This window comes from Vulpes vulpes, chromosome 6 (genome assembly GCF_048418805.1).
Source record: "Vulpes vulpes isolate BD-2025 chromosome 6, VulVul3, whole genome shotgun sequence".
NCBI lineage: Eukaryota > Metazoa > Chordata > Mammalia > Carnivora > Canidae > Vulpes > Vulpes vulpes.
The window spans coordinates 87,351,641-87,409,577 of NC_132785.1; the positions used below are offsets into that span (position 1 = coordinate 87,351,641).

The window sequence follows — 57,937 nt, forward strand, 5'->3', positions numbered from 1 at the left end:
GTGCATGTTCTGCAACAGCAGTTTCTTTAACCTGCTACCCCTAAGTTACCAAGAATAGTATTTATTATAGAAATACTACTGTTCCTAGAAAATGGTGGCATATCTCTCAGGAAATAAGAGAAATCTGTTTGGGCCTGAACCTGCATTTGAGACCATATTAAAACACTGTGCTTTAGTAGTCACCAACCCCAGGAAACAAATGTCCCCATTTCCTTCAGGCTAGAGGACCCTGTTACCAGCAGAGTGTGAACACATGAGTAGCAGAATGGAGACAAGCCAATTCTCACCCAGAACAAGACCTGAGTATATTCCTATGAATTTGGTCCTTTGTTATTAATGGTTTTGTGCTCAGTTATAATGAAGGTCCTAATGTTCTACTGTGTTTTGTCCAAGTGGCCCTGCCCACACACACACACACAAACACACACACACACACACACACACGCATACACCTTTTAACAAATTTCTTTCTACTCAAGCATCTATTTCTAAAATATCTTTCATTTAGAATGGAGGGGGGAAAATGTACACTTCTCATTCCATAATCCACTTTCAATGATCAAGTGTAATTACAAGAGATAGGAAAGTACAAAGTGATCAGATATGCAACGTGATCTGTCAGAAAAAATTGTGAAAAACTGAAATGGACCAAAAAGATTTCTAGGTGCTTCCAAATATGTGCTGTTTACAGCATTCCCATTCTGTGTTATCTGGTTTGATGGGGTTTGTTATCTTTGATCTACTTATAAATCTGTAAATAGCAATGCAAAGAATTATTTTCTACAGACATGCAAATGGATTCTACCTACTGGAGGCAATGCAAAGAATTATTTTCTACAGACATGCAAATGGATTCTACCTACTGGAGGCACAACTGATTTCCTTCTACCCTTAGAAAAAGGCAGTATATATCCACTTGTAAATTTATTTCATGGCTTTTTTTTTTAATATTTTTTTTTAATTTTTATTTATTTATGATAGTCACAGAGAGAGAGAGAGGCAGAGACACAGGCAGAGGGAGAAGCAGGCTCCATGCACCGGGAGCCTGATGTGGGATTCGATCCCGGGTCTCCAGGATCGCGCCCTGGGGCGAAGGCAGGCGCCAAACCGCTGCGCCACCCAGGGATCCCTATTTCATGGCTTATTTTTGCCTCTGTTCTTTGAACTCCCCCCTTTGAACTGGCTGTAACATCTTATTTTTTCTCTTATTAATTAATTAATTATATCTGTAAGAGAGTTACAAATTATGTTTTTTAATCCTCTTAGAGAACTTGTTTTCTTTCCAGGCAATTTGGGCAAAGAGTGGAAATCAGGTAGCAGGAAAAAAAAAAGAGATATGAGTCCCTTTGGATTTCTCCAAAGCCCCCAGATTCAGTCTACAAAAGAAAGTGCAACAGAGCTGTCCAGCCAAGGTTTCAGCCTCTGGTCTCAGTCACATAGCCTGAGTGTCATAGAAAGGGTGACCTGTAGCCCGGAGAATCCTGTGATCTTCCAATTGGCTGATTAAGCCAGTTTGGATGAATCATGCTTTTTTCCAGCATGGTCAGGAACCTCAGATACCACATTATAGACAAATTGCTAAGCACAGTGATTACATCTCTTTTCTTTAAATAAGGATATTCCAAAAACATAGCATAACACTGATATGGAAACTCATACAACCAAACTGTACCCAGAGTTTCTCTAAAACTAAGACGGCACTGTGGGGGGAAAAAAACACCACAATTTATTTAACATCCCCATGTGCTTTGTCTGCAGAGCAGTGTGTAATTAAGACTTTACACTTTGAAGTCAGACAGCCTGAATTCAAATCCCAGCTCTACTTCTGGGAAATTGACCTGACTTCTCTGAGCCTCAAATTTACTTACGTGTAAAATGAGAAACTAAGCTCTTCCCTCCTCTCAGAGCTTTTGTGAGGATTTAAAAGTCTCTGGCAGAGACAGGTGGCTACAAAATCCTCAATAAATGATGTTGATATTATTATTATTATTGACATTTCCTTTATCTAAAACATATAACTATATCTCATAACAATAGAGTAAGAATTGAGCCTAAAGACTTTGTGATTAAAGATAAAAAGAAAACACTTTTATTACATTTGAGACCTACCTCTCCCCCATTCCTAAGATCTCCTCCAAAGTCTAAGCATCAATTCTTATTGTTGATATTCCCAAGAGCGTTGCAACCTTATTGTCTCCACAGAAAGAACAAATTAAGAATACCAGCTCCATTTCCCATTGACACTGAACTCATGAGGACTACCAGTTCTCAGATCAACTCTGGAGGAACTATAAAGGGAAAACATCAAAACACAGGTAATATTTTGAGCAACCACTGGAGAGATGGAGAGATGTTTTGAACTGAGGGTAAGGAGATGGGCAGAAACAGCTTATCCTGAAACAGGAAGTAGGCTCATTCAGCTGCAGGGAGATTAAATAGAGAAAGGAGCTGTTGGAGTTTGTAGGAGAGGGCAAAACAACTAATTCTTCCCTTACTTTCCAAGGTTCAGTGGCTTGGGCTTGCAAATCAAGCTGATAAAAGATGTATTAACAAGAGGAAAAAACAGGTGTCATGACATACATATATACAGGAGCTCACAAAGAAAAATATGGCTCAATAGGGCACATGAGTGGCTTTGTTGGTTGAGCAACCAAATCTTGATTTTGGTTCAGGTCATGATCTCAGGGTTGTGAGATCAAGCCTAAGGCCAGGCTCCATGCTGAGCATGGAAACAGCTTAAGATTCTCTCTCTCTCTCTCTCTCTCTCTCTCTCTCTCTCTTTCTCTCTCTCTGCCCCTCCCCCCACCTTGCTCACATGCCTGTGCTCTTCCCCTCTCTCTCTCAAAAAAAGGAAGAAGTCATCTGTTTTCAGATGACAGAATATTATCTCTAGAAAACCCTAAAGACTACACACACACACACACACACACACACACACACACCTGTTAGAACTAGAACTGATAACTGAATTCAGTAAAGTTGCAGGATACAAGATCAACATAAAAAAAAAATCAGTTCTGTTTCTACACACTAACAACAAGCTAATTGAAAAAATATTAAGGGATGCCTGGGTGGCTCAGTGGTTAAGCATCTACCTTCCACTAAGGGTGTGATCTTAGGGTCCTGGAATCAAGTTCCGCATTGGGCTCCCCATAGGGAGCCTACCTCTCCTTCTGCCTATGTCTCTGCCTCTCTCTCTCTGTCTCTCATGAATAAATAAATAATCTTTAAAAAAGAAAAAAAGAAAAAATTAAGTAAATAATCCCATTTGCAATAGTGTCAATAAAATTAGAACACTTATGTATAAAGCTAAGAAAGGACAGAAAATATTGTACACTGAAAACTATAAAACATTAATGAAAGAAATTAAAGAAGACACAAATAAATAGAATGATATCCCATATTCAGGACTGGAAGAATTAATCATGTTTAAATGTCCATACTACCCAAAGTCATCTATAGATCAACACAATCCTATCAAAACTCCAATGGAATTTTTCACAGAAGAAGAACAATCTTAAAATTTGTATGAAACTACAAAAGACCCCAAATAGCCAAAGCATTCCTACAAAAGAGTAAAGTTGGAGGTATCACACTTCTGGATTTCAAGCTAAAAATCCATAGTAATCAAAACAGTACGGTGCTGACATAAAAAGAGACACATAGACCAGTAGAACAGAATCAAGGGCACAGAAATATGCTCCTGCATACACAATCAACTAATATTTCACAAGGGAGCCAAGAATATTCAAGGGGGAAAGGATAAACTCTAAAATAAATAGTGCTGGGAAAACCGGAGAACTATGTTCCGAAAAATCACATTGGACCTCTAGCTTACAACACTCACAAAAATTAACTCAAAGTAGGAATTAAAACAAACATAAGGGCAGCCCAGGGGGCTCAGCGGCTTAGCACCGCCTTCAGCCCAGGGCGTGATCCTGGAGACTCCAGATGGAGTCCCATGTCGGGCTCCCTGCATGGAGCCTGCTTCTCCCTCTGCTTGTGTCTCTGTCTCTCATGAATAAATAAATAAAAATATTTTTATAAATAAATAAATAAAACATAAGATTTGAAACCATAGGGGCACCTGGATGGCTCAGTGGTTGTCAGTCATCCTTTGGCTCAGGGCATAACCCCGGGGTCCTGGAATCAAGTCCACATCATGCTTCCCATATGGAGCCTGCTTCTCCCACTGTCTATGTCTCTGCCTCTGTCTCTGTGTCTCTCCTGAATAAATAAATTTAAAAATCTTTTTAAAAAATATTGAAACCATAAGATCTAGAAGAAAACACAGGAGAAAACTCTTTGATATTGGTCTTGGCAATGATTTTTCAGGTATGACACAAAAAGCACAATCAATAAAAGCAAAAATCTACAAGTGGGACTATATCATCCCATACCTGTTAGAATGGCTATTAACAAAGATAAGAGATGTCAAGCGTTGAGAGGAACACCGTACACTTTTGGTGGAATGCAAACTGGTGCAGCCACTATAGAAAACAGTATAGAGTTTCCTCAAAAAATTAAAAATAGGACAGCCTGGGTGGCTCAGCGGTTTAGTGCCGCCTTCAGCCCAAGGCGTGACCCTGGAGACCAGGATCGAGTCCCACGTCGGGCTCCCTGCCTGTGTCCCTGCCTCTCTCTATGTCTCTCATGCATAAGTAAATAAAATCTTTTTTAAAAATTTAAAAATAGAACTATCATATGATCCATATATCCCACTTCTAGATACATATCCAAAGGAAAGATAAAAAGACATAAAAGATATCTGCATCTCAATGTTTTGTAGCATTATTCACAATAGCCAAAATATGAATTAAAAAAAGGTAAATATCTATCAAGGGATGAATGGATAAAGAAGATGTGGTATATATACATATACAATGAGTATGGGACGCTTGGGTGGCTCAGTGCCTGGGCATCTGCCTTTACCTCAGGGCATGATCTCAGGTCCTGGGATCGAGTCCCATATCGGGCTCTCTGTGGGGAGCCTGCTTCTCCCTCTGCCTATGTCTCTGACTCTCTCTCTCTGTGTCTCTCATGAATAAATAAATAAATATTTTAAAAATACAGGGGATCCCTGGGTGGCTCAGAGGTTTGGCGCCTGCCTTTGGCCCAGGGCGCAATCCTGAAGTCCTGGGATGGAGTCCCACGTCGGGCTCCCTGCGTGGAGCCTGCTTCTCTCTCTGCCTCTTTCTCTGCCTCTCTCTCTCTCTCTCTCTCTATGTCTATCATAAATAAATAAATCTTTAAAAAATACATATGTATATATACACAATGAGTATTATTCAGCCATGAGAAAGAAGGAAATTATGCCATTTGTGACATGGATGGAACCTTGACAGAATTTATGCTAGGTAGACAAGTCAGACAGAGAAAGACAAAATACTATTTGATATCATTTATATGTGCAAGCTGAAAAAACCAAACTGGTAGAAATAGAGAATAGAATAATGGTTGCCAGGGCCTGTGGGAGAGAGGAATTGGGGAGAAGTTGGTCAAAGGGTACAAACTTGCAGTCAGAATAAGTTCTGAGGATCTAATGCATAGCATTGCGATTACAAGTTGCTAAGAAACTAGATCTTAAATATTCTCATCACACAGTGAAATGATAATTATGTGAAATGCTGGAGGTGTTAGCTAATGGTATGGTAATCATAATGCAATATATAAATGTATCAGTCAACATGTGGTACACCTTAAATTTATACAATATTATATATCAATTATATCTCAATTTTATTTTTATTTTTTTTTAATTTATGATAGTCACAGAGAGAGAGAGAGAGAGGCAGAGACACAGGCGGAGGGAGAAGCAGGCTCCATGCACCGGGAGCCTGATGTGGGATTCGATCCCGGGTCTCCAGGATCGCGCCCTGGGCCAAAGGCAGGCGCCAAACCACTGCGCCACCCAGGGATCCCTATATCTCAATTTTAAAAGAAGTTTAACACACAGGTCAATTAAACAAAATAGAGAGCCTAGAAATAAGCCCATAATTATATGATCAAAAAAATTATATGATCAATCTATAACAAAGGAGGCAAGACAATGTAGAAAATATAATCTTTTCAATAAATGGTGCTGGGGAATACTAGACAGCTACATGTAAAAGAATGAAACTGGACCACTTCCTAACACCATCCATAAAAATAAACTCCAAATAGATTAAAGACCTAAATGTGTGACCTGAAACCATAAAAATTCGAGAAGAGTACACAGGCAGTAATTTCTCTGACATTGGCTATAGCAACATTTTTCTAGATATGTCTCCTGAGGCAAGGGAAACAAAATAAAAGGGACTACATCAAAATAAAAGGCTTTTGCACCGCAAAGGAAACCATCAATAAAACAGAAAGGCAACCTAGTGAATGGGAGAAGAAATCTGCAAGTGATATATCTGATAAGGAATTAATATCCAAAATATATAAAGAATTTATACAACTCAACACACACACAAAAAAAAAAACAACCTCACAAAAAACAAAAACCAATCTGCTTTAAAAATGGGCAGAGGACCTGAATAAGACATTTTTCCAAAGAAGACATACATACAGGAGGCCAACAGGCACATGAAAAGATGTTCAACATCCCCAATTATCAGGGAAATGAAAACCAAAGCTGCAATGAGTTATCACCTTACACCTGTCAGAATGGCTAAAATAAAAAAGACAAGAAATAACAAGTGTTGGCAAGGACGTGGAGAAAAGGAATCCTCGTGAAGTGTTGTGAACGTAAAAGGTGCAACCTCTATGGGAAACAGTATGGAGGTTCCTTAAAGTGTTAAAAATAGGAAATGCCTGGGTGGCTCAGCGGTTGAGCATCTGCCTTTGGCTCAGGGCATGATCTGAGGGTTCCGGGATGGAGTCCCACATCAGGCTCCTTGCGGGAAGCCTGTGTCTCCCTGTGTGTCTCTCATGAATAAGTAAATCTTTTATTTAAAAAGTATTAAAAATAGCACTACCATAGGATCCAGTAATTGCACTTCTGGGTATTTACAAAGAAAATGAAAACACAAATTCGAAAAGATATATGCACCTGTATGTTTATTGCAGCTTTTTTTACAATAGCCAAGATATGGAAGCAATCCAAGTGTCCATTGATAGGCAAATGGATAGGGAAGATTCGGTGTACACACACACATGCACAGACATGCACATGCATACAAGTGAGCATGCAATGGAATATTACTCAGCCATTAAAAAGGATTAGATCTTGCCATTTACAACAACCTGGATGGGCCTAGAGAGTATTATGCTAAGTGAAATAAGTCAGACTGAGGTAAATATCATATGATATCACTTATATATGGAATCCAAAAGACAAAAGAAATGAATAAACAAGCCCATAAATACAGAGAATAAATCTATGATTGTCAGAGAAGAGCAGGGTAGTAGGGGTGGGCAAAATCATGAAGGGGAGTGGGAGATACAGGCTTCCAGTTATAAAATAATAAGTCATAATAATAAAAGGTACAGCATAGGGATTATAAGCAGTGATGGTGTAATAGTGTTATATGGTAACAGAAGGTAGCTACCCTTGTGGTATGCATAGCATAATGTTTAGAGAAGTTGAATCTCTATACTGTACACCTGAAACTAATGCAACATTAACTGTACTCAAATTTTTGAAAAAAATTTTAAAGAGAGAAACATACCATTTTTTAAACATTGACAATGAACTGGAAGGATAAATGTCAATAAAAGATAACATGTGACAAACACACAAAAGGTATTCTTATTGACAGTTCACTCCATAAAAAACATTCTCAACTCTGACACCTTGACAGTTTGGTTTTAATCACTTTTGTTTTTCCTCAGTGTACTGTCCTGAGATTGAATGGTCAATCATCTCAGTGTTTTAGTCTAAGAAATGCTGCATACTCTGCTGTGGGCCTAACACTCTTAGATCAAGAGCCTGAGTGTTGCAAGGACACTGGAGCAGGGAAAGCAGCAGTGAAAATAGGATACTGGTCTCCAGAAAAAGCATGACCCATTGCGATGCCCAAGACACTCACTCCACAGTGCTTTGAGTTGTACTCTTTAACTCGAGGAATCTGTGCCAGAATTGGATTTCAGTACACCAGTTGCTGTCAGCACACTTTTAAATTGTTATATTTTTATAAGCTTTTTTAAATAACTTAATTGGTACATTTTTCTATTTGTGAAAATTGAGTCTCATGGTGCAATGGAATACATCATAATTTTTTCCGATGAAATTAATGGAATAGCTTTTTTAATTTAGCAGCTTTTAACTTAGTGGCAGGGTTTTCAAAAACAAATGAAAATCATTAACATGGGGTAAGATTATTTAGAAAACCTATGATGAAGGACCCAAATGAGGAGCACTCATTGTCATGATTTGCTCCCTGGTAATAAAGAAGCTAGAATACTCAGGAACCAGATAACAAAGACTCCTAACTATGTAGAAAACTTTAAAGGATACCTACCATTTGCTTCGACATAGATGGAACTGGAGGGTATCATGCTGAGTGAAGTAAGTCAGTCGGAGAAGGACAATCATTATATGGTTTCACTCACACAGGGAATATAAGAAGTAGTGAAAGGGATTATAGGGGAAAGGAGGGAAAATGAGTGGGGAAAAAAGAGAAGATGACAAAATATGAGAGACTCCTAACTCTGGGAAACGAACAAAGGGTAGTGGAAGGGGAGGTGGGCGGAGGGATGGGGTGACTGGGTGACGGGCACTGAGGAGGGCACTTGATGGAATGAGCACTGGGTGTTACACTGCATGTTGGCAAATCGAACTTCAATAAAAATATATAATATATAGATATATATAAAAAGAAAACTTTAAAGGAAATCGTGTTTAAGCAGATAACCTACAAAAAAAGTTCCATACCATATATGAACTCATTTGCACAAACCTTTCCTGTGGTGATTGGCTGAATACATCATCAGTGCTAGATGTCCACACTTAATTTTCATGAATAGTAATAGGAGTTAATTAGCATCAAAGGAAGAACAGATGCACAAATGTCATCATAAAATGGAATTTGTGGGTATGTAAAAAGAGAACACAAGGTAAACCAGACTCAGTCTATGAAGTTCAGCTAATGAGATTGCCAAGAAACAGGTTCCATTTCTTATTTTGTGCTTTTATTGATTTGTCTGTGCTGCCGTGAACGTTTATCACTTTGTCAACTAGTCCTTTAATGTGTAATCTCTTTATTATTTAGAAAATAAAACAAAGCACTAATATAATGAGATATTATTCTTTATGGGTAACCGTTAGGAATTTTAGTAACCTACATATCTTTGGTTCCCTGTGTGAAGGCTTATTGATTTTTGCAGTGCCTGCTGTTAATGCTTGATGTTTGGTGATGGAAGCTCAGCTAGTCTACACAGGGGAGCTGTTTATACGATCAGTGTAATTATTATTGGGTTGTATAATGTGCATGAAGCTACTGGTACTTACATTCTTACAACTTTATTAAACAACACTGTTCCTTCTTTTCATTGCTGCAACATCTAAAACCATGAACACAGGCACAGAGATCCTATTCTGAAACCTGGATTATACAGAGTAAGAGGTTACAAAGTCAGCTCCTGAATTTGCACCTGTCCTAAACTATGTTCAGAGAATTCAATGAGATCTTGCATTACAGGCCCCAGAATCATGGCAATATACAAACAGTAAAAAGGCATGGGTTTTGGGGTTTTTTAATATTTATTTATTTATTTACTTTAGAGAGTGTGTGCATGAGCAGGGGGAGGGGCAGAGGGAAAGAGAATCTTGAAGCAGACCCCCTGCTTAGTGTAGAGACCCATGTGGGGTTTGGTCCCAGAACCCTGAGATCATGACCTGAGCCAAAATCAAGAATTGGCTGTTTAACCAACTGAGCCACTCAGGCACCTCAGAAGGCATGATTTTTCTCTTACCACTAGCCCCACTCTCTCCCTGCCTCTCCAGACACCACTCCTCCCTTTCCTCCAGACCTCAGCCACTGTTGTCAATTTCTGTCAATGGACATTCACCCCCTCCCTTTCCTATTGGCAAATGCAATTATGCAAATATTTTAAGATTATGTGAATTTAAAAAAGTCTTATAATAAAACAGCTGAGTGGCAACCTGCAGTCTGACCAAGGGAGCTGACCAAGGATATCAAAACCATTGGTGACACTGGAGGAGTCACCCACGAGATGGAAGGGTGAGGGTCTGAGGAAAGGAGTCCAGGAAAGTGACATCCCAAAGTGAAGGCAATGTTGGTCATTTTAGCATAGAGTACAGCTTCCTTAAATATGTTCTTGAACTCTAAGGATGGGTTCATTTGAGATCCACACCAGTCACTTCCAGATCCAGTGACATTTTAGTCGTTGCTCCAAGATCAGTGGTTCTCAAACACACAGGCAGGAAGGGATCTCTTTTTAAGCAGATGGAAAGGTGTCTAGAGGCTAAGGGAATAAGAACAATGGGGGCAGTTGTGGGGGTTGGGAGACTGGCAGAAGTGATGAAGGGAAAAGGAAGCCTCTATGGTTCTACAGGCCTCCAACACATCTGTCAGGAAATCCAGCATTTGTTTACAGGAATCAGAAGGTCCAGTCTGGAATCAGCCCAAGGAAGTGGATCACCATCGACATATATAATGGGCTAAATTTAACAAAAGGATTTTCAGTAAACAAAAAAGTCAGTCCTGGTTTCCTTACATTATTTTCTAATTAACCAAATGACTTTAAATTGAAACATTAAATGATAATTAGCCCATCTAGATTAAGCTTGTCACTTCCAATCTCAAGTCTTTTACAGCTCTGAAAGACAAAGGACACTTGGAACTAGCACAGGTAATAATCTAATCTTTGGCTCCTATATAGCTTTGATTCCTGTGTACACATATACTCAGTGATATCAACAAATTGAGCCTTTAATTTTCTAAATTAATCCTTGAGAAACATCTAATAGCTCAGCCTTCTCTTCCTTTTTCCTTTTTTCAACTTCTGTGGATATTCAGGAAATTCAAATACCTTGTTAAATTCTTCTTAATTATACCCCTGGAAGTGCTTTGTTTTGCCTACCTAAAAGCCCAGATCTCTAAGGCACCAATTATTAAGGATAGTTTTCAACAGGAATTACATACTAGGCAAAGGTTATACAAAGAAACTTCTTTAAAACTGTCGGGGGCATTAGCCATAGAGATAGATATCTAAGGCAATGGTCTCTGGTCTTTCTGTAATGGTAAAAGAGGGCCCATAAAAAGTGAAGACACACTGATACCCAATCAAATTAAAGTCGATCGAATCTGCTCATTCATTCAACAAATTTTTATTGCACACCTGTCCTGTGAAATGTGTCATGACAGGCATTGTCAAGACCTAGATGAAGTAGAATTAATTCAGAAAACACCAGAGATAGCTTTAAATCATGTCCTATGAGGGACAGTTGAAATAATCAGATTGACCTGAAATAAGATTCTGGAGGAACAGGAAAGCCCTCATGCTTAAATATTTAATCTTTTTTCTTGCAGAAGAAATTAGACTTGTTTTGTATGGGACAAATTAATCAGAATTAATTTGTCAGTGGAAATCAATGGAAAGAATCATAGTAGTAGGGCTAAGAAAGAACTTGCTACCAGAGCAGTCAAAAAATGGAATGAGCTGTTTGGGAGGGAGAAGCCTCATTAGCATTATTGGTACCTGGAGTACTAGATACTCCAGTAGTCACTGGATACCCTGCCCCTAAATAAATCTGAAATCTGACTGCTTCAAATCAAATTACCTATAAATTCTATCACCCAAAGGCAATCACTGCTAACATACTGGTATGTCTCCATTTCCTCTGTGCCCTTTTCTTTTTTTTTTTTTACCATTGTGAAATTGTACCCCATATGCAATTTTCTACTTTGTATTGAAAATTATTTCTCTAGGTTATTTTGCACACTACTAAAATTTACCAAAACTTTTCATAACTGCTAGATATTTACAGTTTAATGACAAAAGCGGGTCTGGAGATGCTCTACCTGGTTTGCACCTCACTTACTGACTATACTATCTCAGTAAAGTTGCTTATTCTGCTTCAATTGCCTCATTTGCAAAATAGGAATTTTACCTCACAGATTTGTTGTCTTAAAGAGGATAGTTCCAGTTAGCACTAAGAACTTTGCCTGGCTCAAAACATGCACTTGAGAATTTTTACCAATTATAGGTAAAAGCCTAAAAGTCTGTGAAGAAAAATTGTGAAACATTTTGAAATGGACCAAGTTTGCTGGATGTTTTTCAAGGAAACTAAAGGTTTTGTCCAGCACAATCTTGGGGTAAGAGACCCCAAGCCTTTGTGTTCAACCTATTCTACAATTCTTTAAATTGCACATGATATTTGCCCATAGACAACTTCTAATTCTGTTCAGTGGACAATTTACTTCCCTCTCCTGTTGAAAAAAACAGCTTTACATTTGTAAGCTCATCACATCCTGATTCACCTACTAAGGACATTTTGAATTCTTTGAATGGGCTGAAATAGTTTACTGGTTTCAGTAATGAGCTATGTAAAGTTCTTCGCAAGTCCTTTGACAGATCCCATCCAGGTGTAATTTAAAGTCAAGGGACCCAAAATTAAGAATGTATTCTCTATGCTCAAATGGTTGTTTGGACTTCTCATAGCATCTGTATTTTGCCATCGACATCACTGAGCTTTTAGTAAGCAATTTAATTCTTCAACAATTAAAAGACCTACTATTAATATACAAGGCACCTGCTATGTACTGCAGAATATATGGAAATAGTCTCTGCCTCAATGTAATTGTTTCTGGGGAAGAGCATTTAGTGGACACTAAGAACATTAGCTTTGATATCAGACAGATTGGAGGTCTAGACCAATTCTGATCCCTTTCTTACTTCAGTAGGCTTTGATAATTAAATGAAATCAAATTACTGCATCTCTAAACCTGTTTCCTCAGTGGTGCAATGAGGTCTATGAAAGTCTGAGACATGGGACGCCTGGATGGCTCAGCGATTGGGCATCTGCCTTCAGCTCAGATTCTGGTCGCAGGATCTGGGACCAAGTCCTACATCAGGGTCCTTCAATGGAGCCTCCTTCTCCCTCTGCCTGTCTCTCATGAATAAATAAAATCTTAAAAAAAAAAAAAAAAAGTCTGAAACTTGAAAGATAATCCACTTAAGGCACTCAGCACATCTGGCACATACATTTAAATCTTAAGCAATAAGTTAATTAACCTCTAGTAGAGAAGCCAGACCACCTATTCATACCACCCTTCCCAATCACTCCCACCACATACACACAGGGTTAGGACTGGCTAGGGCATGCCCCTCAGCCAATGCAGTCATTATGGGAGCATTTACAGTGCCATCCCACTACAGGTTAGCTCATTCAAGATCTCATAACAAAATCACACATTTTACCACCTTATTTGCCTCAATCACTAGGTGAGCCTATCTCACCTTTATCTGAAACTTCCACATTTGCTCAACTAACACAGCTCTTACCCACCCTATCTGCAACATCAGCTCTATTCTATTACCAGAAGCTTCAAGCTCTTCTCCCAATATTTACACCTCCTTGCCCTTTTTTATAATCTGGCTCTTCCCTAAACCAATCCCTAGCAGCAACTGCGGTTTATTATCCCATACTCCTGGGCCTCAAGGTTAGGAGCAGAGGTGGATTTACTACAAAGCTCATGGAAGTTAAGCTTCAGTTGTCTCCAACTTCCATGACTTCCTACAATAGCAGTACATTTGTCATGTTTTTTAAAACTTTGCAAGTTTAACCACAATCAACTTAGATCATTTTTCTACTGTTCTCGGCCACACTTCCCTTTCAATGAAAGGACATAATACCAGAAGCTAGCTGATCACTCCCTGCTTGGTTTCTAGGATGCCACTATCTTGATTCTCCTCCAGTCTTCATCTTCACACCTGTGCCTGGAGAAAACTCAGAACAGTCCTCTTCCTCCATGATCTCCTAGATTTTAAAAATTGGATCTCTTCTAGTCATATGAGATCCCAAAATAAGTGATTCATATTCTGGGGCAACCCAAATTGCACACACAGTCCAAATTTGGCTCCCATGAACTCCAGAGTAATATACCCAAAGGCCTACTTGGGAGGCTCCATTTAGTCTAATAAGCACTTTCAGCTTACTATACCCCAAACTTATTCCCCAAACCATTTTTTCAGTCCTAACTCAGAAAGAACCATAGCCTTCCAGGTGCTCAGGCCAAAACCATTAGAATCACCCTTTATTTTGTATCTCCCACATCTAGTCCTTCAACAACAAATCCTGTCATCTTGCTCTTCAGAAGCCACGTTTATAGACTACCTCAACCACTCCCTTTTATCCTAGTCCTAACCAAGATCACTTACCTAAACTATTCCAACACACTTATTTCCCCCTTTCCACCCTTGCCTCACTTAAGTCTATCCTGCTCACAAGACCTGTGAAACTGTAAAGCCTTAATCACTGCCCTCCCCTTCTACATACAAACATTTGAGAAGCTTACAAGCTTCTACCTGTGAGTTACCCCAAAAACTAGGACTACAACCTCCTCACCTCTGGGTATTGCCCAGGGATTTCAGTAAAACAACAACAACAACAAAAAAAAACTCAAAAAACAAACATATTTCAATAGTTTTACTTCTACTGCCTAGCTCATGGAGCAAATCAATTACTTACTTAAGACAGTTGTCTTGGGTTATATACTGGATCCTAAATATACAAGTCACCTTATGTAACCAAAAAAAAATATTCTGGGGCAACCCAAATTGCACACACAGTCCAAATTTGGCTCCCATGGACGTAACAGGATTTGTTGTTTTTGAAATATAAAAACACTGGCATTTTTATCAGTTTAGCATGAATAGTGATATAACTGAGGGAAATTAAACCACATTATGTTGAAGATAAACCCACTGAGAAAATAAGTACGTTTTAAAAATGAGATTTCCAAAATCAAATGACCATTCCAGTCACATTAAAACACTCATAATTGGAGTATTTTTATTTTATGTACAATGAGTTGGCATCAAAGTAGGTATCTTGGACATCTGCAGTTAAGGTAGGTATCTTGGATGACCCATTCAAGGAAGTTCACTTAATCCAACTGAAAAAGAAGCAGACAGGAAATAGATTAATTCAAAACGTTTAAATACTCATTTTATTCTCACCAACACTGGTTCTTATTATGAAGAATGAGGTTTAAACTGGAAATTTGACCCACCCAAGCTAGCTACCAATCTCAAAATAGCTTAAATATTTACCGAATGCCCACAACAAGCTGTTCCACAAACAACAATTATATATATTTTAAAGATTTTATTTATTCATGAGAAACAGAAAGGCAGAGACACAGGCAGATGGAGAAACAAGGCTCCACCCAGGAAGCCCAATGTGGGACCCTGGACCACGAGATCACCCCGAGTCAAAGGCAGAGGCTCAACCGCTGAGCCACCCGGGTGTCCCGACAACAATTCTGTTAACTTTAGTACTGTTATTCTCACTTCTTCCCTCAACAGAATTTTCCACTAGAAAAATACTACATAAAATGATCTTTACCAAAACCTCAGGGTGGTTATTAAGTAGGTAACTAATCACACAGCTAGTATTTTGGTACTCAATGTGTGACAGACGCTACTATAGGAGCCACTCGTAAATTAAGCCATTTAATCTTAACCTGTGAAAAACTGGGGACACAAGTTATTAGATCAAGAGCCTGAGTCCACTCTCATCACTGATACACTCACCACCTCCCACTGAGTGAGATATACAGGAACCTCCATACTGCAACAAGCTTTTAGTATATATACTAAGTGGCCAAAACTAAAAAAAACTCTAAACTTAAGATACTTTGTGTCTACCAGAGATCATACATTAACGTCAGTGACTATCTCAAAGACCCAACAAAGTGGTAGTTTTCGCCAGAGGAAAAAAAAAAAAACACTACCACTTAACTGATTTTTAGGACTCAAGACAGCTCTCTCTATGTATGCAAACTATACGCAAACTACTTTTTGCAACAACTTTGCAATTTATTTTTCTCAGGCAGAAACGTAACTTCATGTGACTGGTCTCAAGAGAGCTAAATAGGGAGACTTCTATCTGAATCCTAACAAGGTCTATCTGGGCCCCATTCCCCAAGCCCATTCCAGTATATGATGCTATTCCACAACTCGGGGCAGTAGCCAACACGTTTCTTTTGCTAGACAATGTCTGGATACGATTAAAGAGATCCAAAACTTAATTTTGGTTCCTAAAACTGACAGACTAGTGAAAAAGGAATTTTAAAGTCTACACCCTCCTATCCCATTACCCTGACTGCCAAAACTATTTTAACAGTGCCGTCCGATACCCCCAAAAGCCCTGCTATCAACTAAGACAAAGAGGAAGACGATGTTGTTCGAAGGCTCAAAAAAGGAAGTCTCCGAACGTTCCGCGCTCACAGGACCGGGAGTACGGCATCCGCGGCCGCGCACCTTAATGAAGCCTATATCCTTGGCGTACTGACGGAAACACTGGCGGCACATGTTGAGGCCGTATTTCCGGATCAGACCGTGCCGGTTTGAACAGACGCGGCTGTAAGAAAAGAGACGGCGTTACTGCAGGTCGCAGAAATGGAAGGATTCCACACTCGGGGGCAACCACCCGCACCGCCCGTCTTCCCCGACCCGTCAGAGGCCTGTAATGGCGGCAGTCACAGCTCCACGGTCGGCCTAACCCCACACGCCGCGCGGGCTCCCCTCCATTAGAGTTCTGGCCGCGTCACAACCCAGTGCAACCCTTCCTTAAAGCCACACTCTGTTGCTCACCAAGAACGAGAGCCCTGGCCAAACTTCCTCGGGTGGCTCCAGTAGAGCTGCTGGTGACCCATCTTGCTCTTTCGGATGCAACGAGGCAAAAGGAAGAAACCTGAGAACGCATGCGCTTCAAATTTTTCAGACAGTTTACCCAGAATGCAATGCTGACAAATGACGCGAGCGCTGTGCGGCTACGCTGTGTGGAGGGAGTGAATCGAGCGGTCTTGGAAGCATTCTAGGCCGGCCCGGCTGATGACGTCATCGCAACTCAGCCTCTAGTGTCGACTTGCGCTGCTCCCGAGCGCCGGGCGCGGTGGCGCGCGCCTGTAGTCCCAGCTACTCGGGAGGCTGAGGCAGGAGGATCGCTTGAGCCCAGGAGTTCTGGGCTGTAGTGCGCTATGCCGATCGGGTGTCCGCACTAAGTTCGGCATCAATATGGTGACCTCCCGGGAGCGGGGGACCACCAGGTTGCCTAAGGAGGGGTGAACCGGCCCAGGTCGGAAACGGAGCAGGTCAAAACTCCCGTGCTGATCAGTAGTGGGATCGCGCCTGTGAATAGCCACTGCACTCCAGCCTGGGCAACATAGCGAGACCCCGTCTCTTTTGTTGAGGCCCCCCCAAAAAATGAATTTTGAACCTTTGAGAAACACACAATCTTGTGATCTATTTTTTCATTTCCTGACCAATTCATGTTTTTAAAATTAAAGTTTTACGCTTGTAAAAAAGGATTTTGCTTCGACTCACCACTGACACCTGCTGGGACAAATTAACAAATCACTTAGAGTCAGCTGTAATAATTAAGAGTCAACGGTAGGAGTTTCTCTTACGTTAAACAGAATATGTTCTCAAAGCTGTTTCTTGGTTTTTAAATGACACATTCTTTTTTTTTTCTCTCCCTCTTCCCTCTTCCCTCTTTCTCCCCCCTCCTTCCTGACACATTCTTAGAGATAGACCTACAACAGTCCAGAAAAATGAGAGGCGTAGAAGGTTTGATATTTAAATGTGTTGAATTTAAAGTGAAAAACAACTTGCACAACATGTATGTTACTTTGACCAGATAATTTGATTAAAAGACAACTATTAAAAAACAAATGCCATCTGATAGTCCGCTGAAAGAGCTTTAAATTCCATACAGGACGTTTATAATGTCTCTAGATAAACCTAAAAATACCTGGTTCCGAAATCAAAACTTTAAATAGTTCTATAAAATGTACCACAGAGTGAAATTATCCAATAAATTTTTACACATGAATTCTTATATTAAGCCTGAAATACAACACTTTTTGAAGGTATGTTATCTCAGGATTCTGGTGGAGTGCCCCTCCAATCATTAAATTAGGTGTTTGGTGCATGATGAAGGAAGGAGGCAAGTCAGAAATTTAAAAAGCCGAAAAAGAAAAAGAAAAAGAAAGATAAAAAGCCAGATATGACTTAATTCCTGATCTTGAGACTTCTAGAGGAAGAAAATTGAATTATCTCAAAGAGCCCTTCCTTCCAGTTTCAACTTGTGTGACTCAATGACCTAAATATAACTAGGTAAGCAGAACATTCTATGTCCAATGATGAATATACTCATGGTGTACAAGAGGAGCAAAGGAGAAATTAATTCCAGCTTGAAGTATATTTTAAGAGGCCTTTGAAATAAGCCTTGAAGAGTGGGATTTCTGCAGGCAGCACTAGATGGAAGGGAATGCCTCGTGACAGGAAGCATTTGAGCCAAAGTATGGAGTTGGGGAACCTGAACAATCTTGTTTAACTAGAGTTGAGGATGTACAAAAAGCTTAGTGATAGGTAACACAGAAACATGTTTTATCATAAAGCTTGATTGTAGAGGGTCCAATGTCAAACTTCTATAGTTTTCCTGGAATTTATATCAATCATTGATGTGTATAGTTCCCAAAATTCATGTGGCCCTCAAAACATTTCCCCACCTATAGTCTTCTCAGACTTTTCCTAGCTGGTCTACAGAATTTTTTAAAGATTACAATGGTTCTGAGATCAATTCCATAAATATTTCAACACTTTGATATAGAATCCTTTGGACCTAAAAAAGTGTGAACTCATTTAAAAGCAAAAAGGAAAAGGACAATTAGTTACACTTGAACAATCTGTTAAACTATCTTAACAGCCAACTAGTTCTTAATGTTAAAGCCAGTGCTCACTGGTCTTTCCAAAAAATCCCAGAGCCCTTAAGAATTATGCTAAATCAAAAAAAAAAAAAATGCTAAATCTACTCTGCCTGTGCTCTATAAATGGAACAACAAAGCCTAGATGACAGCACATAGATGACAGCACATTCATTTATAACACGGCTTACTGAATATTTCAAGCCTACTGTTAAGACATATGCTCAGAAAAAAGGATTCCTTTCAAAATATGACCGTTCATTGACAATGCCCCTGGTCACCAAAAGCAAAGAGCTCAATGGAGATGTACAATGATATTAATGTTTTCATGCCTGCTAACACAACATTCATTCTGCAGCTCATAGATCAAGGAATCATTTCAACTTTCAAGTCTTTTTATTTAAGAAATCAGTTTTGTAAGGCCATGGCAGTCATACATAATAATTCCTCCATTAGATCTGGGGAAATAAATTGAAAACCTCCTGGAAAGGATTCACTATTTTAGATGCCATTAAGAACATTTGTGAGTTATGGGGAGAGGTCAAAATAGCAACATGATCAGCAGTTTGCAAGAAGCTTATTCCAACCTTGAGTTCTAGGGTTATTTGTTGTAACACCATCTGGAGGTCGCGAGCAAAGCCCTGGACTCTTTTCAGCCTCTATTCCCTTTGTGTAAAATGAAGGAAACGAATTAGAATATCTGTAAACTATGTTTCAGCTCTAAAAGCTTAGATTCCATGATAGGAGACCCTTTAAAAAGATTTAATTTGGTAGCAGTGTAGATGGTGGATCATTGCATTAGCCTTTTAACTGATCCCTGCCTCTAGTCCTGCTCTAAGACCTCCCAAGTAATCTCTTTACTGACCACAGTAACCTTTCCTAAACATGTCTGAATTTTATCTGCTGTTGAAATTTTTCAGTGGTTTCCCAGAACTTTCCGGCTAAAGTTCAAAGGCCTAGGTTTAGCAAACAAATTCTTTTCATCATCTGGCTACTTTATACTCTTCTTATGTCTGACATTTATTCCATTGTAGTACACTGTTGGTTTACTTGTCTCTCTTAAACACTGCAAAATCATCTCTGCCCTCTAAACATCTAATATAGGTGCTGGCATACAGCAAGAACACTATTAAGTATTAAATAAATGAATAAGTATTGAAGTAAGAAGACCTGATAAGTTTAGGAATAGTTCTGGAGGGAAGTAATGTAGCTCTCAACTGACATGGTAGCACTAACCAGGGAAAGGTGGGTATTAATTAGGAAATCATCGTGGAAGTACAACTTATAAGACCTAATTAAGGAGCATCAACAGGGGCAAGGTAGCACTACACGGGTCTAATGTTTAAGTCTTTATTTGTTAACTATTTAGCTTTATTTAATTTAATGAAGTTTATGATTAAAAAAAAACTAACTCTAAGATCTGGTCACAATGTGCTAGGGGAGACAAGTCTACACTGTCCATAGATTATGACTTCACTGTTTAATAATATGATGTGACTATGATTTACTAGTTTGAACCCAAGTGAGCCACAAACCTAAGTGAGTAAAGTTTACTGTGGGTACAAATGAAGGGGGGAAACTCAGAGATTCAATTAATTAACTGTTGAATGCTGTATATGTGAGCCAGAAACCCAGGCAAATAAATGAAAAGTAATTTTAGGTGCAATTGAATTCTCAAACTCCAAAAAAGGAGAACAAGATGTTAAAGGTAACTAGTGGAAACTGAACTGGGTTTTGAAAGATGAATAGGATCAATTAGTATGAACAAGACAGAGGGGAGGGATTAAGTGTAGTATGTAGGCTAGGAAGAAGAGGAACCAATTTTACAGAAGAAAAACCAATCTAGTTGTCATTTCTTTGATTCCTTTTGTTAAAAACTGAAGCCCACTTTAAAATGCCTTGTATTTCTATGTTCAGTTAGTCTGCAATGCAAACTAGCTTGAAGTAATTAAAGGTAGAAGAGGTCAACAGCCAGGTTTTGTTTGTATGGTAGTGAAGACAGAAACATGGATGGTAATCAAAGAACCTTTTTTTTTTTTTTAAATAAACTCTACACCCAGTGTGGAGCTCAAACTCACTACCCTGAGATCAAGAGTCTCATGCTCCACCAACTGAGTCAGTCAGGCTCCCCTAAAGAATCTTTTGCTTCCTAACCAGTCCAGGAAGACAAAAATAAATGCCAGTTCTTAGTATTTCAGCCATTAAAAGTAGAGAAACTAAGGGAAAGATGGCAGAGGGTGAGAGATCTCAAAAACCAATGTATGTTTACTTTCAGTCCAATGTTATTTTATGTAATCTTATTTAATAATTTTGGGAAACAAACATTTTTTTGAGACTGGCAATTAGGAAGTAAGTTTTTGGCAGTATACAACTGATATGGGAAACAGGCAGAAGGAAATGTAGATAAAATTAAATATCCTTTTAACCTACAGTCCATGACAAATACTTGAGATAGATAGATTATAACATTCCTCCAGAGCCCCCAACCCCAGGGTATATAATCACTTGCTCTTTATAATCCTGGGGCAGCAGGGAGCTGCAGGCAGCAGCAGCTGCATCTCTTTCTGCCCACGGGTCCAGCCCCCATGTTTTAATAAAACGATCATTTTGCACCCAAGACTTCTCAAGAATTCTTTCGTGGCCATGGGCTCCAGAACCGCCCCCCCCCCCAACCACCACCATTCAAAAACTACATCAACACTTTGTTCTACTCTAAAATCACCTTAGAACTTTTAGGTACGTTTCATATATTTAGATTACTCAACATTTAATCACTGAATCTGTGCTTTAACAACCCAGGTAACACCAAATAGAGGGTTGAGGCTCTGTTGTTGTGGTGGTGGTAGTCTTAGGTTTTGTACATTTCTATTCTAATTAAAATTATATCGCTTTATACATTTAAGCTTTTCCCAGCTCCCAACTGTCCCTGGAAGTTCAGAGTACATTTAACGCACCTGTAGTGCTTTAGGCTGTTGTTTTATTATTTTCTTCTACTCAAAAGAATTCAAAGAACAAAAATTGTTAATCCCTGTAAAGGTATCTTTGAAAGCTCTAAGGTGTCGTTTTGGTTTAGTTTCGTTTCGAACCATGAGATTAACAGTTGCTACTCACAGAGTCATTTTCATGCTCTCTACATGGAAGAATTGTAAATAGAAAAAGAAGTAATGTTTTATTAATCACTAATTTTTTTTTTCTTACACAATTATGTTGTTCAGAACGACAATCAACAGATACCACTTTTAGGTTCAACGTGTTGTAAACAGGGACGCTCACTTAACGGATAAATCATTATATTTTCGTAATCGAGAATCGGTTATTTCCGTAGGCCATTTCACATTTGCGACAGGACAGCTCAAACGACATGAATGTTTAATTAAAGGCCGGGACTAGGGTGAGGCGAGGGAGGCGCCCAGGGCACAAAATTTAGGGAGACAGGCCTCGGACCCTGAGAGCGCCTCCCTCGCCCCACCTGCGGCCTGGTCCTTCGTGGGTACATGTAATACGGAGTGCGACGGGCCTAGGGGGTCGGGACGGTTTTTCCAAGGGTCCGACGCCGTTAAGCCACTGACTCCAACCAACCTAGTAGCGGTTACAAAGTAGGAATTTGTTCCACAGAAACTGCCAAGGCAAATACTGTCCTATCAAATTCCGTCCTGACGTGACAGGCGTTGCCTCCGGAGGGGAGCCCCCAAAACTACACAAACACCCGCCCGTCAGCGCCGGCACTGGGCAACTCGTAAAGCCCCACGTCCCGAAGCCAGGTAGGCAAAGCGACCTCCCCTCTCCCGAGGACACCCCGCTTCCCTTCGGTGCACTCAACGACCCGGCCCGGCCCGGGGACGCGTGAAGTGTCAACGGCGGAAGCTGGAACTCCGCCCCCAAACTCTAACCACCCGCGCCCCCCGCCGCAAGCGTTCGCGGGAAAGGACGTTGCGCCTCGGCCAGTCGCCGGTTCCTCAGGCGGCCGGTGTCCGCGCTCCGCCGACTTGCAGCCGCAGTGAGGACCCGGCCCTGCGAGCGAGAGGGGCGGCCGTCGCCCGCGCGGCCCTGGAGAGCCAGGGTCCTGAGGAACCCCGAGCTGTTGGCGCTGGGGGCCGGCAGGCAGCTCCGGGGGCAGCCCGCATGCTCCAGGACCCTGGCGGCGGCGCGGCGCGGCGGGAACCGGGAAGTTTCAAAGCGCAGTGGTGGCGCTGCTGCGGGCCGCCGCTCCGGCGACATGAAGCTACACTGTGAGGCTGAGGTAGTGAGTCGGCAGCTGCCGGCTCTGGGAATGAGGAACCGGGGTAAGGGCGTCCGGGCGGTGTTGAGCCTCTGTCAGCAGACGGCCCGAGGTCAGCCTTGGGCTCGGGGCGAGCGAAGCGGCCCGCACCTCACCTGCCTGTTTATCTCCACCCTGAAGGACAAGCGCGGGACCCGCTATGAGGTGCGTGGACCCAACTGGCCCCGCGGGAGTCGGCCTTCAGCTCCTCCCCTCCGGGCCTCGCCCGCCCGCGCGTTGCCGAGGCTGGAGCCGGTCTGCGGGGTGCCTGAGCCCCACCACCGCCCCGAGCCCTGGGCGTCCGTCCCCCTGTGGACCCGAAGGAGGAAAGCTTTTGAGAGCGCACCTTCTCGTTTGTTTTTCTCTCCCGTTTCTTTGGCTTTAAACTGACAGCCTTTCTTTTTACTGATAGATAGTAACCCTGCCCTTGCCTTTTAAGGCGTCTGGAAACTCGGCCTGCGTGAAAGGAAACTTTAGATGAAACGACGATCCAGTTAGGGGGCCAGTAAAGTAATCAAACTTTCGTTCGATAATTTTTTTAAATCATTTTTTAAATTAATTATTTTATTAGTTGATTAGTTTTTTAGGAATTTATTTCTGACTTTTTGATTTTTTTTTTTCCTCCTGCAGTTTTTCCGCTAGCTTTTTGTTTTGTTTTTAAGATTTTTAAGGGATGGTCTAAGGTCGCTAGACCAGATTAGTACAGTAGTAAAGCAATAATACTTCAGGTTGCATATTGATGTTTTTATTCATGTTACTGCATCTCTTTTCTCTTAAATGTTTAATTTCCTAAGACTTGATTTTCTAGGGCTAGGACTCTTTCTCATCTGCACGGCAGTAGTAAGCTCTCTAGAAGGTGTTGGAAGTTGAAATAGAATTTTCAAAGCACAGGTTTTATAAAATCCTTTTCCCCTCATTTCATCAGGCACTGTTATTTTGTAGAAATGACTGGAATACCCTTGTGTCTACTATAAATAAAGTTGAGGGAGCGACTCATCTCCCACCCTTGCATCTGAGTTTTGTCTGGATTTTGTACAGTTTCTGGGATTATTTCCCTTATGGTGTTGTACTCCACAGTGAATGCTCTTAACTTGAGGGAAGGGACTATTACCGTCTCATTCAGAGACATTTTGTAATTGATATAGGCATTTGAAAGTATGCATAATTTCTCCCTCTTCATGGAATCAACTCATACAGTCTTTCAACTTGAAAGAACTTCAGCAGTCACCCAACATTTTATAAGAAGTCTGTAAGATGACAGAAGCAAACTCAACAAGAGTTTTGTCTGTCTTTTCTTCACCGTTGTCTTCCCCAAAACCTCTTTCATGCCCAGCTCAGGTACTGTCTTTTTTTTTTTTTTTTAATTTTTTATTTATTTATGATAGTCACACAGAGAGAGAGAGAGAGAGGCAGAGACACAGGCGGAGGGAGAAGCAGGCTCCATGCACCGGGAGCCTGATGTGGGATTCGATCCCGGGTCTCCAGGATCGCGCCCTGGGCCAAAGGCAGGCGCCAAACCGCTGCGCCACCCAGGGATCCCCATATTTTAAAAGTCTGTAATGATTTCTTCCTTAAAACTTAAGCTGCATTAATAATTGTAGGTGGTAATTCTAATCAAAATTTTATTGTGAACTGTGAGTTGAAGGTTTACTGTGTGCAAGATGCTATGCTAGGTACTGTGGGAGAATAAACGTGGTTTAGTCACTATCCTTACAACACTAGGAAGAAATAGAAGTAGAAACCAGTGCTTACAATACAAGTTGGACTATGATGAATGTTATAATAAAGGTAGAAGAAGAATAGTTTCAAAACAAAATGAGTTTGATTACAGAGGCTTGAGGAAGTTTTTATAGAAGAGGTGGTGCCATAGGGCTTGGGATGACATAGTAGGTACTCCATAAACATTTGTTGAATAATTAAAGTGGTGTTGATCCTGGGCCTTGAAGACAAGGTATTAGTGCTATGTATGGGAAGTTCTTTAGGGATCTTTCATAAACCAACTTTTCCATCCTATGATTTAGCTACTGCCCATCTCACTGTGATTTCCAAATCTGTATCTTTGGCTAGTCCTCTCCCTTAGTTTGCAACTTGGATCTTTTATAAATTGGAAATCTTCACTTGGATGTGTTGTAGCATTTCAAACTCAAGAAAATCTAAAAATTAATTTACTTTACCACCTATAAACTTCCTCTTCTGTAATTCATTAAATAGTGCTCTGCTCTTGGGGCACCTGGGTGACACAGTCAGTCAGTTGAGCATCTGCCTTAAGCTCAGGTCCTGATCCCAGGATCCTGGGATCCAATCTTGGAGTCAGGCTCTGCAAAGGGTCTGCTTCTCCTTCTCCCTCTGCTCCCCACTCCCCCCGCCCCATGCTCTCACTTTCTCTCTCAAATAAATAAATAAAATATTTTTTTAAAAAATAGTGTTCTCTTCTATCCGGAAACCTTAAGGCTTTTGCATTCCCACAGCTAAAATGTTGAATCCTTTTAATTCAACATCCTACATTATCTTTCAGATTTTCATACCTCCTTCTGTCCCAACTGCAGTCTAAATTACCATTACCCCTTGCCTGGCTAGTCTCTTAAAAGATATTCCTATCTCTTCCTGCCTCCATCCCCTCTCCCTTGCCCCAAAGTTCATTCTTACACTGTAGTTAACAGGAATTTATCAAAATATAGACCTATGTTCCCAGCTTCAAGTCATTCAGTGGATATTGTTTGTAGAATAAAATCCAAAATTCTTTTTTTTTTTTAAGATTTTATTTATTTATTCATGAGAGACAGAGAGAAGCAGAGACCTAGGCAGAGGGGGAAGCAGGCTCCCTGCGAGGAGTCTGGCTTAGAGATTGGATCCCAGGATCCCGGAATCATGACCTGAGCCAAAGGCAGACACTCGACCACTGAGCCACCAAGGCAGGCACCCCCAAATCCAAAATTCTTGACATAGTTTACAAAGTCTTTCGCCATTCAGTCTCTGCCTGTCCAGGTTCACCTGCCTCCTTCAGCCATACTGAACTTTCAGCTCCTCACAGCTGCCAACCTCTCTTGCCTTCAAGGCTTTGCACACATTTTTTCTTTTTGGTATGCTATTCCCTCTCTTTCCCCGGTACCTTCACTTGCCCAATATCTCCTAATCCTTCAGTTCTCACCTTCAAGGTCACCTTTTCCCTTGACCAGGTAAGGGATATTCATTTGCTATATGATATGAGGTCTTAGAGCAACCTGTACTTCCCTTATCTTAATATTCGTTAGGCTTGTAATTCTTTAATAATCTCTCATCAGACTGACAGCTTTGTAAATACCATGTTGGTTTTCTTTACTACAATTGTTTTAAGCCCCCTATCATAGTAACTGGTACAGTGAGTGCTCATCAGTAGTTGAAGTCTAAAGCAGAAGCAACATCAGTCATTAAAATTTTTTGAGCACCTATTATATATTGGCCACTATTGTGGCTCCATGGATACAGTAGTGAACAAAGGAGACAAGATTCTGCTTTCAAGGAGTTTATAATCTTGTGGGAGGTGTATCGACTTGAGAGTAATGAACTCAAGTTAAGAAGGCAAGTAACTACTATTGGCAGTTCCTATTATGGCCACATAGTTGGAATGGGACTAAAGGAGCATTTTCCCAAACAGGATTCACAGGTAAGAGTTACTGAGCTAATAAAACAGTAATATCTACCATAAGCTAGATAAGAAATGTAGCTACCCAAATGCTAAAAGAAAAAAACCCAATGAAATTAAAACTAAAAACCACAGAACACCCAGACTTAAGGAGTAAAAGTCTGGCAACGTAACTGGCACATTCTAGTTGTAAATAATATTTATTAACTATTAATTATAAATATATTATCTAGTAATAAACATTACTAAATAATAATATCTGGTTTTGTCCTTTTTTTTTTTTTTCCTTTTTTTTTCTCATTGGTTTTAAGTAGCTAAAGGAAAACATTGAGCAATTCTTCACCAAATTTGTGGATGAGGGGAAAGCTACTGTTCGGTTAAAGGAGCCTCCTGTGGATATCTGTCTAAGTAAGGTATGGTCTTTTTTTGTCTTTTTTAAAGATTTTATTTATTTATTTATTTGAAAGAGCATAAGCTGGGGGAGAGACAATAGCAGACTCCTTGCTAAGTGGGGAGCCCAACACAAGGCTCAATCCTAGGACCCTGGCTTCATGACCTAAGGCAGATGCTTAACAGACAGAACCACCTAGGCACCCCTAAGTAAGGTACAGTATTAAAAATATTAATGATTAGGTTGGTTGGCTGTATTTTCTTTATAGAAGAGTCTAAGCATCCTGATATCCCACATAGCTGAATAGAGTTGGATACTTGGCAGGTATGTTTGAAGAAGCAATAGCAGCTTCTTTGGCATGCTGGCATAGCTCTAAAAGTGAAGAGAGCCTGGTAAGGCTATGCAGGATGAGGAGGAAGGAAAATGACTTGTTTCTGTGTTCCAGGTGGAGTCTTAGGATATTCTTAGAGGGAAACTCTAAGGCCAGGGGCACAAGTCTGCATTTTGTGAGCATAACCACAGTTTACAAATCTAAATTTAGTGTAAAAAAAGATCAAATACAATTAGGATCATTTTAGGAGTACTTTATTTATTATTATCTTTTTAGAAAATACTTAAACCATTGAAATAAAACTTTGCTGTGCCCTATCTCCCCTTCTCCCGACCCGCTCCCAGAGGGTAGAAGCAAGATCTCATTCAACCTTGCATTATCCTCAACCCAAAGTGCTTTGTAAATAAGAAAGTTTGATGATAATTTAAGATATTTGTAGTGAATGGAAACATTTTGTTCTACCTCCTTTCTTGCAGGTTTTCATTTTCTCTTGATACTCATCCTTCCTTCTATTCCCTTCTACCTAAAAACAAGCTGAAAAAAAAAATAAATAAAAAAAAATAAAAAAAAAAAAAAAATAAAAACAAGCTGAGGTCTTACCAAGTAAGAAAATAGAATAGACAAATTTCTAAAAAGACAAGGCCAAATCCATTGCCTCCACTTACTATCTCCTTTTCACTTTTGTTTTCAGTGGTTTATTCAAAACACTGTCTCAAAGATCACTGATGTCCTTCCTATTTGCCAATCACATTACCATTATTATTATTATTATTTTATAATTTACTCATGTGAGACACAGGGAGAGAGGAGGCAGAGACAGAAGCAGGCTCCCTGCAAGGAGCCCAGTGTGGAACTTGATCCCTAGACTCGGGGATCACACCCTGAGCCAAAGGCAGATGCTCAACCGCCAAGCCACCCAGGCATCACACGTAGCCATTATTTTTCATCCTTTTTGAGCTCTGTAGAATTTGACACTGATGACTACTCCCTTCTTAATAAAACTTTCTTTTCCTAGCATCTGTGACAGGGCACTATTTTGGTTTACCTTTGGTTTTTCTTAGCCACTCCTTTGTCTCCTATCTCTGGCATCTTCTTTCCTATCCCCCAATTAAAGGCTTTATTCCAGTCCTTTGCCTTTTCTCTATCATACCTGCCTTCCATTCTCATAGCTCAGTCTTTGTCACTTTGAAATCTTTAAGCCATTACCCTGTACTAGACCTACTTGACCCAGGTCTCCAAACTTACCTCACACTACTTCACTGTGTATACTGCTGCTGAAATAATATTTAGCCTTGTCATGTAATTCTCATGCTTAAAGTTCTTCAAAGATTTCCCACAACCTGATCGTTCCATCCTCCTTACTTGATAACAGGTTCATCTATACCATCCCCATACTGTATTTTACATCTCTACAAAGCTCCTACATTCCAACCAAATGAGATCACATACTGTTCTCAAACTTGCTACAAGTTCACTAGTCCTTCACATCTAAACTCTAGGAAACTTATATACTGCAAGCATTAGTTATTTCTATTGATAACTTAGTTCACATATCACTTTGTTAGTGGTTTTTCTGTCCAGCTGGAAGCCATCTCTCTTGCTTTTCATGTTTTCTAGCACTTGTTACAGTGCCATTTGGCCCTGCTTTTGACAGCCTTGTTGCTTTTCATAATTCCAAGTTTTTGTGTGAATGGCAGCCCTGGGTATTTTGCAATGCACAGCACCATATCAGTCTATCTCAGAGGCACTGGAGATTTGCCTTAGTTCATCTTTTTTTTTTTTTTTTTTTAAAGATTTGTTGATTTTAAAGAGAAAGTAAGAGAGCACGAGCAGGAGGGGCAGGGGGAGAGAAAGAGAGAATCTCAGACTCCACACTGAGTGCACAGCCCAACATGGGGCTTGATTTTACGACCCTGAGATCAAGACCTGACCCAAACCATGAGTCAGATGCTTAATTGACTTCACTACTGACACACCCCTAAAGGTTTTGTTTTTAAGAAATCTTCTCACCCAACGTGGGGCTCGAACTCACAACCCTGAGGTCAAGAGCTACACACATCACCAAATGAGCCACCCAGGTGCCCTGTCTCAGTTCATTTAAACCCAAGTCTTAAGTAGAATCTTTTCATACTTTCCATCTTATTTTATACTCTTTTGGTTTCCCTTCGAATGGTTTTATTTAGAGTGTGTCTTTCAATATAAACTTTTTAAAAAAACTTTCAACATTTTTTGCATCTATATTGAAATTTAATGAAAGTAAAATACTAAAAAATTTATTTTTACAGCCATTTCCAAGAAATTATTGCATCATTTTGCATGTATAACTTTATAGAAATCATTACAGGATGAATTAGCATGCATATATTATCTAAAGTGGAATTTATAATTGTACAACTTATTTTTATTTATCTAGGCCAATTCCAGCAGTTTAAAGAGTTTTCTTTCAGCCCTGAGACTGGCTCACAGAGGTTGTGATATTGAAGCACCGCTTTCAACCTTCGCACCAGTGAAGACTTCAGAATTTGAAAAATGTAAAACTAAAATGGTTATCACATCCAAAAAGGACTATCCTCTAAGCAGGAACTTCCCACCTTCTCTGGAACATCTTCAGACTTCTTATTGTGGGCTTATCCGAATTGATATGCGTATGCTTTCCTTAAGAAACCTTAGGAAATTAGACTTGAGTCACAACCATATAAAAAAGCTTCCAGCTACAATTGGAGACCTCATCCATCTTCAAGAACTTAATCTGAATGACAATCACTTGGAGTCATTTAGTGTAGCCTTGTGTCAATCTACACTCCAGACATCACTTCGGAGTTTGGATCTCAGCAAGAACAAAATTAAAGCACTCCCTGTGCAGTTTTGCCAGCTCCGAGAACTTACAGATCTGAAACTTGACGATAATGAATTGATTCGATTTCCTTTCAAGATGGGACAGTTGACAAACCTGCGTTTTTTGTCGGCAGCTCGAAATAAGCTTCCTTTTTTGCCTAGTGAATTTAAGAATTTATCCCTTGAGTACTTGGATCTTTTTGGAAATACTTTCGAACAACCAAAAGTCCTTCCAGTTATAATGCTGCAAACACCATTAAGTTTACTGGAATCCTCTGCACGAGCCATATTATATAATAGGTAAGACTTTAATAGTTATAAAATGTGATATCTTTGTTAGCATTCTAGTATTTTCATCATCCTTATTGTTTTTGTTTAAGATTTTATTTATTTATTTGACAGAGAAAGAGCATGAGCAGGGGAAGTGTCAGGGAGAGGGAAAGCAGACTCCCTGCTGAGCGAGGAGCTGGATGCGGGGCTGGATCCCAGAACCTTAGGATCATGACCTGAGCCGAAGTCAGACACTTAACCACCTAGGCGCCCCTCATCATCCTTGTAATCACTGTCTTTAACATAGTTTACAATGCTGTACACAAACTGACCCCTTGCTCCAGTGACCTTCTTGGTGCTCCTTACCTCTGCTTGGAATGCTTTTCTTTTCTTTTTTTTTTAAGATTTTATTTACTTATTCATGAGAGACACAGGCAGAGGAAGAAGCAGCTCCATGCAGGGAGCCCAATATGGGACTCGATGCCGAGTCTCCAGGATCAGGCCCTGGGCTCAAGGCGGCACTAAACCGCTGAGCCACCCAGGCTGCCCTTGGAATGCTTTTCTTCCAGAAAGTTCCATAGCTCACTTTCTCACTTCAGTTCTCTTCCAGTGGCACCCAGAAAGGCCTTTTCTGACTATTTACAGTTTGGGGCAGCCCTTAACATAGCTTGCCTTTTTTTGTTACAGGATTTGTTATGTAGCATTGCATATTTTTTTTTTTTGGCATTACATATTTTTTAACATGTGTTTTCCTGTCAGCTTTCTCCATTAAAATGTAAGATCCATGAGTGCATAGACTTTGTCTTGTTCTCCACCGTACGTTTCCCCAGGGTCTAAAACATGATATTCCCCTGTTCCTGCCATATACTTGGCACTTAATATTTGAACGAATGAATGGCAGTTGTTTCTCAAAATGTAATTCCCTGACCAACAGCATCAGAATCACCTAGGAATTTTTGAGAGATTCGAGGTTTGAACTCCACTACAGACTTATTGAATCCGAAATTCTGAGGGTGAGATCCAGCCATCTTTTTTTTTTTTTTTTTTTTTTTTTCCAGCCATCTTTTTTAATCAGTCCTTCCAGATAGTATTGATGCACTTTAAAGTTTGAAAACTCAAATCTGCCATAGAGGTCAAGTGTGGTCTTTGGAGTCAGACTTGGGTTTGATTCCTGGCTTCACCCCTTAGTGTGGCTTTAGCAAGTTATATAACCTCTTTGATTCAGTTTTCTCATCTGTGAAACAGGAACAATAATACCCACTTTACATGGTTGTGAAGATAATGGAGCTAGTGTAATGCCAAAGCATTTGGCATATAGGACTTAATATCTATTGGTTCTCTTCCCCTTGTCTTTGAACACGAACTGCACTTAGTTTCATGAGACACCAAACTCCAGTTATTCATTTGGTTCATGCTTCTTTCATAGAGGAGACTAAGATGTGGACGAAATTATTATCAAGTACCTATAAAATAGTAGGAACACCATATTTCAGAGATAGGATTGGATTTTTAGTGGGGAGAGAAGGTCTAAAAACAAAACAAAACAAAAAACAGGCTATATGGGCCTGGAAAAATATGCAGAATTTTGCATACAACTTTATAATGCTCATGGACTGTCATTGAAATTCAGTCCTCCCTCCTCAATTGTATCTAAGAGTGCTTAGCTTAAAGCGGTGATTCTCAAATTTTATTTCACATTTGGAGTCACCTGAGGAGTTTCTAAAAATTGTGATGATTCAGGGTACCTGCCTGGCTCAGGACTGACATTCAACATAGAAAAGTGCAATGGTGGAAGGAAAAAATAGGTAATCAAAATGTAGAGAAGGTAGAAAAATATTTTGTGCTGAATGATTTAGCATTGTAGTATTGACATTGTTTTTTAAACTTGACCTCTACTAATATTAGGTTCTTGTAAGGCGACCTTAACTTTTACTTTGTATGTTTTTAGTTTAGACCAACTTGTTATAAAAAGAGTAGAGATCCAAAGCTATGAGAATAATTTCTGTTACCGAGCTCTTGGTAAATTGTCCCAACTACGGGTTACAAACATAAGGTTATGGTCTATTAGAAAAATATGTGAGAATTTAAATTAGTAGGTTTTATTTATTTGTTAAAAAAAGATCTGAACACCTATTATATGCCAGCCTAGGCTAGGACTAGAGAACCAAGAATAGACTCTGGAAGACAGACAAAGTAACTTGGGGCATGGTGAGTTTGGGGGAAGGAGTTGGGCAGTGAGCAAGCAACCTCAAGAGACCAGCTTATAGTGACTCATAGATGAGGGTAAAGAGTTTGACTTGATTTTAATTGCATTGGGCACCATTGAAGTTTTAAGTAGGAGGACAAGTGATTAAGCGAGGTGAGGTCAGCCTCAGACAGTAAGTAAAACAAATACCCCAAACAATATATGGTTTGAATCTATTTCACAGTTTAAAAGTCCCTTTTAACAGTGGATGCCTGAGAGAGTATTTGGATTTATTTATATAAATATTTCTTCACAGGGAGAACTCCATAATTTTCCCATTACCGTTATGAGAATTGTGTAACAACTATGTATTTAAATGATCATTTTATATTGGTCATACAGTATAGATGTAAAGGACAGATGACTTTTCATTTTATTCCATGGGTTTTGCTATTAACTGACAGTGCTAAAAGATACTTTATTTGGTAGTATAGATCCTCTTAGGTTTACAACATCATATGGTATTTTTAGTATATTTTTCCCACTCTTAACTGTTTGGAAGAGAGGACAGTATATGAGCCCCTTACTGGAGTAATCTTATTTTTCCATGGTTATAATTCAGTGTCCAGTAATTCATGATTTTTTACATGAATTTCTGAATCTAGTAACATATTTAAACAGTATTTTTTAAACTTTTTTTTTCCATTAGGATTCCATATGGCTCTCCTATCATTCCTTTGCATCTTTGCCAAGATTTGGATACTGCAAAAACCTGTGTTTGTGGAAGATTCTGTCTAAACTCTTTTATTCAGGGAACTACTACCATGAATCTACACTCTGTTGCTCACACTGTGGTCTTAGTAGATAATATGGGTGGTACTGAAGCGCCTGTTATCTCTTACTTCTGTTCTCTAACATGTTATGTAAATTGCTGTGATATGTTAAAGTAATAGGTGATACCACAAAAAGAAATTCCGTCTAGTTACAGATCAGTTTGGGATTCATTTATGGTATAACTGTGTCAGATTGGAGGAAGGGAAGCCTTTTGTATACTTACTTGAAGGGAAGAATGTGTTACTCTAACATTTTCAATCATTTGACTGTAAAACCTTAATTTCATTAAGACCTATATTATCTTATTGTGAGATAAACTTTTATTAGTTTATTGCACTTGTGCTGATTTCAGCATAATATTTCCAGAATGGGTTGTGGGGTTATCTTTTAGTGTTAAACAGAAGTTGATGCCTACCACTCCAGTCAGAATTTTCATATCAGTTTTATTCTTGAATTTCAATTAAAGAAATTGAGTTTCTGTATGCAAAAAATATACCTTGGAAGACTAAGATAGTCTAAATTTTAGTGAGAACTTGTCTGGTATGAATCTATGGTATACCATTTTTTGTGTTTTTCAGGTATATTCTACATATAGAAGTCTGTTTTCAAGCATAAAGTTGGAGTTGCTTTGGGATAAACAGACATCAGCTTTTATAAGTTTTATAATGTAATTCACGTAATCTTTGTTATGATTTCTAAGTTTTTTAACTTTTAGAGTTGGAACAAGATTTTAAGGTTGGTTAGAAGGAGCAGAAAATTGCTACATTTTACTGACTACATTCTGTATTCAAGGGTTGTTCTTTTTTCTGTTTATTATTTTAGTCACTTAATATTTTTGTATTTTTAATTTAAAAAGTGGTAGTGATACACCGGCTAAACTATGATGAGGATTTGAGATAAGGCAAGGGAATGGAAAACGAAGCTGCTTGAAAAAATTGTGGAAAATGGAACCAGTAGAACTGTTCTATTCGGTTCCTTCCCACTCCTCTTCAAATCAGCCTCTCTTTTACATCATTGAAATAGCCTCATAACTGGTTTCTGGGAACAAAGGAGGTGAAAGATTAAGAGTTACTGGAGAAAACCCCTCTTAGGTATTAGCATTAACCACTGCTGTTTTGGGCTTGGAGTTACAGGTAATCTGTGTAAGACTATTTTTTAAGGCATAGGTAACTACTACTTCCTGTGTCCTCCTAAAATATTTATTTGGAGCATCCTATTCTTTTTCTGAAAATACAACTATTCCTCAGTAAATACTGTTTTAAATGTTAAAAGATTTTTTTATTAAAACTTTGTATATGATCTCCAAAACATCTCTTCTTCTTAGAGCAGATTCTTTGATCCAGAGGAGTAATTCTTGGCTGACTTTAAATTTGTATTGCTTGTTGTCAATTAAATTCTTCCTGCAAAAGATTTCTATATAACTTCTAGTTTTTCATTTAAAAAATCACATATATAAAGCAAACATGGCTTAAATAAAAAGAGCTGCCATTTAACTACATCTTGTTCCAGGTGTTTTACATACATTATTTGATTTAATCCTCACAAATTACCCTAGGAGGTACTGTGAACCCAGATCAGAGATTTTAAGCCCAGGTTTTATACTGCCTTCTAAAGTTAATTCATTTTTATTCTTTAAAACTAAGAATTCTAGGGCGCCTGGGTGGCTCAGTGGTTGAGCACCTGCCTTTGGCTCAGGTTGTAATCCCATGGCCCTGTGATTGAGTCCCACATCAGGCTTCCCACAGATAGCCTGCTTCTCGAGACCTTTGCCTATGTCTCTGCCTCTGTTGTGTCTTTCATGAATTCTTTTAAAAAACTGTTTTGCTGCGTATTTAACTTGTATGCAATTTTTTAAAAAGATTTTATTTATTCATGAGACACACAGGGAGAGAGAGAGAGAGAGAGAGAGAGAGGCAGAGACACAGGCAGAGGGAGAAGTAGGCTCCATGCTGGGAGCCTGATGTGGGACTAGATCCTGAGTCTCCAGGATCACGCCCTGTGCTGAAGGCGGTGCTAAACCGCTGGGCCACCCAGGCTGCCCGTGTATCCAATTTTTACATGTTCTTGTAGAAAGTTATTTTAAGTGGAGTTTTTTAATTTTTTTAAGATTTTATTTATTTATTCAAGAGAGACACAGAAGCAGAGGCATTTAGGCAGAGGGAGAAGCAGGTTCCATGCAGCAAGCAAGCCCTTTGTGGGACTCCATCCCCAGACTCCGGTATCATGCCCTGAGCCAAAGGCAGACGCTTAACCACCGAGGTACCCAGGCATCCCTAGAAAGTCATTTTTCATCATCAACAAATCAAATATATCTATGTTGGGACAAAGTGCCAACCAGCTGTTACCCTTACCCCTTGCCCTTTGCCTTTGCATTCTTATTCATCTATGAGCCATCCCATGTAAATATCTTGGCCAACTTAAAATCCTTGTACAAAATGCAGAATTTTTTTCATAACCCATACGCTTTGTCACTTTTTTTGATACTGTTTTACCTCCCATGGGTTACAAGGCTCACTTGATTTTCAGCCTTCCATTCAATTTTCAGTGGTTACTGCTTACTTTCTCAAACCTATGACCAAGAAGTTGCAACATTTGAGTATCTCCCAAAATGATTTCTAAAAAATCTAGTTTGTGCCATCATGGACTCACATTTTTTTCATAGCTTCAGAATCTCTTGCTTTAGAACTGTTTTGAATTCCTGCCTTACATTCAGGACCAGTCTAAAAGGGTGCTATGGTGCTGTCCCAAAAACTATGATGGAAAGGTTATCTGTGTTGTCCAGTAGGGGTAGCCACTCAACATGTGTGGCTGTTGAGCACTAAATGTAGCTAGTGTAACTGAGCAAGTGCATTTTTAATTTAAATACCTATATATGGCTAGTGCTCCCCCCCCCCCTAATTTGCAAGTCAGCTTTTTATACCTCAACTTGGATACTCTGCTCCAGTCAGCTATAGGCAGGCCTAATTTATCCTCTTCATTTACTTTCTTCAAAATCTGATTTGAGACCTTTCCCAGCAGCTCATCAGTCATGATTACGAATTCATCTAACACATAAATTTGAAATTGACCAGAAAAAGTAAAGAAAGTAGTTTTTTCCCTGCTAATGTGATTTATCTCCATAACCTAGCTGTAAAGTTGGGAGTGAGACTCCTATATTCTTTATATATAAATGCAAAATTCCAATTTTGTGGAACTAAATATAAGAATTTGAGAAGAGGATAAATCTTAGTTCATTGACAAATTTGCTATCATTTCCCTAATTATGAATCACGTTAGGCATGTGATTCTATTTGGATTTCAAGAAAACACAAAATATTTGAGTAAAAGTATCACTGCATTTATTTTCAAATGCGTAATTCTTCTACAGCGTCAACATTTTCCTCTCAAAATCGCAAAGCTTAGAACTGGATCACTTGGCCTTTTCTCTTCTTATCTCCTCCCAGTTCGAAATGCTTGCATCTCTTAATGGCCAGCATCCTCTTGGACCTGCAGTTAGGTTCAACGCATTCAAGCCTCAGCACAATCTTCTTTGTGGTTTTAGCCTTCTTCCGGAAAATTGGCTTTGTCTGCCCACCATAGCCACTCTGCTTCCGATCATAGCGCCTCTTTCCCTGGGCATAAAGGGAATCCTTGCCCTTCTTATACTGGGTCACTTTGTGAGGCTGATGCTTTCCACACTTCTTACAGAAAGTCCTTCGGGTTTTGGGAACATTGACCATCTCTGCAGTGGCGTTGTCTGCACGACGAAAACTGGTGAAACATTTAAAATTACAGTAACAGACATTAAACATTTTGAATAAAGTGCTCTAAAAATTTAAGAAAACGTTACACTTATCAGTAATGTATAAACCCACCAAGTACTCCTTTTACATAGGAGTCAATACATAAACGTAAGAGTGCACGCCTTTTGGGAATGCTTGGGGCATTAATGGATTAGATTCACTAAAAATCCGCACGAGCAGCAGCACAGGGGCGCCCAGGAGACAGCTCCCCCTACAACCCGGGTCCTTCGGAGCTTGAGCGGTGGCGGTTACCCAGTTTCCTCTCCCGGAGACGGCCACCGTGGTGGACTCTTCCTCGCAGCCCCTTCCTCCCTGTTCTAGCTCCTGCGTATCCCGGCTCGGCTCGGCTCGGGTGCGGCCAGCGCTGCGGCCGCTGCAGTTCCTCCTTCGGCAACTGCCTAGTCTGGTTTCACTTTCCCTCCGAAGCGCCGTCACCCGTCAGCAGCCCTGAAGGCTGACGTGTCCTTAGTGTCTCCGGCCCACTAGCCGCCATTCGTGAGGAGCCCCTTCCGAGGGAGACGCCAGTCCTCTAAGTACCAAGCCAAGGCGGCGGGTGGGCCCCCCCCAGACTCAGAGCACCGGAGGCTCCCGCGGAGACCCCGGCGCTCCCGCCCCAGCTTACCGGGAAACTCGGCGTCCACCCGCCTCACCTCGCTTCGCTCGCGCCTCACAGGAAAGGGAAGACCAAGCGGAAGTAGGAACTGAGCGTGAGCGACAGTGCTACGGCCCAATAGGCAGCAGGCAGCGGCGGCCTGGCGTCTCCGGACGCGTCCGGGAAGCTCCAACCAGCGGCCCCAGGGGCGGGCCGGAGGGGTGTGGGCCCGAGGGCCGCGGCGCTCGGCGGGCCAGTCGCGGGTTGTCAGAACGGTCGCCGGCGGAGTGGGGCGAGGTTGCGTCGCTGGCTCTCGGCGGCCTGGGGCCCGCGTAAGGATGAGAGAGCAGAGGACGCAGGGCCGCTGGAGGCGCAGGTAACCCCGCGGGGGTGCGGTGGGGCCGCGGCGGGGCTTCTTCCGGGACCCGTGCTGAATGGAGAGGACCGAGGCGACGCCGAGCCGCGGCTCCTAGCGGCGGGGCCGCTGCCCGAGCTGCCGCTGCCAGGCGAGGATGTGGGGAGCCTGGGCGGCTCGGGGGAACTGAGACCCTTCGGGCCCCAGGACCCCCGGGACCCGAGATGAGTTAGCTGGGGCAGCCGCGGGGGCCAGTACCGACTGCTACAGGCCCAGGCGACGGCCACCACCCGCCCGCCCCTTCTGTGCAGAAGCCGCTAGCTCCTTTTCGCGCCCGCCCGCCCGCGCTCCCGGCCCTGGAGACCATGAGGTTCCGCATCTACAAGCGGAAGGTGCTGATCCTGACGCTCGTGGTGGCCGCCTGCGGCTTCGTCCTCTGGAGCAGCAATGGGCGACAAAGGAAGAACGAGGCCCTCGCCCCGCCGCTGCTGGACGCCGAGCCCGCGCGAGGTGCGGGCGGCCGGGGCGGGGACCATTCTGCGGTGTCCGTGGGCATCCGCCGGGTCTCCAACGAGTCGGCGGCTCCTCTGGTCCCGGCGGCCCCGCAGCCCGAGGCGGACAACCTGACGCTGCGGTACAGGTCCCTGGTGTACCAGCTGAACTTTGACCAGACGCTGAGGAATGTAGATAAGGCCGGCTCCTGGGCACCGCGGGAGCTGGTGCTGGTGGTCCAGGTGCATAACCGGCCCGATTACCTCAGACTGCTGCTGGACTCACTCCGAAAAGCCCAGGGCATTGACAACGTCCTCGTCATCTTTAGCCATGACTTCTGGTCCACAGAAATCAATCAGCTGATCGCTGGGGTGGATTTCTGTCCGGTTCTGCAGGTGTTCTTTCCTTTCAGCATTCAGTTGTACCCCAACGAGTTTCCAGGCAGCGACCCCAGAGATTGCCCCAGAGACCTGGAGAAGAATGCAGCTTTGAAGATGGGATGCATCAATGCTGAGTATCCCGACTCCTTTGGCCATTATAGAGAGGCCAAGTTCTCCCAAACCAAACACCACTGGTGGTGGAAGCTGCATTTTGTATGGGAAAGGGTCAAAGTTCTTCGAGACTATGCTGGCCTCATACTTTTCCTAGAGGAGGATCACTATTTAGCCCCAGACTTTTACCATGTCTTCAAAAAGATGTGGAAGTTAAAGCAGGAAGAGTGTCCTGAGTGTGATGTTCTCTCCCTGGGGACCTATACGGCCATTCGAAGTTTCCATGGCATTGCCGACAAGGTAGATGTGAAAACTTGGAAATCCACAGAGCACAATATGGGTCTAGCCTTGACCCGGGATGCCTATCAGAAGCTGATTGAGTGCACAGACACTTTCTGTACTTATGATGATTATAACTGGGACTGGACTCTTCAATATTTAACTGTATCTTGTCTTCCAAAGTTCTGGAAAGTGCTGGTTCCTCAGGTTCCTAGGATATTTCATGCTGGAGACTGTGGTATGCATCACAAGAAAACCTGTAAACCGTCCACCCAGAGTGCCCAAATTGAGTCACTCTTAAATAGTAACAAACAGTACTTGTTTCCAGAAACTCTAATTATCAGTGAAAAGTTTGTGGCAGCCATTTCCCCACCTAGGAAAAATGGAGGGTGGGGAGATATTAGGGACCATGAACTCTGTAAAAGTTATAGAAGACTGCAGTGAAAAATCACAATTACAAAAGCAAAAGTGACAGTCTTCTATTTTTGATATTTGTCCAAACAGAATATACAATTGAATAAAAGGGTTTAGAAACTGGTTTCTGCTTTAATACGGAAAAAAAAAAATTCTTGTAAAAGGTGTCCAAATATGGTAATCTTTTCCTTCGATGTCTGATTAAAATTTAAACACAAGTTTTCGAGAGTTGGGTTTTAAAGTTCAATCTGTATCTGCTAAAGGTAATCATTGTTAATTGGTAAAAGAAAAATTTTATTTAAATTGCATCTATTAATCTTTTTATCTGGAACTTTGTACACTTTTCGACTTTCAAAACTTATTTTAAGTACAGACTTTAAAAGTGTCTTAGCAGTAAAAAGTATTACAACGGAATTATTAGAGTATTAATGGAACAAAGCCCAATTTCACTCAACACGGTTACTAGGAAGGGATTACTTCACTGGTTTTATAATTCAAAAGTTATGTTTGTTAAACACCCTATCGGAAAAGACATTTTCAGTATTACAGATTCCTGTATTATTGTGTTAAGATTTGCCTGTGCTTTGGAACCTTCATAAAACACACTTTCTTTTGGAATGTATTTGATAAGAAAGTTTAAACACTGTTTTCACCTCAATGTAGAAATACAGTGGGTTTTTTTTTCCTTTAGTGCTGCCAAAATAAAATACTCATTTTTGCATAAAAAGGTTCCCAGTTATTTTGCAGAATAAATTTTGTTGACTCTTTACACCAAAATTCAGTGAAGGTATTCTAGAAGTTTTAAAGTTTACATCTTCATATGAACTATTTGTGTATCATATTCATATAAACTGTGTTTGAAATAAAGAAAACCCCACTCTTGACAATGCATTCCCTTTGGAAGAAACTGGCTTTCAAATTGGCCAGGCACAGATAATGAACAATAAAAAGCTGCTGTGTAAGTGAATACAGCCTAAATTGTTTTCAAAAGCGAGAAATGATAGAAAGTTCAGTCATGCCAAAGTGAAACCTATTCTAGTGCCAATTTATTTTTAACTGAAATCATACTTTTTAAAAGGACATGGTAAATAATAGGGAACATGCTTAATATTTATTCCATATTTAATGTGGAAGTTTAATTGCTTGCATTCAATCAGAAATTACTCAGTCTAATTTCTGTGTAGCTATGACATCATTTCAGTTTAAGAATATTGTGTATTAAATGGACAATTTTGAAATTATTTCATCAAATAAGAGTCCTATTATGGTTGAGAAATGCATATGGTCGTTGTAGGTGGAACAAATAATTCTTTTGCTTTATGAGCTACCTTTATATTCCCCTCACAGCCCAATCTCGTTCCAGATTTTATAGGGGTTATAAATGTAAATCAGGATGAATTGCCAGGCTTTGTACTAACTTGGTGCTCTGAAAGAGCTAGTTCAAAGAACTAGAGAAATTAGTTAATTTCCAGGATGAACTTAGGCCAGAGGTTTGAATTAGTAGCTCTTTTGAATCAGAAATAGGTGCGTCAGCTCATGGCTTTGGGGTCAGCGATTAGATCAACAAAAAATTTCCTTTCTACATTTTCTTTCATGCCGCACTAAAAATTTTTGTGAGAAAAAGTCTATTTGGATTTTCTCCTGGCCTCCAATAAAAATATTAACTTAGCCACTGTTAAGATATATTATCTGCTGCCCTTTCTTAGATATTACAAAAGAAACTGATGAAAACACTGGCTTTTTTGGTCCATTTTCATGTTCTAAAATTCATAAACGTAGGGGTGTCTGGCTGGCTCAGTCGGTGGAATGTGCAACTCTTGCTCTCAGGGTTGTAAGTTCGAGCCCCATGTTTGGATGTAGAGATTCCTTAAAAGCTTTTAAAAAAATTCATAAATGTATTCTGTAAAACCAAGAAAGGTCTTAATACTGTAACTTCCAAAAACATCTTTCAAGAAGTTGAATTTTCAAAGGCATCACTATATAACTTTATTTTGTGTGTGTGTGACACACCTAATACAGTTGAAGCAAAAATACTAAATATTATTCATTGTATTTGTATTGTGATTGGATGATTAGTATTTGTTAGTAAAGTTCTAAGAACCTATTTCAAGCATAAATATATCCTATTTAGTGAAACATAAATGCACAGTTTTGAGATTCTACCCCCTACACACACATACTGATTTCTAATTAATTGCATTCTTGAGAATTACTTTTTGTAACAGACACAACTTAGTGAATATTTACTTTGAAACTTTATTAAAGTAATGGTAAACAAAAGAAGCCAAAAACAAACAAGCAAATATATACAAGTTGTATTAAAACTAAATGTTTAACTGTCCATTAGAAAAAATATACATCAGAGGAATCACAAAAATCCCTGTAATTAAGGAAACTTTGTATAAACTCTACATGCAAAAAAATAAGTATCTCCAGTTTCCCCATTAGAGTCAAAATTGCAAATTTTAATTTTATATTTTCTTGAATACTTCAAGATAGTAGTTAACAGGAAGATCATCTATTTTAAGTCTAAAAAATTTTTACTCATAACTTTTAAGCTCTAAAATTATATAGAATTAATCCAAGTCATATAGCAAAGAATTATGAAAACTGAATGCACATTGAGTCACATGATCTTTAATAAACTGCACACTACCGTCCTGTGTATTGATTTCTCTTATGTTACTGAGACCAGGTAAATTGTGCACTGTAGTTTTGTTTAGTAATGAAGATCGGTCATCTCCATTTAATTCCTTCTCTTCTGTTATTACTGGTTCTTTTAAATCATCTTTTTCCTCATTTGGGTAAACAAGACTTTTTTCTTTTATAAATTCAGGTTCCATTTTTGACTCAGGTTGCTGAGACTTTCCAAATACCATGTGAGAAACATCAAGAGATCCTTGTTGCAAGCATACAACCGAACCACAACTGTCTGTTTCTAGTACTTTATCTGCTATAGATGAATCAGAATCAGTTGTTGAGGTGGCAGGATGTTCTCTATTTTCAGTTAGATGACTTCCTTCATTGACTTTTTCATCCTTTTCATGAAGCTGCTCAGAGTTACTACATTCTTGCAACTATGTCAAGAGAAACAACAAATTAAGAATCTTTGAAAAAAATAAATTAAATTGTAGTACTCCCTCGAAATGGTTTTTTTTTTTTTAAGTTGTGAGGTGCTTGAGTGGCTCAGTGGGTTAAGCATCTGCCTTCGGCTCAGGTCATGATCCCAGGGTCCTGGGACTGAGCCCCATGTTGGGCTCCTTCCCCAGTGAGGAGCTTGTGTCTCCCTCTCCTTCTGCCCTGCCCCCTGCTCGTATATGCTCGCTCTCGCTCTCTGTCTCGCTCGCTCTCTCTGTCTCTCGTAAATAAATAAGTAAACTCTTTAAGAAAAAAAAGTTGTTAGGGAACAATGCTTGCAGATCTGCAGATAGGCTCCCAGGCTTCCCCCTCAAAGTCCTCTTCCAGATGCTGCCAGTTCTTTTTTAACAATACAGACAGTGCAAACCTGGCACTAATTCTTGATTAATTCCTTTCAATGACTTCTTATCTCCTTCAGAATAAAATAATCCTGGCCTATAAACCCTTTAGTATTCACTCTTATAAAGACGTTCTTGAATTTCTTAAATTTTCTTAAATTTCTGTAATTCTCCAGAGCCACTCTCTCCCCAATTCATATATATAAGTCAATTGTGCTAGTTAGTAAATAATTTCTGTGTCCAATACTGAAGACTAAAAATAACCAAACTTAAGGTTCAACTAGAAAGAATGAGCAAACTGAATCACATAGCTCCTTCCCATGGTTTGAGAGTCAAAAAGACTTGTCTCTAGAGTAGGACTCCAACTTCCCAAATGTTAGTTTCCCTGTTCCTCAGTGGAAAGTTATTTCCGGATTTAATGAGATATTTGTGAAAATGAACCACAACATTTTGGCACATAATAAAATACATGCGAAAAAGGTCTTTACTCGGGATCCCTGGGTGGCGCAGTGGTTTGGCGCTTGCTTTTGGCCCAGGGCGCGATCCTGGAGACCCAGGATCGAATCCCACATCAGGCTCCCGGTGCATGGAGCCTGCTTCTCCCTCTGCCTGTGTCTCTGCCTCTCTCTCTCTCTCTGTGTCTATCATAAATAAATAAAAATTAAAAAAAAAAAAAAAAAAAAAGAAAACGTGAATTTAAAAAAAAAGAAAAAAGGTCTTTACTCCTCTTGTCTTCCCAGCCATTCTGTACGTTTTTTTCATTTTTAATATATTTTATTTTTTTAAATTTTTTTTAAAATTTATTTATGATAGTCACAGAGAGAGAGAGAGGCAGAGACACAGGCAGAAGGAGAAGCAGGCTCCATGCAGGGAGCCTGACGTGGGATTCGATCCTGGGTCTCCAGGATCTCGCCCTGGGCCAAAGGCAGGCACCAAACCGCTGCGCCACCCAGGGATCCCCTCATTTTTAATATATTTTAAAAAGATTTTATTTACTTATTCATGAGAGACACACAGAGAGAGTCAGAGACATAGGCAGAGGGAGAACCAGTCTCCCCAGCAGGGAGTCTGATATGGGACTTGATCCTGGGATCCCAGGATCACGCCCTGAGGCAAAGACAGACGCTCAACCACTGAGCCACCCAGGTGTCCCCATTCTGAACATTTAATTTCACTGAGCCACCCAGGTGTCCCCATTCTGAACATTTAATTTAAAGTTATGCTATCAAGAAATCAAAAATTTTCTGTCAGGCTTTAACCTTGTCCTAAATCACTACAAAGGCCACCAAATCCTTACCTTAGCATGAATATGAATCTTACTTTCAGTAACCTCAAGAACTTCAATTAATGGTGGGGTTAAAGTCATTGGCTGATCAAGTGGAGGGCTCGGGACCTTTTCAAGAACCTCATCGACATTTTCTTCATTGACAAATAGCCTTTCCTAAAATAAAAAGAGACAAAATATTCTGCTTTATAGGTCATTCTTGACACAGTTGATCTAAAAACAGCTCATACAAGTTCATACTTCAGGATTATACTTTGAAAATATTTAATGTTATTCTGATGCTGTCTTGGCAGAAGAAAACTGTATTGTACAGAGCAGTAATAATAGCAATAGTATATACATACAGAAGAGCCTAAAAGAAAAAAGTCTTAGTTCCTTCTGTTAAGTCTTTGTTAACAATCTGAGATAATCGTACTTACAAATGGTATTTTCCTCTCCTTTTTTTCTCTTAATATTTTATTAGAAGAATAACATCATCTCTAGAGCTATAAATACAGTTGCAGATATAAAATGTAATTTAATTTTAGAATACTTCCTAATGAGATAGCTAATAAATATATAGGACAGAATTCATTCAAATCTTGTGACCAGTTTGCCTTTTAGTTCTTAGCCAGTCAAGAGCCAAATATACTATTTAAGAGATGTATATTCTATTTTTACACATTGAGATAATCCATTGTGACACTAGCATATAGCTATTTATAAGAATGAGGCAGATTTCAAGAGGATGACATGGAAAGATTTCCAAACTATAATTAGGAAACGCATAAATCACTTTCGCCAGATTCCCAAACACAAACCAACTTGTGCATATGCATGTCAAGTGAATATAGGTATATAGTTAGGATGTTGAAGGGATAACCATATTTAAAATTCATAAAATCAGTTTAATGTTGCCCAAAATAAAAGTACTTCCATAAAAATAAATTACCAAATAGTTCATCATTTAGTCCAAATAGGAGGGCAAAATCAGAAAGAGACAAGTTTAAGGTTCTCTTACATTAAACAGTATTTAAACTTAAGAACACCTACTGTGAACGCTGGGTACAGAAAAATCTTACATTTGGAGTAATTTCCTCGCTATTACTTTAAAGTCCAGAACAACTGTATTAGAGAAATATCCCCCAATTAAATCATTTCTAAGGTTCCTGCCTCTGGAAAAGACACATTAACTGCACAAAAATAACCAAATACTTTGGTTTTTAGTTAGCCCACGGAAAAATGATGTTTATAATAGAAATGGTTATGATTAAAACAAAGTATTTGCATAAAGTTGCCTATCCTGATGACTGATTTTACTCTTACAGGATTCTGAATTTAGTGGTCCTAAAGCTCTAGGAAAATTTCCAGTGAATATTTAGGACTTTATAAATCTATTTTTTTGTTGTTGTTTTATAAATATTTTGTACTTGTTTATGTGTAAAGTAACAATTCTGACCTTGACAGTCACAAATCAGTCTCTTTAAAATTATTTTCATATAATACATATAATCATTATATATGTCTATCCACCCGTTACTCTTGTGATTTTTTTAAAATTTTACTTTAATATTTAGATCCTACCGTGAAATATAAAGACAAATAACTGATTATTATGGTCCCATCAGCCTTACCAAATGTGATGATTAATGAAGTAATTATAAACCTATTTCAGGTATCAAAGATAGAAAACACATTTGCCCTAATCCCATTTTGGTCTAGTTTCTTTGGTAAAATAAGGTTAGTCTTCTAGAAAATCAAATTAAAATAATAGCCTTTAGGTATTCTTTCAATTGCTTATCCATAAAACTTTCTTCCCAGTTTTTAAGTTACTTTTACATTTATTAAAACAATTACAGGGGCACCTGGCTAGCTCAGTCCAAGGAACATGCAATTCGATCTCCCATAGTGAGTTTGAATCCCATGACGGGGAGAAGGGTAGAGATTACTCAAACTTTAGAAATTAATAGATAAATAAAACAATTCTAGAAAATGACTGCCCTTTCCTAAATTTCCCCCTTCTCATAATATAAACAGATAGTCAACTTCATATTCTCACAAAGTATCTTACTTCACCCTGGCTATTTATTTACCATTTGGGAGAGTTTCAAATTAATCACTTCTCACAGAACATACCCCTCATAAAGTGGAACTTATTATCAAGTATCTAAGAAAATCACAGGAAGGAGTGAAAATTTCTTGCAAGTTAAAGCCCAAGGCTAAAAACTTAATTCTCAACATATATATATAATCTGTGCAACTAGTTTCATTTCTGGGAACTTAACCCTTGAATCTGTTAAAAGCTAAAAAAAAAAAAAAAAATTACATGTAACACTGATACATATCTCAATGAAAACCACCAATTGTTAATTTATGAGTTTTAAAAAGTTTCTTAGAACTTAAAATTCACAAAGTTTAAAAAAAAATTATCAAGAGGGGTGCCTGAGTGGCTCAGCAGGTTGAGGCACTGACTCTTGATTTCTGCTCATGTCCAGGTGTCTAGTCCTGGGGTGAGCTCAGCTTAGGCTCCTGCTCAGCAGGGGACGTCTGCTTCTCTCTCTCTCTCCCTCTGCCCCCCTCCCTTTAAAAAAATTTTTTTAAAGATTTTATTTATTTATTCATGAGAAACACAGAGAGAGAGAGAGAGGCAGAGACACAGGCAGAGGGAGAAGCAGGCTCCATGCAGGGAGCCCGATGTGGGACTCGATCCCGGGACTGGATTCCGGGACTCCAGGATCACGCCCTGCGCCGAAGGCTGGCGTTAAACCGCTAAGCCACCCAGGGATCCCCTGCACCATCACCCCCTTTGCATCAATCAATCAATCAATCAATTCTTTTGAAAAAGTCCATAGTACTGGAGTACTGAATCTGAAATTCAAGAACTCCAATAACCTAAAAAGTATAGTAGCAACTAAAATAGAACACACTATTCATGCAAATTATGTCCTAAGTAAACTAGGTAATGCTCAGCCCTAAGTTCTGGAGTACCTGCCCACAGAGATGTAGCTGATCTTGATGTTAACGTTAACAAGTATGTATACAGTTGATCTTTCAACAACAGAGGGTTTAGGGGAACCGACCCCCACAGTTGAAAAATCCACCTACTACTTCTGACACCTCCAAAGCTTAACGACTAATAGCCTACTGTTGACTGGATGCCTTACCTATAACAGTCCATTAACGCATATTTTGTATGTTGTATCATATACTGTATTCTTATGTGTAGAGAAAAAAATGTTTTTAAGAAAATCATGAGAAAATACATTTATAGTATTGTCCTGTATTTATCAAAAAGTTCTGCTTATTTAGTGGATCCAGGCAGTTCCAACCTGTGTTGTTCCAGGGTCGATTATAAGAGCAAATTTTAAAAGGGGGGTGGAATCTTTAAACATAAAGAGTCTAGAAAGAACTGTTACCTCCAAAGAATCCTTGTTTAAACCATAATACCACTCTCTCCAAGGTCCATGGCACTCTGGAGATTTGGCCAGTTCTATCACCGCATTGTTTGGAGAAATACTAGCCACAGGTTCTCTGGTACTCAATTTATTCTCCGGAGCGAATTGCAAAAAGAAGGAATAATAAACTAAGTCTTGGGTGGAGAAGCATAATTTGTACCGGCAGGGGCTCACATCCCCTTGAAGACTTTGCGGCTGGATCCGAGGCACTTGAATTAGCAGGGTCAGGAATTCTTCATCCTGATTACACTGCAAAGGAGGACACAGAGGTTCCCCGCCGCGGGTCCCAGGACCACCCATGGCTCGGTCCGAGGGCTCCCGGGCCGCGTCCTCCCCGATCGCGCGCGTCTCGGCCCTGAGAGCTCCACGCGCGCTGCCCCTTCCTGCAGACCCCCTGTCACGGTTCCCGGACGCGGTCCGAGGGGAGCCTCCTCCTCCGTCCCCGGGGGAGTCTCCTGCTACGGAAGGCGGCTCCTCCTCGATGCCCGCTGTCCGCCCCGCTCGCTCGTCCCAGTCCCGCTCCTCGGGCTCGGAGACGGGCCCCTCCGCAGCGGCGTCCGCGGCCCCCGGAGGCCTGCAGTCGCGGCCACAGCTGCCGGCGCCAGCCCCCGCCGGGCCCACCGCCCCCTCGCGAGCGGAAGCGCACGCCGAGCCGTCAGTTCCGGCCGCGCGGACGGCCTCTTCCGGCGCTGCGGCTGGCTCCGGGCGCGCGGCGGGGAGCGCCACGGGGAGCGTGACCACCAGCTGTCGCCGGGCCTTGTTGAACTGCGCCCTGCCGCGGCTGTCGTCCACCGGGTACGGCAGCGACAGCCGCAGCCGGTAGTCCGGCTTCCTGGAGTCGAGGCACAGCCGCTTTCCCGTCACCTCGAGCGCCGCCTGCTCGGCCGAGCGCAACAGCGGCAGCTCGATGGTGACCACCAGCTCCCGGGGCACCGGGCTGGGGGCCGAGTCCCGGCAGCAGCGGTAATCCTGGAGGTCCACGTGGTGGCGCTGCACCACGCTGTAGCGAGGCTCCGTGGGGGCGGGGTGCAGGACCGCCTCCGGCGGGGAGGGCGCCCGGGGCCGGGGGACCTCTGAGCTCCCGGCCACCGCCGGGCTCCGGTAGGGGTAGGGGAAATCGGGGAGAGGGCTCTCCGGCTCCCCCTCGGGCCGGGCCGGGACGCCCCCGGGGAGCGGCGTGCGCAGCACGGCGGCCTCCGGAGTCCCCTTGTACTTGATCTTCAGGGTCTTGGCATTCCTGCAGTCCAGCTTCACCCCGAACTGCTTCTCGACGGCGTCCAGGGCCGTGGCGTCCAGCATCTGGCGGAAGCGCTCGTGGCGCCGGGCCAGCGCGAGCGCATTGGGGTGGAAGACGACGTCGTAGACCATGTAGCGGGTGCCTCGGCCCCCCGCGTACTCGCGGCCGGGGGCCAGGCTGTAGGGCAGGGACCACTGGCTGCCGGCCGCCGCGCCGCTGGGGCCCGGCCGGCCGCTGGGCGCGCCCACCAGCGCGTTGCTACACACGTTCACGAAGCAGCGCCCGGCGCCGTCGAGGCTGGTGCGCAGGACGTGACCCGGCTGCGGGTGCACGAACCGAACGTCCACTCCGCGTTCACGCTCCAGCGCGGTGATCTCCGCCTCGTAGCGCCGCCGGTTCTCCGGGTCCGTGAGCTCCTCGGCGTACTCGGTGAACATTCGCCGGAACTCGGGGTCCTGGAAGGCCGAGGTGAGCCGCTGGACCTCCTCTCCGCTCAGGTCCAAGTCCTCCAGCGGCGACGAGGCTGCCGCCTTGGCCATGCCGCGCCCGGGCCGGGGGGAGAGCGACCCGAGACCAGCTGGATGGGACGCGTCGTGGAGGCGCTGCTCTGCGAGAGTGGGGCGGCCGAGTTCCGTAACCGCCGGCGAGAGCAGCGAGCTTAGGGCAGCGCGTGGGCGTTGCCATAGTGACACCGCCAGCAGCAGGGAGGAGGGGCGGGAATTGGAGAGGGATGGTGAAGTGCCACAATAGCCTCCGAGTTTCCTCAAATCAACCAACTACTCTACTCACTGCGTTTTTAGACACCTGTGCCATGGGGCAATTACTTTTGCAGAATCACTGTCGTAGTAACTGTAATTTCCAGCATTTATGAACGTTATTCACCAGCTGTAACTCAAGTTTAAGCTTGCCTACACTTTTTACTTTACCAAACCAACATTTCAGTTTTCTGGCCATTTCACCAATTTGCCCTATAACAACTCACATTTGGGGCAAGGGATATGGGCAGGCTATTCATAAGTAGCCAATGATTAATAAACATACAAGGCTTTTTTTTTTTAAGTTTATTCTTTTTAGTAATCTCCACATCAAACCTGGGGCTGGAACTCAGGACCCTGAGATCGAGAGTTGCATGTCTCTCTGACTGAGCCAACCAGGCACCCCGAGACTTTAATAACAAAAATGCAAATGTAAGATCCGACATATTACCTATCTGAATGGTAAAGGCTGTTTTTACAATTACTGTATTTCCTTGGTGGTAGTACATCCTTCCTAGAGAATAGCTGGCTATTCTTTAGAAGGTACATGCTTCTTTCATCTAGCAATTTCAAGTCTAAGACTGTGCTCAAGGCAACATTTCCCATGATTTTAAAGGCTTGGGAAAAATCCAAGAATTCAGTAATGGGACTGGGTGAGCAGATTTTGATACAGCCACACAGTGGGATTTTATGCATTCAGAGGTGATGTTCTAGAATAATATTTATTGACTTAGGTAGTTATTAATTGGTAGTTGTTAAATACAGTGATTGTTTTTTTGTTCTCACTTTGTTGAAACTTTCATCAGCATTGCACACCTTTGATGTTGGCATTACCTCAGTGACAAGACACTTTCCAGGTTTCTCTCCTACTTCTTCAGACACCAGACACTATATAGTCTGTTTTGCGGGTGTCTGCCTCTGTTCCACTTCTAAGTGGAACTGCCTCAAGGCTGGGACCCTATCTCTTCTCCATGTACAGTCTCTCCTTCACAAATATATTTATACTCACAAATACCAAGGCTGGGACCCTATCTCTTCTCCATGTACAGTCTCTCCTTCACAAATATATTTATACTCATAAATTCCAGGCTGGTATCTCCAGTTGCCCATTTGAGGTCTCCATTTCAATGATTGAATGTTTATGTCCTTCAGGTTTGAACTCTAACTCCTTTCCCAACCTCTGCCCTCCTCTTATGATCTCTTGGCTGAATTCAAAACAGTTGACTGCCCCCTCTTTGAAACATATTTTACTCTTGGTTTAAAGAACTCCATCCATGCTCTCCCATTTTCCTCCTTTGCTTGTTCCTCTCCTGCCAGTTCTCTAAATGTAGGAGTCACCAAAAGTTTGCTCATCAGCCCTCCTAATTGTACTTCTTCCCAGATGATCCTATTCAGGCTCACAGCTTGAAATGTCATCTAAGTTCAGATTCATTCTTCCATCAGATACTGCACATTTGCTGCATCTACAACCTATATAGGTAAGCCACTATTCTAGGCACTGGAACCAAACAAAATCGTGTTCCAAGGATGTAAAGCAGCTGGCACTCTCGAATGCTGGAAGTGTCTATTGGATGGATCACTTTAGAAAACTTCTCTTGACTTTAGTGTGTATCTCATAACTAAGGAATTCTACTCCTAGATATATAACCAGTAGAAACATATACCCCAGGCATCTGGATGGCTCAGTGGTTGAGTGCCTGCCTTTGGCTCAGGTCATCCCAGGGTCCTGGGATAGAGTCCCACATCAAGCTCCCTTCGGCAAGCCTGCTTCTGCCTCTCTCTAGGTCTCTCATGAATAAATAAACAAAATATTTTTTTAATAAAACCAAAACACATATCCTTGTCAAAAGACATATGCTAGCATTTGCATATTTACAGTAGCACTATTTGTAATAAACTGTAGAAACTACCCAAATTTTCATCAACAGTAGGATGGACAAATAAAATGTATACATCCACAAAATGGACATGAATGAAGTGTGGACAAATGTTACCAACAAGGTTGTATGAAAGAAACCAGATGCAAAATAATACACCTGTATGGTTCCATTATACAATACGCAAAGCTTGTCAAAGTAAATCTGCTAGAAATCAGGTTAGTGATTATCCTTTTGAGAGGGAGTGGGCTATTGTGATTGGAGGGCAGCAGGAACAAGTTTCTGGGGTGAGGGTAATATTCTGATTCTTAATCTTGGTATTGCTAATAGGATGTGCAGTTTGTGAAAATTCATTGAGCTGTATACACTGATGATAGGGGACTTGTATGAATGTATCTTATAATCCAGTATAAAAGTCTTTGAATGTACTTGTAAAAAAAAATCCTTGCCTTCATGGATCTCATGTGGGATGAGCCTAGTGACTTCAAAATTTTATCTCCAGTCACACCTAACCTCTGAGCTCTAGGCTCATGCCATTGCCTACTAGATACCTCCACCTGGATGTGTGAGGTATCTAGTAGGCAAATTTCTTCAAATAGAAATTTTTTTTTAAGATTTTATTTTTAAATAATCTCTACATCCAGCGTGGATCTCAGACTCTAAACCCAGAGATCAAGAGTTGCAGGCTCTATTGACTGAGCCAGCCAGGCACCCCTCCAAATAGAAATCTTGACTTTTTTTTTCCCCTTTCAAACCTGTTATTTCCCCAGCCTCAGTAAATACTACAGTCCACCCAGCTGCTTAAGCCTACTGTGTGTCATCCTTGATTCCTCTTTCCCCCACCCTGTACCACTATTCAGTTACCAAGGCTTGTGGTCTCTTGTTACACACCCCAAATACATCCCCAGCTTCCATTTCTGGTCTGGGCCCCTGAATTGTCTCCATCGCAGACTTCTGTAGTAGTTTCTTGATTCGTCTCTTCAGCTCTTCCCTTCTTACAAGCTCTTCTCCGCACAGTAACCTTAGTGATCTTGAAAACCAGATCTGCTGAATGCCTTTCAGTAACCCCACATCCCAATTTCTTAGTTGTGCCTATAAGGCCATCATTGATCCCTAGCCGTCTCCATACTCAACCCCTGGATCATTACACCTTGGCCTCCATGACAACTTCCATTGCTCCTGGGGAGCCTGTACACAGGCCCTTGAATCTCAAGAACTTAAATGTCACTTTAGTGGCTCTCTGTGACATCTCTTTCCCATTTCCAACTCCCCATCTAAATTTGCCCATTGTTTTTATTTTCATCATGGTTCACATTTGCTGTTTGAAGGTACACAAATGACCTTGCCTTTCTTATTTACCACTGGATTCCTCCCTACCTGGAACATGTTAGGTCCTCATATATTTAATGAATGAATATAATACAGTAAATAAAATAAGTTCAGTATGTATAGTATGATCCCAAATTCTTTTTTTTTTTAACCCAAGATACTTTTTTAGGAAAAAATGTATTTGTAGAGAAAAATCTGGAAGGATACATACCAAAATAGTAACATTATCTCTGGTGGTGGAACTGCAGGTCATTAAAACTTCTTATGATTACTTGTATCTCTTAATTTTTCTAAACTATGAACTTGTTTATTAATAAAAAATTTAAAAATAACCTGTCATTTAGGTCTCAAAGATTTATATCTGAAGTGGCTTTGAGGCATAAAGATGACTTCTAGGTCTTTAAAACATGTGACAGATGCATAGAACTTTGCACCCTTCTCTGTTAATCCTGATGGTCAGTGAACATAACCAGTGATTGGTTTCAGCATAAGTTACCTTTATAACCTCAAAGTTTCATCCTAAAGGCATTTCCAAATATAAACACATCATAGTACACATATGACAACAGACTACACCTGGCTGTTTAGAAATGAGAATGACCTTCAGAGTTCCTGAACCCCGTGAAATTATGTGTGTCCGTGTGCTCCTATATGTGGATTTTTCTGATTAGAGGTCCCTCCCTTAAGCTTTCATTAGATCTTCTAAGAAAGGTTCATCCCCCATGACCCCCACTCCCCACCACCCCACTGCCAAATTTTACGTTTGTGACAGGCCCTTTCCCAAAGGAAGCTACTTGATAAAAGACAGTATGGCATTATGGAAAAGCCCTGGTGCTCAAAACACATCTCTTGCCTAAAATATATCCAATGAGGAAAGGCTATCCTTATTAAAATATGAATGCCTTTTGGGTGAGAAGGATGTGAATATTCAGGCCCATAGTTCTTTATCTTATCTTTCAACAAATACTGCAACTGGGATCTTTTTTTTTTTAAAGCTTTTATTTATTTATTCATAAGAGACAGAGAGGCAGAGACACAGGCAGAGGGAGAAGCAGGCTCCACACAAGGAGCTCGATGTGGGACTTGATCCGATCCTGGGATCACACCATCCTGGGATCACACCGAGGCGAAGGCAGACACTCAACTGCTGAGCCACCCAGGCATCCCCTCCCCGCCCTTTTTAAAAGTAAACTCTACCCCCAACATTGGGACTCCGACTCAGGACGCCTAGATCAAGACTCTCATGCTCTTCCAACGGAGTCAGCCAGGTACCCCACAACTGGGATCTTTTTCAATGCCAGCAAGAAGACTTCCCTTTGGGAAGTAGAGGTCCAAAGTGGATGGCCTAACAGCTACTGAAGTGACTGAAGCTCTGATAGAACATGCCAACCTCTGACTGGCACAGAACGGAAACAACAGTATCCTGAAGCGATACTTAACACTGGAATTTTCTGTCTGCTATGACCTATTAATTTTAACCCACTGATGAGTTCAACCGTCAGTTTCAAACAGAGCTCTAGGGATCCCTAAGTGGCTCAGTGGTTTAGCACCTGCCTTTGGCCCGGGGCATGGTCCTGGAGTCCCGGGATCGAGTCCCGCGTAGGGCTTCCTGCATGGAGCCTGCTTCTCCCTCTGCCTCTCTATTTCTCTCTCTATGAATAAATATTTAAAAATAATAAATTAGATAGATAGATAGATAGATAGATAGATAGATAGAAAGAACAGAGCTCTAGATAGATGATCTTGTATACCTTCCGTAATGTGGTACAAGAATTACTGTTCAGTAAGGAAATGGAGAGGAGACCATATGATATGGAGCCAGCTTGGCTCTGACCTATACCAGCTGTGTGACCTTGGCAACTTATTTAACCTCCCTGTACCTGTTTTCTTCATGTACAAATTAAAGGTAATGGTGACCCAGTAGGGATTAAATTGCACAGTGAATAATCAACACTTAGCACAGTGCCTAGCATGGTCAATGTTAACAGTACATTAAAGCATTAGAGCAGGGCAGCCCAGGTGGCACAGCGGTTTAGCGCCACCTGCAGCCCAGGGCATGATCCTGGAGACCCAGGATCGAGTCCCACGTCAGGCTCCCTGCATGGTGCCTGTGTCTCTGCCTCTCTCTCTCTCTGTCTCTTTGAATGAATGAATGAATGAATGAATGAATGAATGAATGAATGAATAAAGCATTAGAGCAGTGGTTTACAACCTCAGTCCAAACCTGACCCTCTGTTTTATTCAGAAGACGGGTCTAAAAATGAAGCCCCAAGTATCAAGAACAATAAAAGTGGAGCCTTACTGGTTGCATATCAAGGGTGGCCTACACAGAAAACACACGAATGTGCACAGGGTCAGTATAGAAACATTCTGAGGTTCCTGGGGTGGCTAAGTGGTTGAGCGTCTGCCTTTGGCTCAGGTCATGATCCTGGGGTCCCCAGACTGAGTCTCACATGGACTCTCTGCAGGGAGCCTGCTTCTCCCTCTGCCTAAGTCTCTGCCTCTCTCTCTGTGTCTCTCTCATGAATAAATTTAAGTTAAAAAAAAAAAAAAAAGAATCGAAACATTCCGTTTTAATCTTACCTGTCTGCTCTGAGCATTCCCTACCATTAGAAGAGGACATAGAACATTACACAACAGATTTCAGTGAATGATTGGGACTCAACTCCTCTTACTTAATAGGTATATTTTATAGAACGAAAGATTGAGTTCCTGTGCTTATAAGGCAGAGAAAGCAATTTTCGTGGGCACAGTCCAGACTGTAATCATGTCTTCATTAATACAGATTGTGATTTAAATCATCGCTAAATGAAAAGTTAGGATGCTTTACCTCAAATTCAGATTTCTCCAAAATGGTCACCTAGGCTGGGCTTCCCACATGACTGACTGCAACTGGCTGAAGCAGAACAGCAGGCCCGTGGGTACACCTGTGTTCCAGTCTGCCCTTTCGTGCACCTGTGTGTTCCAGTCTGCATTTCCTGTGGTTTCCCCATATGAGACCAAGTATTGGTTTTCTCACAGTAGAGAAATCTGACCCACGCCTGTCTCCTTGTGTGATCCCCCTGGACCCTGTTGTAAGGTGCACCTTCATGACAGTGCCTCATACTCAGATTTCTGGCAGTGAGGTCAGCCATGCTACAGCTGATTAAGCACCAAGTCAAGGAACACACCACCTCCCTGATTTTCCCCAAAACAGAAGTGCAGGATACCCTCCCAGTGCTGCTCCTCTGCTGCCCCATCTTTCAGACTTCTGCTTTTCATTTCCGGACGATGCAGATTCCCACTCGGTTCTAGTTCCTGTCTTAGTCTAACACTTACTGCCTGGTCCTGGGAACTTACCTGCTTGTAGTTGACTGCCTTGCTTCATTTTCACTTCACCTTGCTAAGTCTTAAATGCACCCTGTCTTTCTAGCCACTAAATATAAAAAGATCTAAAAAAGCTCATCTTGAGAAACAAATCACTGAGGGGAACACTTTGTATCAATTTCCATTTATAACTTCCTACCCGTCATCTTTCATATTTAGCTCTGGTTCTCATAACTGGGCCAACAACCTTGAAATGTTTATTTCACTACCACTTTCTAGGCCCAGATTGTAAATTTTCCAAGCAACATAGCTTTTGAACTTATGCCTTGATTTCATCTTTAACGGTTTCTAGGCTATTCTTTTTTTTTTTTTTTTAAGAATTTTATTTTATTTTATTTATGATAGTCACAGAGAGAGAGAGAGAGGCAGAGACACAGGCAGAGGGAGGAGAAGCAGGCTCCATGCACCGGGAGCCCGACGTGGGATTCGATCCCGGGTCTCCAGGATCGCGCCCTGGGCCAAAGGCAAGCGCTAAACCGCTGCACCACCCAGGGATCCCTTTCTAGGCTATTCTTAAAATTAAAACTCAGTCTTGCTCTTGCAACATCAGAACTAATGTTCTCCCCAAATTTTCCATCTTCAAACCGCTTCTCAAATTACCACTTCACCCTTAACTACTAACTCACTTATCACTACATTCAGATTAAATTCCATTGAGAAATCTTCCCTTCAATATGTCATTTTTATTTCTTATCAGTCTCTCTTCCCCCAAAAAGCTAATTTCCTTTCAAAGACATGTCTTCCAATCCAGGCTCTTTGTAATAATAAGATTACTCCTATATTTGAGACATTCTTTGTACCCCTAACAACTTCTGTCTGTCATTCAGTTTCATTTCTAGGCTATTACTACAATGCTGTAAACTAAAAGACAAGTAAGGGGATGGTATTAAGTAATCACATCCAAATAGCAAAACATGGTGCTTCAAAATAAACTGTGTCTACTAAATGTAAAATCAATGGGGACTCTGTGTTCTTAAATCTCCAGTCCCAAAAGATAATTATGAAGTGATTAGCTTAGTAATATCCTGACACAAAGGTTTTCACTATCACTAGAATAAATTCTGTGACTTGAAATTTAAACAGTTTGAAAATTGCTGAATTAGGATTCTTATGGTGATAAAAATCTAAGTCAGACTAAAATAAGGATTCAGAAAATCTTAAAT

General features: G+C 41.1%; 5 protein-coding genes across 6 annotated transcripts; 2 read left to right on the forward strand and 3 right to left on the reverse strand.

Moving 5' to 3' along the window:
* Positions 1-14,939: 14,939 nt before the first annotated feature.
* On the reverse strand, positions 14,940-17,002 carry RPS29 (ribosomal protein S29). Its single transcript, XM_026000756.2, has 3 exons — positions 16,771-17,002; positions 16,438-16,537; positions 14,940-15,068 (listed from the first exon to the last, which is right to left on the reverse strand). Exons 1-3 carry the CDS (start codon positions 16,830-16,832, stop codon positions 15,060-15,062), a joined length of 171 nt encoding a protein of 56 aa, XP_025856541.1. The 5' UTR covers positions 16,833-17,002; the 3' UTR covers positions 14,940-15,059.
* Positions 17,003-22,826: 5,824 nt separating this feature from the next.
* Positions 22,827-35,108, forward strand: LRR1 (leucine rich repeat protein 1). 2 transcript variants are annotated; one of them, XM_026000753.2, is made up of 4 exons: positions 22,827-23,307; positions 27,079-27,177; positions 29,900-30,621; positions 33,486-35,108. In XM_026000753.2, the coding sequence occupies exons 1-4, from the start codon at positions 23,101-23,103 to the stop codon at positions 33,724-33,726; spliced, it is 1,269 nt and encodes a 422-aa protein (XP_025856538.2). In that variant the 5' UTR covers positions 22,827-23,100; the 3' UTR covers positions 33,727-35,108. The 2 variants fall into 2 exon arrangements, with proteins under 2 accessions (XP_025856538.2, XP_025856540.2); XM_026000755.2 differs by lacking the exon at positions 29,900-30,621 and having other exon boundaries at positions 23,008-23,307; positions 33,486-33,763.
* Positions 35,109-36,925: 1,817 nt separating this feature from the next.
* Positions 36,926-37,329, reverse strand: RPL36AL (ribosomal protein L36a like). Its single transcript, XM_072761492.1, has one exon. It carries the CDS (start codon positions 37,327-37,329, stop codon positions 37,009-37,011), a length of 321 nt encoding a protein of 106 aa, XP_072617593.1. The 3' UTR covers positions 36,926-37,008.
* Positions 36,926-52,515, reverse strand: DNAAF2 (dynein axonemal assembly factor 2). The gene is made up of 4 exons (XM_026000748.2): positions 48,172-52,515; positions 44,789-44,932; positions 38,015-43,092; positions 36,926-37,360 (listed from the first exon to the last, which is right to left on the reverse strand). Exons 1-3 carry the CDS (start codon positions 49,984-49,986, stop codon positions 42,592-42,594), a joined length of 2,460 nt encoding a protein of 819 aa, XP_025856533.2. The 5' UTR covers positions 49,987-52,515; the 3' UTR covers positions 36,926-37,360; positions 38,015-42,591.
* Positions 38,705-40,742, forward strand: MGAT2 (alpha-1,6-mannosyl-glycoprotein 2-beta-N-acetylglucosaminyltransferase). The gene has a single exon (XM_026000749.2). The coding sequence runs from the start codon at positions 38,705-38,707 to the stop codon at positions 40,043-40,045; it is 1,341 nt and encodes a 446-aa protein (XP_025856534.1). The 3' UTR covers positions 40,046-40,742.
* Positions 52,516-57,937: the final 5,422 nt, after the last annotated feature.

What these genes read in the sequence shown, in the direction of transcription:
- DNAAF2 (XM_026000748.2), bottom strand. Translation starts at nt 49,986, where the DNA reads ATGGCCAAGGCGGCAGCCTCGTCGCCGCTGGAGGACTTGGACCTGAGC. An exon ending in TAAACAAGGATTCTTTGGAG is followed by an intron (nt 44,933 to 48,171) that starts GTAACAGTTCTT and finishes TTTTTATTTTAG; the next exon opens with GAAAGGCTATTTGTCAATGA. An exon ending in AGATTCATATTCATGCTAAG is followed by an intron (nt 43,093 to 44,788) that starts GTAAGGATTTGG and finishes CTCTTGACATAG; the next exon opens with TTGCAAGAATGTAGTAACTC.
- MGAT2 (XM_026000749.2), top strand. Translation starts at nt 38,705, where the DNA reads ATGAGGTTCCGCATCTACAAGCGGAAGGTGCTGATCCTGACGCTCGTG.
- RPS29 (XM_026000756.2), bottom strand. Translation starts at nt 16,832, where the DNA reads ATGGGTCACCAGCAGCTCTACTGGAGCCACCCGAGGAAGTTTGGCCAG. An exon ending in GGCCAGGGCTCTCGTTCTTG is followed by an intron (nt 16,538 to 16,770) that starts GTGAGCAACAGA and finishes CTTTTCTTACAG; the next exon opens with CCGCGTCTGTTCAAACCGGC.
- LRR1 (XM_026000753.2), top strand. Translation starts at nt 23,101, where the DNA reads ATGAAGCTACACTGTGAGGCTGAGGTAGTGAGTCGGCAGCTGCCGGCT. An exon ending in AGCGCGGGACCCGCTATGAG is followed by an intron (nt 23,308 to 27,078) that starts GTGCGTGGACCC and finishes GGTTTTAAGTAG; the next exon opens with CTAAAGGAAAACATTGAGCA. An exon ending in CGAGCCATATTATATAATAG is followed by an intron (nt 30,622 to 33,485) that starts GTAAGACTTTAA and finishes TTTTTCCATTAG; the next exon opens with GATTCCATATGGCTCTCCTA.
- RPL36AL (XM_072761492.1), bottom strand. Translation starts at nt 37,329, where the DNA reads ATGGTCAATGTTCCCAAAACCCGAAGGACTTTCTGTAAGAAGTGTGGA.